We start from the raw sequence: 70,652 nt of genomic DNA, 5'->3' as shown, positions 1-70,652 counted from the left end.
TGGGGCTATCAGTCGGGACCCAGCACGCGATGGCTCATCCCCCCTGTCGCAACCTTGAACCCCGACTACTCCCCTCTCCTGCCTCCCACCTCTACTACCGTGTGGACTCATCCGTGGTGACGTGCTGCTCCATCATGGCCATCTCGCCGGTCAGCCCGCTCCCCATATCACGTCGATCAGGGTTGGGGGGGTTCTAGGCCCGTGCTGCCGCCTGCAGTCGAGGCATCGACCATCGAGCGGTTCGCTGTTAGCGTATGCAGAGCTGGAGGCGACCACCTCCCACTTCACGGACGCCGCGCCGCTGGGAGGGGCAGCTACGAGGCTACAAGGTCGTGCTCCCCTCAGGCCACACAGTCGTCGTCAAGCGCTCCTCACCGTGCCACTTCGAGGTGGACAACATGATCCGCATCCTCTCCTCTGTCCATAGCCCGCACCTCGTCAACCTCCTCAGCTTCTCCAACCCTGGCTCGCTCATCGTCGAGTACATGCCCAACGGCTCACTCCACTCCAACTCGTGCCCGCCCGGCTGTCCACGCCGCCTCCACCTCACGCTTTAGACCATCGGGCGCTCCGCCTCACGCTCCAGACCACAGGACACTGACCCGCTCGTCATCCACCGCGCAAATCCGCCAACTTCCTGCTCGGGTTTTGGGTTCCCCGTCGGGTATCAGGTCCTCGACAGGGCTGAGGGCGAGGGTGGATTTGCACCCGGTTGGATTTTCAGGTCCAGATCAGGTTTCATGTTTCGGATTTCGAATCGGATACGTTCTTACACCACCCGGCCACGACCCAACGTGTTGCCACCGCTACTTCTTATGCAAGGGCAAACCGTGACTCTAGAAGTATTTATCCTTCATTGGTTATTTTTTTTACATGTAATGGGTCCCACCTGGCAGCTGCCTTGATCTAAAGCACAAATCTCCTCTGACCCTGTCTAGTGCACTGTTGAGCTGAGAAAGTATTTAACTAATGCGCCTCTATGACAGCTGGGCCCTTCAATATTCTAACCAAAACTAGCGACGAGATTTTCTAGCAGGTGGACAAGCCATTCACAGATGCATGCAACCGTAGACACACAACAAACAATATGCAATGGTCACCCGGGTTCAATGCTCATGGAAATAATTTAGTTGCACCCCATGAAAGAACTTTGTCAACTAAAATACGACTATCTTATCTGTAGTACTTAAGTATAATTAAACGTTATTAGTTTAACATGGTTATTAATATGAGATAATTACCACACTCTAAAATACGGGGTATTACACAAAGAATCATGAGTTAGTCCACCCTTAGGTCTTTTAAAGTTGTACAAGGAAATGAAAGTCGAAATGTCCGTTTATCTACATCTATAGAAACAATGTTTTTATCTTTCTTTGCAACCAAACTCTTTCATAAACTTTCGTAGTATCCAGTAGCACCACTCAGCATTCGTAATATGAATACTTAGCTAGATTCAAACACAAAGAGCATGGTAGCGGAAGCAAAAGTTGGATTGAAGTCTCCATAAACCACTTTTATCTGGAAATGCTACGTGAATTTTTTTTTATTAGTGATAGGTGATAACCGTCATTAATAATAGGTCACGTACCTGTCACTATTATCACGTCACTAATGATAAGTTAATAGTGGTGGCTGATTATCTATCACTAATGAGGTCATTAGTGATGAGTTATAACTATGATTGTCACTAATGTTTAGTCATTAGTGTCGGGTTGTAATCGTGATTTGTCACTATTAACTGAACATTAGTGACAGATTGTAATCTTGACCCGTCAATAATGACCGATTAACATTTTTCTTTTTTTTACACAAAAAAGTCAAAAAATATTTTTTTCACCCGAGTCATTCCAACGCAGGCCCATTCCATAAGTCTCACAAACCACGCTTTTTTCACATTATTTTCAAATTTGCGTTCTATGGGAATCGAACCTGCGACCTCCTCCTCACGCATATAGTCACCATATCACCTCTGTTATCACGTAGTTGTGATAGAAACCGGATATTTTATCCTTTTAACCTTCTTTGCTGAAGGTCATTAGTGACGCGTCATAACCATGACCCATCACTAATGACTAATTTTACTAAATTTTATCGAGGATTATAATTTGATAGGTGACCTAGAGTGTATTCAGTAAAACGGGCATAACTTTTGCATATGGACTCCGATATTGACTTTTTTTTACTCTACGTACATCTACATAAAAAGTTAAATCCATTCCTTCCAGACTTCGTCGGGTTCGGAGAAATTTTCAAGGCTAAAAACTGCTTGAAAGATTGAGTTCTCGCCCTCGGAAGTTTCTACACCATTTTCGAAATGTGTGTTTGTGTCCATAGTCGCCACATCTTACATCAAACTTGAGCAAAAATATACAATAGTTCATATTCTAGTGCTGCTAAGGTGAGAAAAATAAGAGAAAAATAAAAAATGTATAATGGTCACTAATGATTGGCATAGGATAATCCGTCACTGATGATGGGTCACAACTTGACCCGTGACTAATGACTGGCTTAGGACGACTCGTCACTGATGACTTAGTCATTAACGGGTCACAACTTGACCTGTCACTAATGACTAGCTTAGATGACCTGTCACTAAAGACTAACCTAGGACGACCCATCACTGATGACCTAGTCATCAGTGACGGGTCATAACTTGGCACGTCACTAATGACTGACTTAGGACGATCCGTCACTAATGACCTTATCATTAGTGACGGATCACAACTTGACCCGTCACTAATGACTAGTTTAGAACGACCTGTCACTATTATCATCAGTGGCGAGTCATGTTACGACCCGTCACTAGTGACCACTCATTAGTGACGGGTTTATATCTGGTCCCGATCAGAAGGCACATTAGTGACGCGTCCTTATTGGACCCGTCACTAATAGAACATTAGTGATGAGTGTTGAGCAAGCCGTCACTAATGTGATGTCTCATTTGCTGATTTCTTACTCAGTGAAACATAGTTGCGTACGATGTTGAATCTAGAATTTATGTATGCACACAAAAGTTCACACCGGATATGAACAAGAAAACATAGTCATCTTGTTCTAAATATACATGAATCTTGTTGCATGCTAAAAATAGATCGAATAATCTAGAGTTATCGGTACAATAGCACACCACTATAGTATTTGTTAAGGTTAGTTCTCTACTTTGTCTATACATTGACAAGAAAAAGAGTTTCCTTCGCACGTTACTCCACTTTGCACTTTCAGTCCCTGGTTTCTACATTATGTGGACGTATGCATATTTATTCCATTCCCTACGTATTTTACTACTCCACCCCTTGCTTGCCGGCCTCCGCAAGGAAGCAAGCAGAGCTGTTCAGCTGGCCGCGACGACGACCACCACCACCATGGAGAGGCAACGTCACCCGGTCCCGCTCCTCGTCGTGCTACTCTTGTTGGTCTCCCTCAGCTCGGAGACGCCGCAGTACACGGAGTCGGACTTCCACCGGTGAGTCGGTCACCCTCCCTCTTTATCTCTCTCTTGCCCTTGCCCACCACCCTAAGATCTCTTCTTTTGATTGGATTGGTAGGAGACGTATGCCATCATGAGCCGGATCAATAGATGTCGGCTAGCTGGTGTTGGGTGTCAATGTATTTCAAGTCTATATCCTCTTCTCATTGCGGTCTCTTAGAAAGTGGAATATCACATCTATGTGTTTAGTTCTGGAGTATTGGACTGAATTATTGGCTAAGTTTATGTCACTGGTTTTGTCACACAAAAGTGGCACACTCCTGAAATCTATCCCAATGTCCCTCAAGGTAGTAACCATCCACAAAATCTGTGAGCAACATATTACGGTAGTTATATATTCAGCTTCAGCAATAGATTGCGTAGCGCTAGACTACTTGCGAGAAAACCAAAACATAAAAAGAAGTATCCAAGAAATGACACGCATCAGAAGTACTCTTCTTATCAATTCTACACCCAACAAAATCTGTATCGGAAAAACCTCGAAGAGAAAGCAAAGAGGAAGCAGAAAATCAGAGTCCATACTCGAGAGTGTGCTTGAGGTACCTCAGAATGTGTTTCACCACTTGACGGTGAGACGTCCTCGTTGAAGCTTGGAAGCGCACGCAGAGGTAGACGGCGAAGTGGATGTCTGGTCTTGTCGTCGTCAGGTACAGGAGGGAGCCAATCATGCTCCTAAACTCCCTCTAGCCCACCTCTTTACCATCTTCATCCAGATCAAGCACAGTCGATGTAGCCATCGGTGTCGCCAAGAGCTTTGCGTCACTCATATCGAACTTCTTCAGTAGCTCCTTGGTGTACTTCGTTTTGTGGACGAATGTACCATGCTTGCTTTGCTTGATTTGAAGTATAAGAAAAAAGTTGAGCTTGTCCATCATGGACATCTCGAACTTTCTGCTCATAGTTTCTACAAACTTAGTCACAAGTGCATGAGAAGAGTCACCAAAAATGATATCATCCACGTAAATCTGTACAAGTAGGAAATCTTTGTCATACCTGAGAGTGAATAAAGTTTTATCAACCGACCTTATGGCATACCCATGCTCTAACAAGAAAGATCTAAGTCTATCATACCAAGTCCTAGGTGCTTGCTTAAGCCCATATAAAACTTTTTGAAGTTTATATACTCTATGTGGGTATTTAGTTTGTTCGAAGCCTGGGGATTGTTTGACATAGGCCTCTTCCTGTATGAAACTATTTAGGAACACACTCTTGACATCCATTTGATATAGCTTAAAACCCTGAGATGCCGCAAAAGCTAGAAGGATCCTAATGCCATCTAGCTTAGCTACTGGTGCAAAGGTCTCTCCAAAGTCTATCACCTCTATTTAAGTGAAATCCTGAGCCACTAATCTAGCCTTATTTCTCACTACAAACCCATCCTCCCCCCTGTTTGTTTTTGAAAACCTATTTTATGCCTATGGTGTGAACATTAGGGGATGGCTCTACAAGTAACCAAATTTAGTTCTCTACAAAATTTTAAGCGCTTCATGCATGACATTGAACCAATTTAAATCAGATAAAGCATGTCCAATATCATGAGACTCCAAGGAAGTAACGAATGCATAATCAGTAAAATGAGCATGGTGAATGGACTTGGACCTAGTTACCCTCTCATCGAGATCGCCGATCATCATGTGTGGAGGGTGTCGCCACTGAATGTATTGAGGAGCCTCACGATTGAGAGAACCCCCCCCCCCCTTAAACATAGCTGGTGCAGGCTCGAGAGCAACTGAAGTGGAAGCAGATGTTGCAGGACCCTCTACTAGAGTAGAAGAAGCAGGAGCGAGCTCTGGAGTAGGTGTGGTCGAGGGAAGTAGTGGATCATTCTCGTCGTCACTAAGAGTTAGAAGGTTGCTATCTACAAAGATGTTCTCGCTTATCTTCTGATCACCTGCACACTCAAAGACAGAACTAGCATATGGGTTGATTCATCAAAAGTCACATCATAAGATTCCATGATGGTGTTAGTGTCAAGATTGTAAACCTTGTAAGCATGACTATGAAGAGAATACCCCAAGAAAATGCCATCGAAAAAACGCGATTCGAACTTATCAAGATTGCCACACTTTAGGATGAAACACCGATAACCGAAAACTCTCAAATGTGAAACCTTTGGCTTCCTCCCAAAGCGCAATTCATAAGAAGTCAAAATCAAGATTGAGTGCAAGAAAACCCGATTTGAGATGTAGCACGCTGTTATAATGGCATCAGCCCAAAACTTTATAAGAGTCCTATGCTCATCAAACATCATCCTAGCCATCTTCGCTAAAGTCATTTTCTTTATTTCAACCAAGTCATTCTGCTGAGGAACACGTGGGAGCAGAAAATTGATGCTCAATGTCATGTTCAAGGCAGAAAGCATTAAAGAGATAGTTCTTGAACTCGGTGATATTATCACTGCGAATTGATTTCAATGCACTTGAAAGTTCTTTTAACAATCTCAAAGCTAAGCTCTGAAAGTGTGAGAACACTTTATCCTTACTTATAACAAAGAAGACCCAAGAGTAGCGAGAGTAATCATCAACAATAACAAGTACATATCGCTTCCCACGAATGAACCCGGGAAGGACCAATAGTATCCATAGGGAGAAGTTCTCCTAGTCGTTCAGTCATCACCATATCGACTGGTGGGTGAGGAGCGACAACCCTCTTGCCATGCTGATAAGGAGCACAAACAAGGTTCTTCTCAATCTTGAGCTTGGGCAACCCTCGGATCAAGCCTAGGACACTCAAACGAGTAAGAAAATCAAAGCTCATGTGCCCTAGTCTTCTATGCCACATAAAGCTCAAAAGAAGGTTGAGCAAGTAAACACCAAGAAGAACCAAAAAACTCAGAAAAATCAGCTCCAAAAACTCTCTCGACTCGAGAAATATTGCGAATCAAAGCGCCAGAAGAATCAAAAACTCGAGAAATATCATGCTTGAAGCGCACTTCCAAGTCCTCATCTAGCAACTGAGATACAGAAAGCAGGTTGTATCCTAAATGCTAAACCAAAGTCACATCTTTAAGAGTGAAACTCTCATTTACCTTTATAGTCCCTTTGACTTTTACTCTACCTTTCTAATCATCCCTGAATGTGATGTACACATGATGCTTTGTTGGAGTGAGGCTGTAGAAACATGATGAATCTCCGGTCATGTGGCACGAACAACTGGAGTCAATGAGCCACTTGTTCTCCAGACCTCCGCCTGTCACCTACATATGAGAAGAGTAGAAGGTGGATAGCTCAGTACTAGGGTTAGTCAAAAAACCTCATGAGAATATAGTACTAGGTCATCCGTCCTGAAGCAGAAATAGTAGGTGCATGCGACTCAACAACAATACACTAGGGGCGAGTACCACGATGAGGAAACCATATGAGTCACGATAAAATCCACATCGGGTAACACCTCTATAAAAAGACTGAAAAACACTAGAGACTCATGTGTAGGAACATGAAAAAGGATCATATATACCAACAGAGGGGCAGTACATATCCCACGTACTCCACTCCCATTCACGCCACTCATCTCTCCTACAGCGAAAGCAAAACACAACCAAGTGACCTTTGTTCTAACAATAGGTGCAATGGTAAAGTCTCTCGGGAGCTCGACTGCCGGCCACTCTGGGCTCTCTCACAGGTGCACTCATCTTAGCCTGTGGAGCTCTCTTGGGCATGGATTTCTTCTTTATAGGTTGAGGTGTAGGCTTGTTCTTTTCTACCATGGATTGTGAGGCATTGATCTTGGCTTTCTCCGACTCTAAGGTAGTGGGTGAGGTGAAGACAGTCTTGTCAGAACTAGTGTAAATAACTCTCTCAAAGCCCAAACCTAAAGCTAACCCAGCCTTATCAGCACACATCTTGGTCTTGGCCAAGATCAAATTTAATTTCCCCTTACCTTCTAAGCACTTCTCTACAAGAGAAAATATGTACTTATTTTCAGCTATGAGCTTTTTAATTTACCCTCTAACCCAGCTGAGCTTGTCCTTAAGAATCATGCAGGTAGGACACTTTGACTGCACATCCGTAGAACTCTCAGCACTCTCCAATTTAGACTCTAGCTCATTTATGCGCTTGTCTTTCACATCAACATTCTTTGAAAGCAAAGAGCAATTCTTGCAAGCGTCTAAGAGAGTAGGTCTAGACTCCTCCTCAAGGAGCTTCTTCTCGGCAGTCTCAAGCCAACTGACGACTTGAGTATGCACAGTTTGGAGCTCAACAAGCTCACTCATGACAACCAAGCAACTCTCACAATCCTCATCCTCGACCTTAGACCTAGACCTAAGCAACTCAAGCTCAGAACACACAGACTCATACTTAGGCCTAAGTTCTTTCAACTCATGCACAACTTTCTTAAGTAACATATCCTGGCTAACGAGAGTATCATTCAAGGTATCAACTTGGATGGAAAGTTAGTCGTAGGAAGGTAGTACCTCGGAGGGATCAAGCTCGGGGTCACTCTCATTGTTGTCATCCGCTATGAAACAGAGGCCGGTGAAGCCCTTGGCCTTTTCCTTATTCTTCACTTGTGGTTCCTCCTCCTCTGAGCTTGAAGAGGAGTTGAAGTCGCTGAGAGCCGTCACGAACTCCCTAGAAGCTGCCTTGGCCGCTTTCTTGGCCATCTTGTCGTAGTTCTTCTTGAAGAATAGCTTCTTATTCTTCTTCTTGTGCTTTTTAGAGTCATAGTTGTGGTCCTCCCTGTTCTTGAGCTTAGGGCAATTCGCCTTGAATTGAGTGGTATCACCACATTCAAAACAAGTACGAAATCCCTCTCTCCTCCGGTCTCTTCTGTTGTTGTAGAAGCGAGTGAACTTCTTCACAATAAGAGCAAGATCCTCATCATCCAATACATCCACCTGCTCCTCCGTGATAGAAACCAAGGAAGACAAAGCAAAACCACTCAGTGAAGTGTTAGCACAAGAATAGCTAGCTCCTGCCTGATTGCCACCATTAGGTCCAGAAACCAACGTCATGTTCCGAGATATAGGGTTTTCGATGCCTATCTGAGCCGCCTTGGCTATCCCGCTGGACTTGAGCTTACTGAAGAGTTCATCATAAATTAATGTGTTGTAAATTAGTGACTCTTCAATGCTCCAGATCTTCACTTCCCATATGCTACGATCGAAAGCATAGAAAAGCTTGATCGCCCTCTAATGATCAGAGTAGGACAAAACACCAGTGGATCTAAGGCTGCTCACAATTCCATTAAAACTAGCAAACATAGCATCTAGAGATTCATCGGACCCTTGCACAAACATTTGAAATTCTTGGTTGTATGTGCTTTTGGCGTCTGGCCTTAATATGATTAAGGTCTTTATGACAGACACTCAGAATAGTTCAGATCTCCCGGACAGTACGGAGGTACTGAACCCCGTCAAACCCATTTTGACTCAGGTTTGTGAACAAAATATTATATCCTTGTTGTTGCCTTATACTATTCAATTTGAACCTGAGTCGTGCGAGCAGCAGATACTGAATAGTTAGAATCAACTATTTCTCATATTGTAGTTCCTTGTGTTAGAAGATAAACCTCCATACGCACCTTCCAGTACGAAAAATCTCTACCATTGAACAAAGGAGTCTTCCCACTTCTCTCCATGTCACCTACAAATCACAAAGCCGGTTAGAGTTAACAAGTGATCAAATCGGCTCTGATACCAATTATAGCACCGAGATATGCTACTATAGAGGGGGGGGGGGGTGAATAGGTGTCTTAGAAATTTCTTACGAAATAGATGGCATACTCCTTATTCACCCAACTCTCCTAAAAACACACAAACAGAAACATAAACTTTAGAGAGACAAAGTGAGAAAGAAAGTTCCAATGCAATATGACTCCACGGATAGAATATGAAACATAGGCTCTATTCAAAACAATTCTATGTGTCTTTGTATAGCTTAAAACTTGAATGAATAACAAAGCAAAAAGTCAGTCACCGAAAAAAATAACTCTCCCAGTTGATGTTCTAGAGGAAAGGGGATTTAAGATCTTCTCAAATACATGAGTATATAAACATTTATGCCTCTAGTAACAAGAAGAACAACTTCCTAATGTTGAAAAATCGCAGCTCAAAGGAAAAAAACGAAAATCAATAAGAAAATCACAACCGAAAAAAAGAAAACTTGCAAACTGGCAAGAGAACCAATATAAAGAGACTAGAAGGAGCGGAATTCAAAGCCCTATTTAGATGGATTACAAGGATTTTTCTCTAAAAAACTCTCACCTATTACATATGCTAATCACTCATCTTCATCTCATTTAAAACTCTAGCACTAGCCTCTCAAATAGGTGGTACAAAGAGCTCAAGTGGTTGGTTCTAACTCTCTGATAGCCCTACCGCTCTATTTATAGGCCTAGAAAACTTCACGTCTAAGTTTCTTAGCTTCTTACCAAAATCTCTCTTTTGTAGTATACTCCTACCTACCACTAAGGGTATTTTAGTTCATTTCTTGCTCTGTCCATCGAAAAGTCGCGACACCTTCACGACATCGTATTGACACAAGCTTCACGATGGTGCCACATACTCATTCAATCCTCCCACGGTTTTGAGACCCAAACGTGAAGCCCTCTGCACGCTTCTCAAAGCATGGCTCGCAACTTACTTACACCTTAAGCAAGTGCTCTGATGTCGATACGTGTAATTCATCTTGCGATCTTGACCACCGGCAAGTATCTTCCGCTCCCGATCCCTCTAGACGTCTTATCACTTGCACTGGCATCCCTTTCACTTGACTTTATCAATACATCATCTTCATCCTTTGTTTTATGCTTTGTTTGACCTCCACGTGTATAGCTAGAATCATCCTTGACTCCGTCCAGCCTCCTTAATCATTTTGCACCAAGCACCCACTTAGCCTCGATCACCCGCCATCGACCACCAAGTTACACCTGTCACATGCACACCATGAGACAAGCAAACACATTTCTCCAACTACAATTCCAGCTAGTCCATAATCAAAATGCTTAAACCAAACTCAAGCAATCTAAAACTCGATAAATCAAATCAACAACTTTATCATTCACTCATCACATATAAACCAAAGCATATTTCAACTTATTTCTAATATTCTTAACTACTCCACCAGCACAGCCATGAGAACTGGCTATTCTCCTTATACGCCTGGCCCTAGTGTAGGATCTAGGATACCGACTAGAGGGGGTGAATAGACAGTTTTTAAAACTAATGGCTAAGCGATTAATGAAACTTACGGAAACAAACTAAAAATCACTATAGCAATATGAAAATAACTAAGAGCTATGTCAAGGTTTGCAATCCTAGGGTGACATGTAACAATTTATATTCTAGGAAAGTAAATTGCATAAAGTAAATTGCATGAAAGTAAATTACTCAAAATATAACACACGAAATTTATCCTGTGTTATCGGTGATTTGCTGATAACCCATAATCCACGTTAAGGTGAGTTAAAGCTTTTAACCGCTTATCTATCAAATATCTAATTCTTACATGAGAAAGGACTCACATCGAGCGACTTGATCTTAAATCGAAATAGAACAAGAACTACACAATACCTCAATTCCACTAGAGTAGCACTTAGCCTCTCACAATCACTGTCATGGCTCCTTCACAATTTTCTTTGAAGGGCCCAACAACGCAACAACCTCCAAGCTGTCTAGGAGGTGGCAACCTCTAAGACTAAAAAGTTGATGACGCTTGCTTGAAAGATCACTAGTGCCCCAATACTCAAACTCTTTAAAGTTATGCACTAGATACTCTCACACCCTTCAAAATGCAACCACTAAGCCAAGAGAGGGAGAGGGGAAAGGCAAAAGCTCCAATGAGTTGTAGTGAAATACTAAAGTCATTACTTGAACTAGCCAAGCTCTTATTTATAGCCCACACTCAAGAGTCAGACCATAGCTCAATCGGCGGTCGGACCGCCGCAAATACAACAGCTACAAAAGGCGTGATGATGATTCTAACACACATCTAGTGATCAGACCGCGACCCCTCACGGTCAGACCGCAAGCAAGAAACAAAGTGTCAAAACTCTGTTCCCAAGGTGATCAAACTGGCTATGCCAACAATCAAACCGCCAGCCAAACCAAATAGTCTGAACCCCTCTGTTCGTTTGGCGATTAAACCAGCACACTTTTAGGTTAGACTAGACTGAGTTCTACCAAGCATCGGCCAAGTTTGTACAACGATCAGGCCGACTTCTCCGACGATCAGACCGCCACAGCCAAGAATCATCTCAAAGACAGTCTTTCCCTAGTTTCTCTGAAACTAAATTTCCCACTCTACATGAAATACGCATTTAAATAACTATAACACTATAAATATCTCAAGTAAATACATATTAACCCCTCTTAATAGTACGACACTTATCCGATCAATTTCTCTATTCTAATCTACTTTGATCGGCAAAAATTAATACCCTACAATTATATATTTATCTTGAGCTAGCCATTTTCATATTTTACATTCATACATCTTCTAACTCCGTTACATCTTTATAACTAATCTTTTCATAACTCATTCAAGCATATTAATTCATAAAAAACATATTACCATTAATTATCAAATCACAAGGCTTAGATGCTTCACCCAGCCAGGACTCTCCTGCCACCGCCCTAGACGCTTCACCCAGCCAGGCAGACTTGCAGAGCCTGGTGCACAGGCTTCCTCCGTAGGCCTATATTTCGCCAGCAGATTTACACTATAAGTTGAAAACTGAGATGAATCATTCTGTACTAGTTGCAACACTATATTGTAGCCAACAATTATGCACAATTTTCACATAACTGCTACATACTTCATAGTTCACAAGAACCTTACAGTTACAGCAACAGAGTTAACATGCATGTACTACACAAAACTGTCATGCCGCTTCGACGGTTGTTTCTTTTGGCAAAATTAGAGCGATCAGACATTCAGCCGGATGAGGCGGAAGTGCCAGCATACCACACGCATCAGGTGTGGGAGGAAGGATGAACAGTAGCCTTGACCACATGGGCTTCACAGAAGGAATCTTTATCACGCCGGCACATTCTCTTTGTTTCAGATAGGATATAAAATCCCGGAACTGCAAGATACACAAATTTTCGGTTAACTGCTTGGTCATTAGTTCTCAGAGAAGAAAACCCCAAAATCTTTGTGTTTTGCATGATGGGAAATGCTTCACGTACAACCCATTCGTACAACTCCGTTACATCCAGGTGTTTAGGACCTTTTGACTAATAAGTGAGCAACCACCAAGTGATTTGAACTTTTTGATCTCCTGGTTGTAAAAGAGTTGTACAAGTGCTCAGAACAACTGCATGATATCTCATATTTCTAACCTTTTACTACGATATATCCTGTTCGTCAACATTAGAAATGAAAAACTACGATTAATATAACTATACTGCTGTCATTCTGCAAAGTATAACTTATGCAGATACAAAATATCCATACAACCTTAGTCAGTTGAACTAATGAACTTCAAAAAGAAATGGCACAACCTAACGTTTACACAGGAATGGACAGTGCAAGTCGGAGGCATTCTTTTTGGTGCTCGAAGGATTCCATAGGCTAGCGCGCGTGCGCAAATGTCACTTACGACTCAAGATTACAAGTTACATGGTCACAAATGCCAAAGTTCAAAAATGAATCTCCACAAAGTTATTACATAGTCACAAATGCCAAGTTCTTTTTAGTTTCCCTACTAAATAAATTACAACAGAAAGGGGCAATAATAAATTCATTTGCTGTTTACTAAAGGCTTAGTGCATGATAAATGCAATCCCACACATAAAACTAAAGATAGTTTAGAAAGCACTGGCTGATCTAATGTCATTGCACTAGATGTGAAAAACAAAATAAATATTCAAGTAGAGTTGCCAGTGTAGATGAGATCATACCCCTTTCTGATCACCATTTGAACAAGGCAACAACCGGCAGACTTCTCTCTGCAAAGTGGAAATAAAAATATATCATTTTGTTCCACAGTGAATAGCACAAGTACAGTTTCCTCTAAAACTTTATCTCTACCCTTAACACATTAAAATCCTTTCTATTTACTTCAGAGAAATCAGACAACAGATAAATCCTCACAATGGATGTTGTAATATATAAGTACAAATTGTTACATAAAAAATGCATCACGGCATACTCAATTATATAACATTGTCTTTTAACACTTATGCACCAACTGCACACTCAATGAGCCCTAAGTAATTAACTGGCCATACCAACTTACACATCTCAAACACAACCACCATGTTTTACAAATAGATTAGCATCGGAGTATACTCAGATATCTATTGTATGCTCATAGCCTAACGGTTACTCCCTGTGTTCTCAAATAGATGTAATTTTAGCATGTGTGAAGTCAAACTTTATAATCTTTGATCGCTAATATGAACAAAAGTATTAAGCGTTGCCACATAAACATGTTATTACTAGATTTTTTTCATAAAAAGTACCTCCAAATTGTTGTATCTTAAATGTTTGTAGTTTGTACAACGTAAGAAAAAAGTGATGGTCAAAGACTCAAAGGTGTGTATTGGAAACCGTGTCGTTATCGAAAACAAGTAAAAAAGAACATATGGCTGTTTATAAGGCTACGAGTCCAGTGATGAGCATGTATCATTCACCGAATCGGACATCAGGACATCCATCGGACCCTTTGTATAAAATAGCGGGCTGACTCACTCAGGTGTCAAAAGATGATATTTATAATGCTACAAGTCAAGTGATGAGCATGTATCATTCATCGAATCAGACATAAAAATACCCACAAAATCTAAATCGAAGTGTACAGGTGTCTGAAGGGTCCATAAGCAGCTATCAAGACATGAAGCATGAAAACAATTATAGCTTAGCACCAGAAATCTCAAAATAGAACAGTCTTATTCCTATATTCAGGCATAAATCAGATCAGAGAAGTGGTTAAATTTCAGCACCATCAGAATACCAAAATAACCAGATACCCCTTATGCAAACAGCATGAAACAAATTAACCAACACCGATATTAATTACTCGGGCACCTATATTCATATATCTTCTAGGTAACATGGACTCAAAATGCAGGATGTTCTAAAGGCACACTTTAGATGTTAAGTACTAGATGAACAAAACACACTTTACCATTCGAGATAACATAAAAGTTAAAACTACGCTAGGCTAAAAAAATTCTGAAATATAATATGCCCTTCTAGAACCTTACCTTACTAGGTGGAGTATTGGAGAAAGTTGTCTTCACATGCTGGAAATCTGTGCGCTTTGTCACATCTAATTTTGACGGCCATCTGGAAAGTCCAAAAAAATATTTTGAAGAAAACTAGCATATTCATACTGCAAATAATACATTCTGTAGCATGAATTTATGTAGTCCTTACTCTGCCGGTTCAGAAACAGCATTTTCATATCTACAGGCATCCAACTCTACTCTACTTGCATAGATTTTGCAATAATGCAAGCCACTTTTTGAAAGAGAACCCTGCCATCGGGAATGAGAGTATGACTTTTGCAAGTCTGAAGAGTCAGCAGTAGGTTGCAGCGGCGGAGAACTTGGGGGTGGTGGCACAGAAGGCGGCTGGGAAACAGGCAGTGGTGGAGGTGGCATATCTAGAGGTGTAAATGGATGGGGAGCTGCATTTGCTAGAGGAGGTGGTGGTGGCATTTTCTCAGAATGCTGCACTGAACCTCCAGGAACATGTGAAAGAGGGGTAACAGAAGAGGGTATGAAAGGAAGAGGAGTAGGTGGATTGATGCGGAAGTTACTTCCAGGCATCATGCCAGGAGAAACATGACTGAAGGGTGGATTTGGGGTAGTGTTCTCCCAGGGACTGCCTGGACCAGGATATACAGGACGGACAAAGGAGGTTTGAATAGGTGGTGGTGGTATTACAGAACCACGGTGCGTCAAGACAGGTGGGCAGGGACGAATTCCTTGTGGAGCTCTGTTTGACTCTACCCATACTTGTTTAGTATTTGGAGGTGACGGACCTGCACATCACGCGAGACATTGTTACATTGGAAATCAATCATTACACAAGTTTGCAAATATCTGTTCCATTAAACAATACTAGACTTGCCATAAATAGGTCGATCCCCTGGTACTGCATAGCCTGCATGATATCCTGAAACCCTTGGATTCCTGCAGATGTTTCCATCAGTGGAATGAGTATGTTATGTAACAAGAAAAATTCCCTTGTCATGTAAAAGTTGTAGGAAATGACAGTGCTCTGATGTTTTGTGGGTTCAATGAAGTAATGCCCTTCCAGCAGAAGACCTTTTATTTTTTATGCATAGCAGACAGTACAACATATTTGATTGATGATAAGAGGACAGAATAGTAAAGGCATATAAGGGTTGCAGTAAGTGTTTAAGCTTCTGCCTAGTCACATGATACAGTGACATGTTTTCAAATGTTACAAAAGCCATAAGGGGGATAAGCTAGATGTGCAAGTTTAATCATCATCGCCCCACAGAAAAATGAAAAAAAGCCTTGGCATGGCCTTATTGCTTTTGCTTCTTTCAATTGATGCCTTAATCAAACAATTTTGCGGTGCATGTAAAGCCTAAGGTGCAACTTCAGTGCACCAGCATCACTCCAATCAAAGTTGGTGGTATTAAATAATGTAATCGAAAGAGAGTTGTGAATTGTCATGTCCTGCTAGTATGTTGTTTCCATGTGAATTGCATGATTGCAGTATGCCAATATCAGCTATATCTACTTAAAAAAGGCCTTCACATTGACATTGAATTAGCCAGAAGCATCCTAGATTATTCTGTAGTACGTTTAAATTCAAATGGTGCATCTTCACAACATTCATTTAAGACAAGCAGGAATAACATGCTAATCAAATAGGCAACACAAAAGGTTCTGTAATAGATCGGTGGCATATGTAAAAAGAGTGACTTATTCAGCGGCATATAGAAAATTGGCGTGTTTATAATAGTGTATTATTTTCTTTCCTATGAAAAACAAGGAGTCATGTAAACCAATGAAACCAATTCCATTTGCTCATACATAGCATGGCATGGCTCCACAAATGCATTAATCGGACTTAGAAAATTCACCTCATGCATAGCATGGCATGGCTCCACAAATGCATTAATCGGACTTAGAAAATTCACCTCAACAAGAGCCATCCTCATTTAGCACGTTTTGGAGCTATAATCAAATCACCAGCCAGGTTGCGAAATAACTGATGCAACCAATGCTTTATCTACACAAGAATTAGGGGGGAAAGAGGTTAAGCTGACCTGATCTCATGGTGGCTGCTGTTGTCAGGAACACCCTGGCCTAACATTGGAGCAACAGGCAACACTGTTTTATCATGAATCAATCCTGCACCACATGTCCTTGATTCAACACTAATTGACTTCAGCCCAAATCTTGCACCATGCATGTGTGATTTTGCAGAGGCAGCAGCATCATGTGATCTATAATCTATCAAGCAGTAACCATCAAGCCTATTGAATTGCCACCTAATGACCTCACCGAATTGAGAGAAAGCATTGATAAACTCCATGTCAGGGACCGATTTGTCCATATTTTGCACCAAAAGTTGGTGACCAGATGTATTTTTATCCTTGGAACAAACATCTGCATGAGCTTGGCGCCTAATATAGACCTTTGCCATAGCTGCATCAACTGCCGTCTCGAATTCAAGAAGCAAAGCATTTTCGCTGGAGAGATCGGTAAAGCCACACGGTCTCTTCAACCCTGCTGCCTTCAAGTCATCAAACACCTCATCTTTTTCTTTTTGGTTATTGACTTTAGCAACATAAATATGACAGCTTTCACCAACAGCTATACCACCAATAAATCCCTTACTACCTATAAGTCTGTCTAAATACCTTATTTGAAGAAAACCGCCCCAAATAGAGGAACCCTGCATATATCCACATGCATGCACAGCATGTAATATGTTTCTATACCCAACTAAGGCAAAATCTTTGAATGGACAAAATAAAAAGTTTGCTAATGGGCCAAACTCCTCAAACCTAGATCTGACTAATGCCTCTGCAGCTCTATTTCCCAGTGAACCAACCCAAAGTTCCTTCGAAACTGAAATCACGTCCCTTGAGACAGAACCATAAAGATCAAATGGTTCAGAATATAAATGCTTCGCCTTCCCAAAATGACGTCCCGGAGAAGTAAGTGTTGTAGATCCTCCAGCAGAATCATACATAGATTTTGGTGTAAGCACATCAGGTCTTGCACCTTGATGCCCTGCATCAGAGGCCACAGTTCCTCTTTTGCAGCCATCCATTTTTGCATGTGCCAGCTTCTCAGATTTCTGCTCATCAGTATGAACCATGCACACATTTTTGCTCTGTAAAGACTTCTCTCCATAAATATCAATGCTGTCAGTTTTTGAAAGCATTAGCTGCTCAGATGAAACAAGTTCATCTGGTTGCGTATTTTCTCTATTTTTGTCAAGTTTCTCCGGCACTGATGATTCGTTGCCCATGTGACTTTTATCCTCAGCAAGTTCTGATAGAGAACCCAAAACTTTCAAACAAGATGACACCTCTGAAACCACAGCAGGTTTACAAGAATCACATAATTTTTTATACCTCGATAATATCCAACGTCTCAAAGATGGATGCCTAGAGATGGCCTGCAAGTCAAAGCAATATTGTAAGATAAATAAACAAAAGAGTTGCTGAAAAATGAAGATGAACCTACACAACATACTTGTACCACATGATTAGGTGAAAGGTTACAACAAAATCCCTAGAGATCACAAACTTAACAAAGAACATATGTTCTCAACTCCATACTACCTAACATTTCATCGACGTTTCTCCACAGCAGAGGACAGTGGCTGTCGGACAATAAAAGGCAATTCATTTCAACCTTTCTTTAAAATGAAAACAAAATGTCTACTCTGACATAGGGGCCACACCTAGCCATGATAAAAGAGGAGAAAGACAATGCAGTACAGTCTGTGGATTACTAGCTTGTAAATAAAACAGGTACTGGTAAGATCGTTTGGAAGTAGTGAAATATACTTCTACACAGGTAAGCCAACATAAATTATGCAACTCAGTGCCTGATATATCAATCTATGTATCTGAAAGATGTAGCAAATCATGGTACATCTGAAAGATGTAGCAAATCATGGTATATCTGAAAGATGTATATGAAACATAAATTATTCCAAGCCAGCATGCCAATGTTGTATCTCTTTTTTTGAACAAATCAGGCTAATAACTTTCTGAGTCAATTTTAACTTTAAATGCGAGCAGATCCTTGTCATAGATAAGCAGAATATGAACCATGGATCCTTGATAATTTTCAAATTGCTGTTTAGTAGTCAAATAGGTACGCTAGAACCCAATAGGGCACAGTTCACAACTTTTTAATGTAAAGGTGAAAAATTCAACACCAATAGAAAATGATCCATACCATTGTCATGTAACACTCATTTGACTCTACCATAGAATTTCCTGAAACAACATTATCATCGGAAGAAGGCTTTGAATCAACAATATTTTTGGTGTCAGACAGATTTCCTTCCATCCCTGGACACTGTTCGTCAGTCTTATCATCCACAGCATCTTTTGCGACATCGTTATTCAAAAGATAGGTCAGCTGATTTAAAAAGTACAGCCCTCCTTTTACATCATCAGTTTCTGCAGGACAAAGCAAAGCAAAACTGGCTTCTAGCATGTTCTGTGGGAATAAAAGAAATGTGCATAGCAAGCAAAGTGCTCTCAATTCAAATAAACAATCAAGTGCCAGTTTGTTCACATCCTTCGACTCCAACTTTAAAGTTTCTAGCAAATTCACAGGGTCCTGAAGCTTTGAAAGTTTTCTAGAGCCTATATGATAGATATCCTTCCCATCAAAGGTTGAAATGAAGAAGGTGAGAACAGACTTATAAACTGCAGAGCAGATTCCTGTGATAACAGATGACTTGGGCGCTTCAGATGATGCTGCAGAGCATATGTCAGTTAAGCCAAGGATGCAAGCTCTAGCTGTCTGGTATGCCACACCATTCACATCCTCCCCTCTTGTTACAATGTCCGTGTTCCATTTGCACATGTTGACGGTAACTTTAGCTGCTGCCTCGAGTGCAGTTGGACAGTATGAGGCAAATCGAGGGATCAACAAAGACAGATAACGTTGTGCACTTTTTGAACCTGCATGGATAGACACATAAAAGATAAGGATGGTTTCTAAACATGGTAGCAACTAATTGTTTACCAGTATTATAAGCTTAGATCATGGAATCAAATGCAGCGATACTCCAGAAATTTTATTGAATAGTGCAGCTCTGTTTGTTAATCAAAGACTGAGGCCTTTAATACGACACATTATACAGAAAAGCTATCAACTAAATAAATGAAAGACAGATCAACTATACTCTTTTTAGATTGTGCAATTCTTGGTATTAGATAACATGGAAAACAAGTCTACCACAATGTCATGGGTATATTCACCCTCCCATCTATTGGAGAATACTTTGAAAGTGTTGTCCACTTGTCCTCACTATTTGCTAATTAAATTCAAAGCGCAAAGAAGCATGATTGCTACAGAAGGAAAGTTTGGGCATCCGTAGTAAAGCACAAAGTTTTAAGATTAAGTTTTACAGTTCCAGAGATAATGGAGCATTTAATCACGTAATCAACTTTTGCTTCCAAATTTAATTTCATAGTGGAGAAATTTCATGCACATTTTATCATAGTTTGGTGTACACATTACTATTAACATCAACAATCATTGCAGACAAGACACTGACTAGATGGAATGCACAAGTGAAGTATACTAAATATCTATGTACTTTTAGTCAGTTGCAAATCAACCAACTTAGTCCGTTGCAAATCAATCACATAACAAAACAAATAAGTTACCATACGAAATCCATTGTAAAGTTGTATTTCCTCATGTAAAATTATATGATTCCATTTGTTTTGCATCTGAATCCGCTGTCTGTTAAACATCCCTAGACCCCAGTATAAATTTTTCCTCTCCTGATATAAACTAACAGCCACACACTAAGCCAGAACAACTGAAGGAAATAGGAACGAAGTCTCGAGATTTCACCATCCATCGAGATTGCTCCAACAAACAGTCTAGCTTCGAGTGTGAAGTGATTTCAAGCATACCCAGGTTATGGCACATCGTAACATCAGCTAACGAGTAACGACGAAAGCAATTTCCAGTTTTACTGTATATCATCGTGAGCGACCGGGGAATGGAAGGGAGTTTAGCCACCTCGGGAGGCGGAGATGAGGAAGAGGTAGTCCTGCTCCAACTCTGGCATGAGGTGCGCGTCCTGGCGGTCTATGCTGGTGCGGATGCGGCGGTTGCACTCGTAGATCCTGCACAGCTCCTCCCGGTTGCGGCGCTTTTGGAGGATCTCCTCCGGAGACGGGGACGCCGTCTGTGGCGGAGGTAGAGGAGAAGAGGAGGGCGCAGCGGCGGCTAGGGTTTCGGGAGGCACCGTGGGAGGAGGTGGAGCTGGGGACGGAGGCGGGGACGGCGCCGGAGCGGAGGAGGGGCTTGGGACCTGGGCGTCGACGAGCTTCCGCTTCTTCGGCGGCGGCTCCGCCACCGGCGACGACATGATCGGGAGGCGCCGGGTAGAAGAAGAATGGTTCGGCCCCGTCCGATGGACGCCTCTCACCACCGCTTCCCTGGGCCTGAGGCAAACAGTGGAATAAAACGAAGTTATTCTGCGGTGGTTTTGTGAACCTGTGAGACTGCCTTGTGAAATGTACGCAAATCTCTTACGGGTAGGACCGTAGATCTCACTTCAAAAATGGTAGGTGACCTCCGGAGGTGAGGCATTGGTGTGGACATGAACCGAATGTTGAAGTCGGGTGGGCCACGAATTGTGATTAGGATGGTAAAAATAGCTATTTATAATGAGATTAGAGGTTGCGATAAAGCCGATGATGGATCAACATTTATATAGTATAATATGATGATGTATATAAAGTAGAAGAAAAATTTTATCATCGTTGTCCTACGACCTCACAACTAAGTAGTAGCAGCAAGTGAAAAAGGATACGGAAAGAACGAAAGCGAGTGAAGTGGAGAATTACAGGGAGTAGCTTTGACATAGTGGCCGGATCAAAATAACGAGAGTTTGACAGGACGGTGATAGGAAAGTGTTCAAAGTGAGGCTATTTATTTAGACGGAGGTCTAGTCGTTAGGGTTTTGCTTGTGCTTTTGTATGTTTTATTATAATCAGTGATTAAAGAGGAGATGTCATGTCATGTTTCATTTATTTTTCATCTATAGTGTGTAAGGGTATCTCTATCTACATACAAGAAGATAAAAACTTTGATATTTATGTGAGCATAGAAGGATATAAAATATTACAACAAATTATTTGAATTTACTTTTTAAGTTAGGAAGGGATATTGCCAATAAGAAAAATGGAAGGGGCATTAGTGAAAATCGAGAAGTAAACTATTTGGACATCTTAGAGCATATAAATCTTACATGAGTTTTAAAAAACTCCTAAAAAAATACAGCTCAGTTTCATTTGAAATAGGGAAAGTTTCTCCGGGAATTCCCCAGGAAATCGTTCCATTCCATCAAATCAAGTTAGGGGAAATTCTAGTTCCCTCTTTGTTATTTTAGACAAACTGCGTTCCTACTGCGTAGCCATAGCAAATTTTAGGCCATGAGACCAAAACCGAATATAGTCCAACGAGGCCCATTAGCCCATGCCTACCCACAAGGGACCTCCACGCGTCACGCACGGCCCATCTTCGCGCGGGCGGGAACAGGCGAGAAGGCAAAGGGAGCCCCAATTTTTCCCGCGTTTCGTCGTCCCCAACCCAGCCACCCGACCCAGGCAGTGTCGCCGCCGCACTCACACCACCGGACACCGGTGCGCGCCCCTTTCCCGCCGCCTGAGCGCGATGGCTCCGAGGGATCTCGCCATAGCCTCCCTCTCAGCCGCGGCCGGTGCCATCGCTGCTGCAGCAGCGCTGCGCTTCCTATCCTCTTGCAGGACATCCTCCGCCAGGCCCCAGAAGCAGCCCCTCGCCGCCAACGGATCCGCCGCAGAGCGCCCGCCGGCGCAGTCCCCTTTCGACCCATCCAAGAGGGAAGGGTGCGTCCTTCGTCCCGACCTCGCTGATGATTCGTAGCTGAGTTCCGCTCGTTTTGAGTATCCTGTGCGGATTTTTATGGCGCTTGTTTTTGCAGGTACATCTCCTGGGACGACTACTTTATGGCGATCGCGTTCCTTTCGGCCGAGCGGTCCAAGGATCCTAATCGGCAGGTAGGTTTTCCAATAGTGGGTGACAGGAGATTCATAAAGTACATTCTTGCTGGATATGCGTTTGCGCTAAAGCTGTTTGTGGAAATTCCTTAGTGGCACTGGTACATGCACAGCCGCGTAGCTTTTCTGGCTACGGATAGGTACAGATATATGTAGGATTAGGTGGGAATGCTTGTATATACCCAATGTCCCGATCAAATGGACCATATTCTACCGACTTGAGATTTTAGTGACACTGTTGACAGAGCCTATCTTAGTAGTTAGTACCCCATGCTAGTCTCTCTTAGTAGTTGCTAACCGATGTAAGCACTTATATTTCTGATTGAATGATGCTCTTTGATCCTTTGCAACTCATGACGAATAGAAGATTACCACATTCAGCAACGATGAAACCTTTTGGTTCTATAGTGAAACTTTCCATCCTTGTAATGAACAATTTGATAAATCTTTCCAATCTAAAAGCCTTTCTAGTGCTTCAAATTTTATAACAAAAGGCACCAAATTGACAGGCTGCATATCAACTTTATGCGATGATATTAAATAAGATAATTACTTCTTTTCAGTCTCAATTTTGTTGTACCTCTTTCTGCTTGATGTGTCATAAACGGAAGAGGAAGATGCTTGTTTTGACATCCTTTGCATGGCAGATAATGTTAAATGTTGTTTCATTACATGTGTGGTTGTGTCGGTGATCGAACTATGATTTCATTTATTTGCCATATATTTCACTCAGGTTGGAGCATGCTTGGTTAGCCAAGAGGGAATAATCCTAGGTGAGACTGAAGTTTGATAATACTTTTTGTTCACAATTGACAAACCAAAGTTTATATACTATAATAAGTATGTGGGTTTTCTCCATAATGCATACGAGCAACAATATGAAAGCACATCATCCAATTCTCGGTACACTGCTACAGATTTGTTTATATATATTAATTTGACCATGAGATGCCAGGTTTATTGGAGACATCACGTGTGTTGACAAATTCTGGAGTGTGAATGATTCTACATGTGCTACTTTCCTGTTGGAAATTCACTACTCTTATACTCTATAACTTCTACCTTTTTCTGTCTAGCTACACTGTTGATGGCTTCGTCCAAGTTTAGCTATTCCAATTATATATCCATAAGCTGCCCGCAGATGATTCAGCAGCAATATAGCACTAAATATTTTTTATAGTCAGTGATCCTAATTTAACAGGGCATTTGTGGTATCTTTGTTGTAGTACATTGATAAGACTACCTTGGCTTACTGCAATATGCAGCTTAGTTCTCCAGAAACTTGTTCTGCTTGCCGATTGCAGTACCTTTTTGTGTTGGGCCGATTGTGATGGATACAGTTGTGACTGGGCAAGTATATTATCTTTGATAATGTAACTCAACTGTTTTGTAACCAGGGATTGGCTACAACGGATTCCCTAGAGGTTGTTCAGACGACAAACTTCCTTGGGCAAAGGTGCACTTTCTTGGGCAAAGGGCCCATTCTATGACGAGCGATATAAAATTACTTCTAGTCAAATACCACATGCAAGTTTTGAAGATATCCATAGATTCACTTTCTCACTTTTCAAATAGGATCACATCTGTTACATATGATGAAGCAAGCAACACTATTTTGCTAATTTATTTTCTATTGCAGAAATCTGCAAATGGAGATCCATTGGAAACGAAATTTCCGTAAGTATTTCGCTTGTCATTCCTAGTCTCGTTGCCATTCTTTTATTTTTCCCATTGATACACACCTATGTTTTCTGGACACATCCCATGCATCAATCTTGATCCTAAACATGTAAAATTACTTGTCTCCGATCTAATTATGATGAGGTAGATCAACTCTTGTGGGTAAATGTATACTTGGAATGCTTTTTTTTTTCAAAGTGAGCAATGGACAATAAATCGTTGATGAAAAAGAGTTAATGAAACAACCAAAACATGGCGAGGATGACTTTTAAGCCCCTCAAGAAGTGCAGTTTGAACGAGATCTTGTGTATGCACCATCCGGGTAGTAGCCCACAATTGACTTTGCAAACAATATAGCTGTTTTGCTGTTTAGAAATTCATTAGCATACTTAGTCGTCAAGTTTCCACCAAGCTGTTGTCTCTGAATATGGGCTTGCTTGTTTCTCCTGTATCAGTTCCACCCTCAGTTTCATTGCCTTAAATGTTGTGAGATTATTCTACATCGATTAATTATATATAGCTAATCTGGCTTTGTTTGCGGAATCCTGAGGTACAAATCTTGGATTTTATGCTGCTTAGTTCTCATATAATGAGGGTAACAATATATTCTTATACTGAAAAGAGTGTCCAGTAGCAGCGCTACCTGCTAAATTCTAACCATCAAAATTATTTTTAATGCTGGCAGCTATGTTGTTCATGCTGAAGTTAATGCAATTTTAAATACAAACCATGCTTCAGCAGCTGGACAGGTTTGATCTTTCCAGTTCCCTAAAACAATGTACATTTCAATCACCTCTTATAGAAACATTACTGGTCTTATGTTTTTCTTTTCTCACAGAAATTGTATGTCACCATGTTCCCATGCAATGAATGTGCTAAGATTATTATTCAGGTTTGTCCCTTGGTAGGATTACATATTATTAGAGTTACAGTTTATTCTAGTGCAGCTAAAATTACTCCCACTGGTATATATGTTGGGACTCATTTTGTTTGCAAGATGTATCAGCAAGTTTCTTACTGTGCATGCCGTAAATATTCACCTAGGCTTGAAGTGCACTTTTGCCTTTGCATACTAGATGGAAATGTTGAGAAGCACTGAGAACTTCCCTGTTAAAGCTTGCTTGCTTGCTCAATTTAAGCGAGGTTGCATACACACAGCAGTTCAACAACAGTGATTTACTAGTTTGGCATACCGCATACACATGATAGTTTATTTCCCATTTAGCCATTCTTTTTCAATAACAATTCCAAAACAGTCACGATGAAAACGTTGAACTTGGAAACTACTGGTGTTATTTTCACGTGGATATAATTCAATCTCAATTCCCATGTTCGCGTAATTCAAATAATTATTGATTGAATTCTTACAGCACGCTGATCTTTCTTACAGTCAGGCGTATCAGAAGTCATCTATTTCGTAGAGAAAAGGATTGACAACTCAGCTCATGTTTATGTTGCTTCTCACAAGTTGTTATCACTGGCTGGTGTCAAGGTGCTCCAAATCTTCCCAATTTGAATAGCAGCACTTGATGTCGGCATGAATTGGAAGTCGTAATATACAATCTTATGCACCGTCTACAGGTCAGGAAGCATCAACCTCAGATGGCGCAAATACCAATCAAGTTCCAGGAGCCATGAAGTTGTACTAGTGAAAGAATGATGCAAGATATCCGTTCATCATGGTACCGATGACAAATGACTCTGGCAGACTCTCAGCGTTCTCAGCTGGCACGCAGAGTCGGAATCCCATCCTCCAGGGAGGTGTTGTAAAATCATAACCTAGAATTCGTACCGGTTACACATAGGCATTTCAAATTCCCTTCCTGATATCAGATATAATCTGTCCTAGGCACTAGGAAATGTGCTTTTCTTTATGTAACCTGTGGTTGCCCTATGATTATATCCTCTTCGTCGATTCTAGTCGTTGCACAATGACACATAAGTCTTGGAATAAAGTAGTAGCAGCACTGGCTTTTAGTTTCTTAATAATATGTCTCAAACACTACAGCAGGGTCCTTTTGCCCTGCACTTGGTCCTTGGTGCCGAATAGAGCTTGTTCACTGTCATGCAGGAGGTCCAATTCCATCCCTTACCAAGCTACTAGTACAAATCATGTTCTTCCTCTGGTGATTAGCCTCCAATCCGCCCCTGCGTTTACCAACAAAACCGACCGCGCCGTCGCCCCTGGCCCCAGGGCTGTTCAAGTCTTCAGGGGTTCGGACGCGACTGTTAGCATACTACCTGGAGATAGTGAAGCTGGCGGCGCGGAACCTGAAGATGCAGAAGCCGGAGGGGCAGAATGTGAACATGGAAGAGAAGCGTCAGGCGAGAAGGAGAAGCGGAAAACTGTATCAGCGCCCTGCCAAATGTTGGCGTGTCCACGCACGCGAGGCCATTGCTTGGTTCAGCGCCAGTATGTGGGCGAGCTCGCGTATCGCCCATGCTCCCGCGCCCGCATTAGTTTATTTTTACACCTACACCCCGAGCGAAACGGCGGCGGCCAAATGCACCGCCAATTTTTTTTTTTTTTTGGCAAAAACCAACAGTTCGGCGTGGTAGCTTGGGCACTATCCAAACGCGCCCTTTCATATTTATAAAAATATAAGGTTATTTTAAAATATTGCATTTCTAATCTACCATCATCTGTTGAAAGTCCGATAACAAGGTATCGCTCATCTAACTTATGGGGCTCATGGCACAGCAAATTAAAAATTAAATACCCTGACTGACAATCCACATCAACGCATTATCCAACTAACGGACAACATCTTTATTATCGTCTGTTGGAAAGACGAGAACTGACAGGATTCTGTTGAGCCCACTGAAAAAGGTGTCACCTGAACGGGTGATACTTTTTCACACACATAATTTTTTAGTCTAAAAGCAAAAGTATGGATTGATGTGGATCCAATAGAGTACTGTCGTCATTTTAACGAACGTCAGATGTTGCTAGTTAGTTGGACAACACGTTGATATGGACATCACATCAGTCATAGTATTTAATTTTTGACCGTTGTGCCGTGAGCTCTATAAGCTGTCACCCATTAGATGAGTGACAACGACGGTAGTATAGATGTGTAATATTTTAAAATAACATTATATTTTTGCAAATATTGACAAATAAAAATATATGAAAAAATTCAACAAAGTGGGTATATCAGCCCAAGTGGCTTGTAAAGGCCTTGCATACTCTGCTTGCTTATAGCATACAGGATCAACTTGGAAAGGAAGTAGAACCAGGCGGCGGCGTCCGGTACGCCGGCAGCGAGGAACCCTGTTTGGAGGCGAGTGGCGGCGCTGTATCTGTACCTTATCCTAGTTCTAGTTCCATCCGTATTTCCCCAATTCCCAAGTTCACCGCACACAGTGATGACCGCACGCCTCCCGCCGCCGCTCCGCCCGTCCACCGCGCCGCCTCCGCCCGCCGTCACGCGCGCGCTGCACGCGATCAACACCTGCACCTCCGTCGCGGCACTCGGGCCCCTCCGCGGCGGCATCCTCCGCGACCCCGCCCTCCTCCGCTCCACCGCCGTCGTCTCCGCCTTCTTCCTCGCCTGCGGCCGCCTCGGCCACCTCGACCCCGCGCTCGCCCTCTTCGCCTCCCTCCCGCGCCCCCACGTATTCGTCTTCAACTCCCTCCTCCGCTCCCTCCACCACTCGGCCCCATCCCCGGCCCTGGGCTGCTCCCCGCTCTCGCTCTTCCGTCACTTCCTCCGCCTCGGCGTCCGCCCCAACGGCTACACCTTCCCGATGATGCTCACCTCCCTCTCCTCCCTCAGTGACCTCAGGGTCGTGCACTCCCAGGTGACCAAGTCCGGGTTCGCGCGCGACCTCCACGTCTGCAACGCCCTCCTTGCGCGTTACGCGGCATGCGACCCGAAGCTGGCACACGCCGAGCAGCTGTTCGATGAAATGCCCCGCCCGGACGTCGTCGCCTGGACCACCGTGATCACTTCATACAGGAATCGCGGCCGCAGCTTCCAGGCTCTGGCCACCCTCCGTCGGATGCTTGCTGCCTCTGTTGCCCCCAACCGCGTCACCATGGTTTCTGCGCTTGGCGCTTGTGCAGCCCACGGCGCGGTCGACACTGGCGTCTGGATACATGAGTACGTTCGGAAGCAGGGATGGGAGCTGGATGTTGTATTAGGCACCGCACTTGTTGACATGTATGGGAAGTGTGGGCACGTTGTGGACGGTGCGCGTGTATTCTCCGAAATGGTCGAGAGGAATGTGTATACTTGGAACTCTATCATTGGAGCACTTGCTCTGGCACAGGATGGAAAAACGGCGCTGCAATGGTTCTTCCGGATGAAGGCTGATGGCATGCGACCAGATGCAGTCACACTGATTTGTGTTCTTTGTGCTTGCGCACATGCCGGGTATGTTGATATTGGGAGGAAAATATTTAACTTGATTGTTCAAGGTGAGTATGGGTTTCAACCTGGGATCAAGCACTTTGGATGCATGGTTGACCTTCTTACTCGCTCTGGACACCTGGATGATGCCTTCAAGGTTGTTGAGACAATGCCATCACAGCCAAATGCAGTCATTTGGGGCTTGCTATTGCGGGGTTGCAAGGCCCGTGGTGACTCAGTCTTGAGTGAGCATGTGACAATGCGGCTGGTGGAGTTGGAGCCTGAGAACGCATCACATTATGTGCTGTTATCTAACTTGTATGTCGGGGCAGGGAGATGGCAGGAGGCTGAGGAGGTCTTGAAGTGGATGAAGAAAAAGGGTTTGACGAAGGATGCAGGCTGGAGCCTTAGGATGTTAGAGGACAGGTCAAAGAAATATATGGATGATGAATATTTGATGGAATGTGCTTTGTGAGAAACATTGGAAGGTCTTTCGATGCGTACCATATAGAGAAGTGTGCCCTTCCTTTCACTTTGAGATAGATCATTAATGTTTGAAGGCTGGAATTGAAGACCAATGCTAAATCACCTTTGGATTAGGGCAAAGAGCCTCCAGGAAAGCACTTGGCACAAAAATTTTATGACACGAGAAAGGTTAGTAAAGGGGAGCAGCATTGTTACTTGGTAGTAGTACAAGTTATTAAGTGTTTTCATTAATCTTTTTTGGGAAATCATGTCGCCAGAAAAAAAGGGGGAAATCACATTGGTCTGTAATTCCCATTTTATACAATCCTTCATTGTTTCGAACTTTTACCAGCTCCTTAGACAAAATGTTAGATAGAAATTAGGACTAACAATATTATGTTAAATGTATTTATTAAACCTTTGGTAAAGATTAATATTTCCTCTGTTGTCTCCTCTAACAATTTTGCCTGTAATAGGAAAGTTTTATGGGACTATTCAACCCTCTTAAAAGTAAAAAAATAATGTAACTTCTGTCATGATTAGTTCTGAATTTTGCTTCTTGGAACAATGAACAATTTTCCAGCTAGTAGGAAATAAATAAATACAATAAGAAAGGCAGTGCTAGTATTTTATTGATGTTATGGGCTTGTCCAATTTAGCATGAAGTGGAACTTTAGTTTGTTCACTGCCCTTAGTGTTGTGTGGGGATGGACATTCAGGTTGTCTTTGTATGTTACCACAAAAACTAACTTTGTGCATCAGTAGTATAAATGTTGCATGTTGCAGCCTGTACAAAACACAAATGAATAAGACAAGCCAAGTTGGTTGGTACTGCTTTTGAACAAGAAAATATCTCACCCTCTTGTGTCTTATCTCAGTATGGTCTATTGGTCTATACTCTATAGAGACATGCGGGACCAGCTAGAAAATTCTTACTTGATGGTGACTCAGTTATATAAAGCAATTCTAAACAAACGATATTTTTGCTCGGTGAGACTGTCTATTTTTTTGGAAACTTTCTTTGTAAAAAAAAAAATACTCAGCAACTTTTAGTATTCGGATCCACCACTCATATTTCAATGTGCCTCCCAAGTTTCAAAACCATGCTTTCCTAGAATCCCTTTTTGTTTTTGCTTATTTTTAACTTTTAGCGACTCATCGACATTGATATGCTACCAATATAAAGGTGCACAAAGCTTTGAAGGGATTCTCTAATGAAACATGGCTCCTCTGACTCCAAGACTTGTAGTGCCCATAGATGTGAAGAAGAAGCCATGGGAGCAGAAGGTTCCTCTTCATAACCGCTGGCATCCTGATATCCCTCCTGTTGCTGATGTAATTGAAGGGGAATTATTCCGTGTTGAGATGGTTGATTGGACTGGAGGACGGGTTAGTGATGATAATTCTGCAGATGATATCAAATTCCTGGATCTCACAATTGTAAGTTTCTATACCTGCATGAGATGCCATTTGAGTTTTTTTTTTTTAAATTATGGTGCTCTCATTAAAAAAAATGTGCCAAACTGACTACAGATTTTCCACAGACTCATTATCTTAGTGGGCCTTTAAGAATAGTTGATTCTGAAGGGATTCCAGCTTCACCTGGTGATCTTCTTGCGGTAGAGATCTGCAACCTTGGCCCACTTCCTGGTGATGAGTGGGGTTATACTGCAATATTTGAAAGGGAGAATGGAGGTGGATTTTTAACCGACCACTTCCCCAGTGCAAGGAAAGCCATTTGGTATTTTGAAGGAATTTATGCATACTCCCCTCAAATACCAGGTAGAGGTTCGCCGTTATTGCTGTGAACAAAGTTTTCCAGTTTTGGATCCTTCAATAATCCATTTTGTGTATACCAGGTGTTCGTTTTCCAGGATTAACTCATCCTGGTATAGTGGGAACTGCACCATCAGTTGAGCTTCTTAATATATGGAATGAAAGGGAAAAAAGATTGGCTGAGACGAGTCAAGAGACCCTGAAACTGTGTGAAGTCCTGCACCAGAGGCCCCTTGCGAATTTACCAACCCCTGAGAATTGCTTACTTGGAAAGGTATGGTTAATAGTTTCACTTTCATTCAAGGACTAAACTAAATGTAACACTGTTTGCATTACTCACAATTAATCTTTTTATGTGATCCGGAATGCCAATACAACTGTTCTACCTGCTATTCTTGCTTGCTACCTGTATGGTAAGAGGCTAAGAGCCATGTTTATAATGCATGCAATGTGATGCAGATTCAAGAAGGGAGTGCTGAATGGCAAAAAATTGCAAATGAAGCAGCAAGAACTATTCCTGGAAGGGAAAACGGTGGGAATTGTGACATAAAGAATCTAAGCAGAGGTTCCAAAGTTTATCTACCAGTATTTGTTGAGGGAGCAAATCTGAGCACTGGTGATATGCACTTCTCCCAGGGCGATGGTGAAGTCTCACTCTGTGGAGCAATAGAAATGAGTGGATTCCTTGAACTCAAGTAATAAACTTCATTCTTATTTGTGCTTTTCAATACCACTTGTTATATTATAATTAATAAATGTGTCTGACATCTCATATTCATTTAGTGATCTCAAATGATGGACCCAAATACCCACTTACATCAGACCAGATCTCACAGTGTAGGAAAACTTCAGTTTCTTGGATTCCATCTTATGTTATCAAGATATTAGACCAGTACACTACCGTCGATCATCTTCATAGCTGATTGCATTGGACTTGATGGACTCAGATGGGAACGTTAAGAATGTGAATAAGTGAATTCATGGGAGTGCTATCGGGTGTTGACACATAAGTCAACTGTGATGTTTCTATTCTATCATCATAATAGTTAAGCATGCATTAGTGATTTCTAGTTCCTGTATTATGTCATGATGTATTATTTGTTGGGATCAAACTGACTCCATTTCTGTATAACATATCAATGAATTCTAAACCACAGGATCAACTCATATCATTCTTGACTTACCTTGCTGGAGATGCTGACTGTGTCAGTTGGATAAATAAAACCTGCCTTTGCAGATTCATTTCCCTTTAGGTGCTTGTCAAAAATCCACAGATTTCTCTCTTGCATTTTGTATAGGTGTGAGATCATCAGAGGTGGGATGAAGGAATACTTGACTCCAGTTGGTCCGACGCCACTTCATGTGAATCCTATCTTTGAGATAGGTCCAGTGGAACCACGTTTCTCAGAGTGGTTAGTGTTTGAGGGCATCAGTGTAGATGAGTCTGGGAAGCAGCATTTCCTTGATGCATCAGTTGCCTACAAACGTGCAGTCCTTAATGCTATTGAATACCTTTCCAGATTTGGGTACTCCAAGGAGCAGGTAGGCAGTAGGGCTACTAACTATTATCCTGTAAGTATCCATGTATGCTGAATATTATCTTAACATCGGGGGCTTATATACAGGTATATCTTTTGCTATCATGCTGTCCATGCGAGGGTAGGATATCTGGCATTGTAGACTCCCCTAATGCAATGGTGACTCTTGCCATCCCTACAACCATATTTGACCAGGTTTGTTGCAACAGCCCAACACAATTTCCTTGATCTTTTTTTACTTTTACGAGTTGTATTTGTTGCTGTTCTATTTTCATCGTTCATTAATAGATTAGTTAAAGAATTACGTTTTTAATGGAAACAGAATTGTGGCATGTTCGCTTGGTCTAATTTGGATTGAACATAAGCTTTTGATATGTGACGTGTTGTTTCTAGAACCAAAGAGTAGTGCCTAACATAGTAACGTGTCAATTTTCCGAGAGTAGTCGAGTAGGCTGGCTGGTCAATGCCAATGTTGATAGGATTAACATATATAAGATATAAACTTATGAGTAATCATCAGGGCATTTGATATGTGCCAAATTACTCCTGACAGCTTGAAGCTGATCAGTAATGGGATAGATTGATGGCTCAGTAAGAGTTTCTTTTTCCTACCTATTACTTTCTCAATTTTCTTGAAATTATACTTTCTGAGTAACCCTGGCCACACCTCATCTGTGGCATGCATCACTAAATTATTTCTTGTAATAGAAGAGGCCCAAAACAGTCCAAAATAGGTCTTTTCCCCTGACTTTTATTGTTAAGGTCAAACTGGAAGAAGACCAACTTGTAATTTGTAAATATTACTTCCAGAAGTTAATAAGAACTAGGGGAAATGTTATGGAGAGTATCTTTGGTTAGAGATAGAGTTTGTTAGTTTAGTTAGATCGGTTAGATTCATTAGTTGGAGATAAGATTGCTAGTTTTTTTAATTGGAGATAGGATTTGTTAGTCGGTTTAGATTAGATTATTTGTTAGCTTGGGGTCTATTTAAAGGAGGGTGATGTACCGAACAAATCAAGCAATCAATGAAATAAGTTAGTCCACGTAAATCAGCTGCTCAGAGCCTCCTCGAGAGGGCGAGTACGCTCCGTCAGTTATCCCTACCGATCCAATCAACCCAACCATATCAGGAAACATATAATTTTCAGTGAGGTATGATTGACTTTGCTTACTTCGAGATTAAACTTGGCCTATTCCTTCTTAGTTTTGGGCTTTTGGCCATATTATAGTAACTAATAATAAATCAAATATATGCAATCCTGCTGCTAGCATGATAGCATTACTTTCATTGAAAATTCAAGGATCTAATAATAATAATGGCTTGTCATGAGAGAATCTCCTTCCTTCATAGGTATTTTTTAATTCTAGTAATAAGTTATTTTAAAACTTTCAATGCATAACATTTCAACTGCTAACATAGGATATAAAGCCAAAACGCTTGAGCGGACAAGGACCAAAATTGAAAAGACTCCCAGATCTTCTCAGATGCTCATACGATGGACATCTCCCTGTTACACAAGACCAAAGTGGTTCAAGCGCACCCTAGTGACGAACATGAGATGGAAATTGATGCAGTACCATGATTACACCATCTAGTTATAAATTTAAATAATATTTATCTTTCCAACTTCCAAGAATCATCTATGTAGCGTGGAATTCATAATGTGGATCCGGTGGTAATCTGTGCTGTCTTGATAGTCATTTGTCAATCAATCATTGTGTATGAGGACACCTACGCATGAATAGTGTCATATTTTCTGTATATTGCTACAAAGTTGTGCTATGTGGGCCATGTATGCATTTCTGTTTTTTCCCTGCTTTGAGATGGTTTATTACAATTGTAACTTTATCATTTCCCCCTGGAACTTTTCTCTTGATGAGGAAATTTTTCCCTATAATTACGAGACAGACATTGTTTAGAACATGTCGCTCTCTAGAAAATCTCTTATTTCGAGTGGTAATCTTGTCGAAGCCACGGGAGGAGTGGGTTTATGATAGGTGTGCCTAGCAATAGTGGTAGTATCATGCTGTCCCTTGTATGCAAGGTGTAACAGATTCAGGTAACTTGTAACATCCAATATGTCAGACACTAGAGCAACCTGTAACAGTTTCAGTAGAGACCGCAAGTTGTATGGATTGTGGTAGATTTGCGTTTAGGGAAGGGAGAGGGTGAGTAGATATGTTGTAATAATGCTTGACTAATGCCTAAATAACATACGGATTATTATAAAGTGTGATGTAACATGCAACGAAGTTCATTGTGGATTTCACTATAATAAAACATGGAATGCACTGCATCAGTTCTTAAAAAGGGTGGAGGAATAGAAAAGTCTGGATTTGGGGAGAGGTCTAATGACAATTATGACATTTTTTCTGGCTCGGATGGTGCCAATCCGGCCAGTATCAGTTCTAACAGAAGCACAAAGGAAACCATGCAAACATAAGCAGATACTCAAGAAGGCATATTATGATACTGGGCCTACTCATGAAATGACATCACACATGTATGTAACTACCAGCAGTGAAGTAGCATGATCTAGAAGCAGGCAGCTGAGTTGTGATTGTGAGCGACCGATTCACTCCTCTCATCTGCCTTGCTCATGAGAAACTGGAACACACTGTATAAGCAACTGGGAACGAAGTAATAGTACTAGCAGACAGAGTGACAGACTATGGCGTCTAGCTCGATCTGGGCCGTGAGATGTGAGTCCACCGGGTCCAATTCCTGCCCTTATCACTTCTTCTGCGGGCTGTACCTGGGGCACGCCGGGCTGAAGTGCTTGGACAGCACCCTGGAGTTGAGGAGCTCGATGATGGGGCCGAACGAGACGCACCTCGGCGCCTTGTACTGGTTGATGGACGCGCCGCGCGAGATGGCGTAGTCCATCACCTCCTCGAACGTGCCGCCGCGCACCACCCGGATCTCCAGCGGCCCGATCGCGTCGCCGTTCCGGCCCTGCCGGTACACCGCGCTGAGCGCCTCCTCCATCTCCAGGCAGCAGCGCTCGAACACGCCCGCCTCGGGCCACGCCCCGCCCTCCCGCACCATCAGCTCCCAGTACACCACGTAGTGGCCCGGGATGGTGGTCGCGTCCGCCTGGCTCGTGTACTCCACGATGCCCGCATCGTAGGGCGCCAGCAGCCTGGACGCGCGCTCCACCGCCGCCTGCAGCTCCGCCTCGTCCGTCTTGTCCGAGTCGATGCTGAGGAGCACGTTCTTGCGCCGCACGAACCGGAACTGCGGCGCCGAGTTGTGGAACCCGGTCACGTACAGGATGTCGCCCACGCGGTAGCGGCAGAGCCCCGCGTAGGTGGTGATCACCAGCTCGTACTCCTTCCCCGCCTCGGCGTCCGCCAGGTCGACTAGCCGCGGCGGCGGGTCGTCCTTGGACAGCGGCTTGGCGTCCGGGTCGTGCGGCAGCAGCTCGAAGTAGCCCATGTTGGGCATGATGGTGTAGGACACCTCCGAGGGGTCGCACATGGGGCGGAGGTTCAGCCCGAAGTAGCACTCGGACGACGCGTACATGGTGCACGCCATGGGCAGCCCGCCGCTGTAGTACTCAAGCGTCGGGATGTACTGCGCCATCGCGCCCGTCACGATCACGTCCAGGTACTTGGTGTTGGGCCACACCCTGGTGATGATGCCCTCCCAGTTGTCCTTGGCGCACTCGGCCTCCACGAACTCGGCGAGCTCGGCGTCCGGCTTGAGCACCTCGTCCACGGCGTCCCGGATGGACGGCTCGACGATCTTGGCGCTCAGGGTGCCCGTCCTGATGTCGTGCGCGAGCTCCTTCCAGTGGAGCTGAAGGAAACGGATGGCGCGGAGCAGGCCGGACGCGAAGACGGCGCCGACGCGGAGCACCTCGGTGCGGGCCAGCAGACCGCACACCATCTGCGCGTACATGGACTGGAACGAGTCGGTGCAGAGGATGGCGGCGGTGGGGCTGGTGTACACGTTGTAGGGGTCGTACGGGCGGTGCTTGAAGTGGTCGCTCTTGTAGTAGCTGGTGAGCACCGGCCGCGCCGGGAGGCCGCCGGGCGTCTTCGTCTCCGACTTGATGAAGAGGAAGTAGAGGCCCTTCCCCTTGTCCAGCCCAGGCACGTACCTGATGATCCATCCATTTTGTGCTCCATGAGAACAATGTTGCAGTTACTATAATTAGTTGAGATCTCTAATTAGTTATGATACCTAGCCATTAACCCCGAAAGAATCACGATAACGGTTAGTTATTGCTGACGAAATTTCATACATATATTGTAAGCTATATGGGATACCTGAATGGATTACTAGTGTGAATTAACAGGAAATGCAAAACCGCGTAGGCTTATCACAGCTATCCATTCCCCGCCTGGACATATACAATATGGGAAGTACACATAACTAACTTTATCCAGTACTAGTACTATACATTCGTGCGCTTACATACGCAAGTTGATTGGTTCTAAATCTTCCACTTAGCATATTTCAGCGCAAGAAAGCACTGCATTTGTCGCTTTGTTTCTAAGGTTACACGCTCCAACTTCCCGGTTACGTGTGCAAAGTGCAATGGACTTTGAGCTGCCATAGCCTTATTTTAGGAAGCCAGAGTAAGATGTCGCAAATAAGAAATGGAATCTTGGTGCCTAAAAAGTAGAGAAATGCTCAAGGCATCTCTGGCGTCTAAGATAAAAACGCATTATTTTAGGTCCGGTCTAAATGATTAGCCACTCCTCTAACAAGTTGCCGGGTCTCTTAGTCAAACCCTCGTGGTCAGGCCGGAGGGCTACAAACGTATGACTGACTTCCCAGCATTTCTCACATATACTACTCCGTACTATTTTTTTTTGCAAATTTAGGCTTGTCATTTTCTGATCGATGGTGAAGGATCTTTCAGGAAAAAAAGATGATCGATCGTGAAACCTATAGAAACTAGAAAGACGTGGAGACCGAGACCCACTTCAGTTAGGTTTGGTAAATTAAATTTTGAGGCTGGCTTAAGCCCTAAAAATATACTCATTCCATTCAAAAATAGTAGACGCGATTCTTTTTAGGAAAGTCAAACTTTGTGTTCAACTAACATTTAATCAAATTATAAGGATATCTAGTGTATAAAAATTATACAACTAGATTCGTATCATAATTCAAAATACTTTCACACTATATAGGTTTTATAGCTATAAATCATATATTTTGTGAGAAAACCTTAGTTAAAATTTAACTTCATATACTTTCGCATACTATTTGAGTACATAATAATGCACCAGCTCGATCAGCTTGATCAACTGCAGCCGAACACGGTTACCTTGCTTGACCCTATCGCCTCGGCCCGGTCAAAACTCAAAACTGGCAAATTGGAAGCAAGGGGCAGGAGGGAAGAAGACAAATTGATTAAGGCGTAGAAGCGAGAGAGAGAGAGAGAGATCACCGACACGTTCATGACGGGCATGAGAAGGCTGTAGAGCATCTGCCGCCTGTTGAGCTCGTCTTCAATCGTCGGCATTAGCTTCCTCTCCCCCGCCGACGTCCCCGAGCTGCATGCGCACATTTAATTAAGCAAAACGTCAATTCACCCGGCCACCAGCTGATTAATCAACCATTAATCTCACTGAGTCGCAGTCGTTGCACCATTGACCAAGCCGATTAAGAGGGCCAATAAGAAAATTAATTAGTAGAGTAATTAAAGGACTTAACGTAGCTACGTGTACACGCACCTGGTCAGGAACTCGGTGATGGGGTGGGAGGAGATGATGTTGGAGCGGTCGCCGTTGGCGATGCGCTCGATCTCCGGGCGGAGGTCCTCGTAGGTCACCACAGGCACGCGCGCCTTGAACGCCTCCCGGTCCGTGCGCCCCTCCATGCCGTGCCGCCGGAGGTACTCGGCGCCGTTGTTCCGCGCCAGGATCTCCGCCAGCACGCGCTCCTGCACGCCGTCGAACCCCCTGGTCATCTCCTCGATGAACTCCAGCTTCTCCGCGTCCCGCTCGCTCGCCGCCGCCCCGACCGCCGTCACCCTCCTCCCGCCCGCCTCCGTCGCCGCCGGAGCCATGCCACCCGACCGACGACGTAAGAAAACTAAACGGTTTTTGGCTCGGGGTTGTTGGTTTGCCTTGCCGGCTTCCTATTCTCTTTCTCGCTAGCTCGTTTGCAGTGCGAGGGTAGGAAGCCTTGGCAGGGGCCGATATATATAGCGCGCGGGGAAGGGCAGGGGCGCCATGCACGTCGGGGGGATGCCGGGCCGACAGCGCGTGGCCCACGCTGGCGTCACTGCCGAACCGGGCGGGAGCACGTGGGCCCGCGCTATCCGCCACGTCGGACGGCGATGGGACTCGCGGCCGGCGCGCCCGGCAGGGGCCATAGGGGCTGACGACGCGAACAAGCGGGTGGTGTTTGTCCCGTCCCATGCGCCGCGCTGGTTACCCCTGCTGCTCTGTGGAATGGTTAATTAGCCGACCGACCGGTCGGGTAATGACGCTGGATTAGATTAAGGGGCCGGAATCCGATCTGGTAGAGAGCGAGTCCGACATGGGATAGAAAACATGGTGATCTCGGAGGGTGCTGCTCGGGCATGTGTCGACACACTACTGTGCACCACCACCAGCAGATTACATCAGCTGGGTAGTATAATCGAGGATGCTGCAAGCGATATGGACTACATGGAAAATTGGGATTTCTCTTCCTCTTAGACAAGTGACAAATCCAAGATCACTAAGTAGAAACTTCTATCTCTTGTTATTCCTCACTACTCTTTTTCTCCCTATTCCATGCCTAAAAATTGAGATATGGGAGCTTGAGCTCCCTTGGTGGATCTGCACTTGTTTCGAACCACTTGGAGATGGATGAAATGAGGAGGCAATGACTCGGGAATTTCCACATGGAATATTGACATTTTCGATCATATTTATTTGTGTGTATGCAGTGTACGTACTGAAAGATTTCATAATTGTAACTTTATCGGAAATTGACCAACTTGTTCAAAAGTAATAGAAGTTGGAAAGAACTTGGCGTTCTGCATGCCGTGATTGAGTGTGTCCATGCGTCTTATTTCTTGAAATACTCCTGGCACTTCCATTTTTATTAAGGCCCTTTTTATTATTACAGTGCAGTCCAAATTAAGCAATACCATCGCCCAGGTCAAACCGCAGATATTTACAGTACTGAGCTCAGTTTTTTTTATTTACTGTTCAGCTTAATTTACTTGAAGGAGCTACTCCACACTGACTATCCGTTTTAAACATGCTAAATACGATGGTTAGGTGCATGTTCTATGCAGAAACCGGAATAAAGATATTCTTTTATCAAAAAATATGCTTAATACATTTTATCTAAATCATATCCTACCAACCATATATAGGGTATTTTGCCTTCTTGGATTCGTTGAAATATAGGCTGCGCCGGGCTGGATGCATGTAAACGTGTTAGTTATTTTTGTTGAGCCATTAATTGTCTATACAGCGCGCAACAATATAATTAGCATATCCTTTCAAAAGTGTATGCATAATTATCACGTCTTGAAAATAAACTGTGGTTCGTTGGACTAGTGCCACTGTTGGATACGCAGCTTGGATCTCCGGCCTGTCTGTGATTGGAAAGAGCCAAAACGTGTTTTCCTTGTCCGTCGAGGCGTGCATGGCCTCTACGGAAATGGTGCTGTTTCCAGGGCTGAATTTAGTATGCACGTCAACACCTCTGAGTCGGCGCCTCACGGAATAGATTAATTCCTCATTCCAGGTTGTTCCTCTCATGTTTCACCGTGACAGTGACGAGTCGAAAGTAAACTTGATGGCTATATATGGTTTAGTTTTATGTGGGTAATAGAGATTCTGTCGATTTTACCTTCATCAGTAACCCTAGTCTAAACACTACTAAAGATTGAGGGTACGTGTCGCCTCAGTGGTTTTTCTTTGGAGAAATTTGTTTTGGGACGCTTGACCTGATGACACGACCGGTAAACTCGTACATCTAGACAAGCTTCTGCGTCAAAGATTAAAATTCGATCGTATACGAAATCATGATGGAGACATATACATGGGGAGGCCATGCATGTCTACGAACCACGCGTGCACCTCGCAGCCTCAACCGCGCGCGCATCACCAGGAACCACGTAAAAACAGCCGGCGGGGAGCAGAATTAGCGAGTCGACACATCAAACTAAAAAAAATTCGGCCCTCGCGTTGCTGGCTTGGGCGGCTCGAGGGCGACGAACTCTCACCGACCTCCCACCACGACAACTTGTTTGGCGCGGCGACCGCCACCACTGCCGGCCGGCAGGGATAGCGGTGGCCAGCAATGGAGCCAAGCGGTCTCCATCGTCACCTTCTCATTTTCCTCCTTTCCTTTCTTCCTTCCTCTTTGTGGTTCGGGTGGCGGTCATGCGGCGGCGCAGCGGTGTCTTGTTCTGGCCCTTTCATGGCCTCAGTCCGTGCTCTGGCTGCCCGAATCTGCTTGTTCCCGAGCGCCAACTGTGTCGGTGGCCTGTTTCGCGAGTGGTAGCGGCTAGGTGGATGTGCGGCGTTGGTGTTGGCTGGCTCTCTGCGACCGCGGTACCAAGGTGGCCATTTGAGGTGTAGTTGTTCTGCGACATTGTACGTGTGGCTGTGGCCGGCGGCGCGACTGCGACCCGTAGTGCTGTGAAGGCCGGTGCTGTGGTGGCTGCGACTGGTGGTGTCGCGACCGTTACTGCTGTTGCTAGTCGGATCTATGGTGTTGTGGTTGGTGGTGGTGTTGTTCTGCGGCGCCGTGTCAGCTGTGGTTGGCGGTGCCGTTGTGACGCTATGTTGTTGCTGGCCCGATGGCGCCGGTCTACGCTCGGATCTACGCGCTAGAGGCCGAATCTGTGCTCTGGCGATGCCTGGCGGCCGGTCTGCGCATTGGTGGCATCTAGAGATCAGTTTTCATGCCAGTGGCGTCTGGCTGCAGATTCTGCGCACCGACGGTGCGCGACAGCTCCCGACGGGTGGCTCTTTTGTTGCCGACGCCTGGAGGCAGATCTTCTTACCGGCGACGTCTGGGGCCAGATCCTTGCGGTGGTGGCATGCGGCGGCGTATGGCGCCCACGTGCAGATCTCGCTCTTAGTTGCGTCGAAGTTGTTCTAATGGCTCCTGCTAATGCTTCCCTTCCGATCAACAATGGTGGAACCGGTGGGTAGGCTCAGCAGGGACCTAACTGGTTGGCGTCGCTGGTGCTCCGTGACCGCTTAGCTTCTCCTCCTACCGACACCCCTCAGTCTAGGTTGGCGTCATTTTCTTCCCTCTCACGCTAGGCCAATTGCAACAACTTAGGAGCCTCCTCAGGGTGGGGGAGGGGGTGTGATGTTGCATAGATGGGGCCTCAGCGCCCGTTTCAAGCCAAGCGTGGCCTCGACGAGGGTCGCATGGCCTCGACGAGTAGGGTGCAGAGCCACGAGTGAATGCTCTGTCCAGCTTACTAGTGCCAATATCGTTGATGCCCTCGAGTGCTATTCCTTCCCTGGAGGTGACATTATCGTGTTTCCTCCACCCTAGATGCTTCTCTGGGTGAAAACCCTGTCTGAGTGTTCAGATGGGCGACGACAACATTGATATCGTTACCTTCCTGAAGGCGTCACTTCGAGAAGCACCTGCTCTTTTTGTTTGATCTGCTGGCTTCTTCTACAGGTTTATCCTTACGTCCTCGTTTCACGGCGGCTCTTCATTCTAGATTGGTGCTTCATGACAACATTTTGGTCCAATGCGTGTTCCTCCAAAGCAACGCGCTACCGACTTGTATGTCAGAGAGGTGCGGCATGGGAGTAGGGCTCCGCCGATCGAGTTGTGAGGGAGTAGAGAGGTGTGGCGTGGGAACAGTGCTCCGTCGACCGAGTTGCGAGGGTGACAGTTGTTTGGTTGTTTAGCGCGCGAGTTGAGTTGGGTTTCTCTTGTCTGTTATTTGGTTATGCCATTTAGTGTGAGGGTCGTTTGTTGAGTTGAGGTTGTATTGTCGTATTTGGATTTGAGTGCCGGTTTTTCTCTTTGAAACCATGCATTTATTAAAGTTTTCAGGTCCGATTTCCCTTATAAACTAGATCAATTCTTTTCTTCTTTTTATATATACTCGGTTGGAGCTCTAGCTTACCGTGATTTGTAGGATCGAGAATGACGACTAGAAAGGGGTGAATAGGCGCATCAACGATTTCTTTCAAAACAGATAGTCTTCTCCTATTTTATTACCCAACACACCTAAAAAATGGATCACAACAAAGTGCAATGCAAGACACAAAAACCATAGCGGAAGCAGAAGAACCCGGAAAATCCGAGTTGAATATAACATTGTTTCAAAAAATTAAAATCCAAAATTGAAAATCCAATTAATGGTGGGTCTCATGATTGAAATCGAACACTAGGTTACACAACATACCAATCCATAACTCATCCCCACACAAAGTTGAGATCTTGAGAAGAAACACCCAAAGATCAAAACGATGAACATCGTGTGAAGAAATTCTCCAAGATGATAGATAATAGGCAAGTGAATTCAATACCCAATTGTGTATGTTTGTATGTGAATTTTATGCCTCTAGCAATGAGAAGAACCACTCCAACAAGGTAGGAAAATTTCAGCTTAAGCATGAAAACAAAAATTGCAACCAAAGGATGAAAAACTTGCAAACTCACAAGGGAACCAATAGAGGAAAACTAGAAAGATGTAAATCCAAGCATGAGAAGGAAAATAAATTTCATTACTTTCAAATGTTAGCTCTATTTTCGACAGATTACAAAGATTTTTCTCTTAAAAGCTCTCACCTAATACATCGACTAAGCACTCATCTTTCTCTCCTCTAAAATCTTAGCACAAGACTCTCATATGAATGGCTCATGAGGCTCAAGTGGCTGCTTCCACCCCCTCACAACAGGCCTACCCCTCTATTTATAGGCTTTGTGAGCTTCCTTAGATGCTAAACTTTCTTGTTCCTAAAATACCTATCACTTATAATGGCATCCAACCTACCACCACGGTATTTTGGTACATTTTTCGCTCCATCCATCGAACAGCCATGACGCCTTCACGACTTAGTTTCGCCTCGATGCAAGATTTGCGATGATGCCATGTGGACCTTATCTTGCGATCTTGATAGCTGACAAGTCTTTCCCGCTCTCGATCCCTCGGGCCGCCTTATCACTTGCACCGGCATCCTTTTCACTTGACTTCGTCAACACATCAACTTCATCCATCTCCCATACTTTGCTTGACCTCCACATGTACTGTTAGAATCACCCTTGATTTCACTCGACCTCCTTGATCGTCCAACACCAAGAATCCCGCTTAGCCCCAATCCTGCCGTCGACCGTCAAGTTGCATCCATCATATGAACACCATAAGACAAGCAAACATATATATCCAAACCATCTCAATTAATCCAACTCAAAAATCTTTAGTTGTCAATCCAACCCGTAGAAATTGTGTAACCTCCTCTATTGTCTGTGTTGTTAACACCGAAACTTCTAATGTTCAGTAAAGCACAAAACTCTTTGAAAAAATCTTCTATGCAAGGAATGGTCCGACATCATCATCGGAACTTTCGATGTTAACACCGGAACTTCTGATGTTCAATAAAGCACAAAACTCTTTGAAAAATTCTTCTATGCAAGGAATTGTCCGACATCATCACCGGAACTTTCATCTCCGGAACTTTCGATGTTCAATACAGCACATAACCCTTCAAAAAATTCTTCTTTACAAGAAATGATCCGGTGTGCACAAAACCCCAGCACCGGACCTTCCAGTGAGGATCGGAACTTCCTGTGTGCACAATGAAACTTTCGGTGTGTACAATTTTTCTAAAATCAAAGATAAAACTTCCAACACAAATTTTTCTCCAACTTTGGTTATACATGATCACAATTTCAATACATAGACACTCTTATGCAAACCCAGAAATCATCAAACCAAAATAATAACTTTGTCAATCACTCATCACAAATAAACCAAGACATATTTCAACTTAATTTCTCAATCTCTTCCTTTATGAGTGCATTGGCAACCCTCAAAGCATAAAGAAATTGGATTGAAGAAGCCACAAGAAGCTCATCTTAGTAACAAAAAACTTGAGAAAGAGCAAAAAAAACATGTCTCTTGGCATAAAAAGATTTTAAAAGCTCGAAGAGAAGCAGAGACAAGACAAAACACAATAAAAGCTCAAATATGCAGAAATATACAGAAGATGCTCCCCTTGATGAATGCATATGTTTATTCCAGCACATTTTCTCCCTTTTAATTTTTCTCTCTTTTTCATTTATGCAAGATTCTTTGTGTATATCATATTTGTCCCCCTTTAGCAATGCAAACATCAAGGGCAAAAGCACCATGCAATGCATGAATATGCAATCCTAATAAGCTTTCACAAGTATACTATAGAGCATTTGCAAGGGCTATGAAGGGTGAAGTTAGTAGCTCCCAATTGCACAAATGCTCGAAAAGATAGAATTACACAAAAATATGAAGTTACGCAAGCTAATCTGAAGAATTGGTGGCTCATTTAGGTTCACATAGCCGAATCATGTTAAATGAGATCACCACATAAGCATCCACTCGTGCCGAAGAAATACAAGCATTAAAAATTAGCTAACTTCAATCTCAAACTAGGCAAACAAGCATTCAGGATAGAAGACTTTGCAAACGCTCATATATGAAACTAAGACTTAGTTAGATCAAGTGATTAAAATAGAAACGATCATTTTGGCATATTTTTCATTTTTATCCTCAAGTTATCTCTTATCCAAACGAAATGTTATGCAACTAGGTACGACAAACACGTCGAGGCTTCAAGACAATCGTATTGGATCATATTTAAGTATAAGGAACTTGATTCTTCAAGATTTTTATTTTGCACAATTTATCAAGTTTTCACATGATCAAGTCAAATAGTGTTTTTGCGACATAAGACACACATGTTCCCACAAGATTCTTTCATGAGCTAAACATTTGATAAAGACAAAACATAGTGCAATATTCTCTAATGCACTATCTTGAACCAATAAGCCTAGAACAAGGTATTCATTAAACTAGCCTTAACACAAGTATTGACTAAGTCAAAGCATTAACAAACATGATGATCATGATTGAAGCATTTTTTAGTCTACATGATTCATAAATTTGCTAAACTTCATCTTAAGGAAAGCTAGCCTGCTCAAAATATTTTCATGTCAAAACATCAAGAGGAGCTAAGATTAAAAGATCGTTCCGTGCAACTACTCAATTAAGTCCAAACTCAAGACTAACAAGTGAAGCAGCAGCTGTGAAGCCAAGGTGCTCAGGTGGTCAAATAGTATGACGATCACGGAGATTATACTGAGGGGGAGACTTTGGAGCAGGTCCTAGAAGAGACGGAGAGGAGTCTTGTAAAGGAAGATGGCGCAAGCGACGAGTGTAGTAGTGAGTAATCTCACGTGGAGGAATCTCTGGAGGAGGTGGAGAAGCAACCGGAGGTGAAATGGGAGGCGGTGGTGAGCATGATGGTGGTTGTGGAGTTGGGATGAGAGGTGACTGCGTGGAACATGAAGGCAGCGAAAGATTAGAGGATGGCAGCGAAAAATACAGATCAGGAAGAGTAAGGAAAGAGAGAGACTCAGCTGTGGTAGATGGAGTACTGGTGGAAGAACGAGGATAGTGGGAACGGGATTTATCAAAGTTTACATCTCGAGAAAACCTCATCCGACGAGCAATAGGGTCATAGCAACGATAACCCTTGTGCTCCAAACTGTATCCAAGAAAAACACACTTAACAAACTGAGCAGTCACCTTGGTGCGCTCACGAGGAGGAAGAAGAGCATAGCATACGCACCCAAAGCACCAAAGGTGACTGTACCCAGGAGGCTGGCTGAAGAAGCGCTCATAGGGAGTACAGCTATGAAGGGAGTACAGCTATGAAGAACAGATGATGGTTGTCTGTTAATGAGGAAGACAGCCGTAGAGACAGCCTCAGCCCAGAAGTGAGGTGAAAGATTAGAGGAGATTAGAAGAGCACGAGCAGTCTCAAGAATGTGATGATGCTTGTGCTCAACAGCACCATTCTGAGCATGGGCACCAGGGCAGGAAAACTGAGCAAGAGTTTCATGGTCAGCTAGATAGCGACGATGTGCATCTAAAATGTACTCACCAACAGAGTCGGTACGAAAAGCTCGTATGAAAGAGTCAAACTGAGTGCGAATCATAGTAGCAAATTGTTGGTAAATGGAATGGAATTGACCATGAGAAGACATAAGGTAGATTCAAGTAAACCTTGAATAGTCATCAATAAAGATTACATAATATGAGTGACCCCCTTTCGAAATGAAGCGAGCATGCCCCCATACATCAGAGTGGAAAGATCAAAAGGATGCTGAGACATAGAATCACTAAAAGGATAAGGGAGTTGCATCTGTTTACCAAGCTTACAGCCCGTACAATGAAGAGTGGCATCACCAGGGATAGGACATTAAGACACCACTACCCACCAAAGTTTAAAGCCTAGAACCAGAGAGATGGCCTAGACGACAATGCCATTGTGCAAAATTGGTGGTAAAGGAAGCAGCTGACACGGAGGCAGGAGAACTAGGTGATTGGTTGTCCGAAGTGGCTGAAGGAAGGCGTAGCCAATCAAGCTCCCAGAGGCGCTGAGAGTCATGACGCCTAGGACCAGTTCCCACCAGAAGCCCAGTACGAAGATCCTGAACACAACAAGAGTCAGCCTCAAGAATGATACAACATCCATGATCAGTGATCTGACCGGCTGACAAAAGGTGCATTGTAAGTTTAGGAACATGAGAAATAGTAGGGACATAAAAGGAGGAAGTAGAGAGAGTGGCCCATCTTGTAACCAGAAGGGATGTTCCATCTGCTGTCTGAACTATAAGTGGTGAACTAGGAGGCGACACAGAAGATAGATGAGTCGAATCCGAAGTCATATGAAAGGAGGCAGCGGAATCAAGAAACCATGGGGATGATATACCTGGGTGGGAAGGAGGAGGTGGTGTGGAACCAGAAGTCTGAGCAGTAGTCCCAGGTGTTGAGGTAGAAGCTGCAGTAGTCAGACGGCGAAATAGCACGAGGACCTCCTGTTTAGCGGCAGACACCGAGCGAGAACTCGACTGAGTGGAGGGTCCATAAGACCCCTGAGAGAAGCGTCCACCACGACGTGCCTGCTTGTCGCGCTGCTTCTTTCAACATGCTTTAGCAAGGTGCCCAGGCTTGTCGCAGTAGTTGCAGACAACACCAGAAGGGGACCCCACCACCACTTGGGAAGGTTGTGGTGTCGATGGAGGCGGAGGCACCTGGGGAGGTGTAGGAGCCAAAGAAGGGACTCAAGCAGCCAAGATGGACTACTGAGCCAGGACCACACCCCCTGCTCGAAGACGCGTCCCCTCAGGCCGCAGCTCAAGCATCACCTCATCCAACGATAGGCGCGGACGGTGCGTTAGTAGCTGCGATATGACAGACTCAAACTAAGGGTGAAGTCGAGAGAGGAAATCATGAAGACGAAGAGTCGTCCTCTGACTCCAGTGACGGTCATAACACTTGCAGGTGGCAACAGGATAGAACTCTACACTTAAGCTGTCGAGACGCTACCAAACTGCGGACATCTGACACTGGAACTCCTCCACAGTGGAGTCTAGCTATGAAAGCGATTGAGCTTCCATCACGACAGCATTGTACAGCGCCTTGTTGCAAATCTCGTTGTTGCAGCAGATCTGAGCCCACATCAGTTGCGTAGTGTTGAGTCCCTTAAGTGACATCAAGAGATCAACTTCCATGCTCGCAAACAAGATAGCTTTGGCACAAGCCTCCTCACACAACCAAATTGTGTAGACAACGAGATCTGACTGGTAAGTCTCCCTCTCAACTTTGAAAGCATCAATCAGAGGAGCCTTGACATTATCATCAGCATCTGGAGGATAGGTGGGTGGAGTCGGAAGAGCGGGAGATGGGGGGCATGCCCAGTCGCTGGTGGGGTAGCCCCACAGCTGCTCACCACCCATGTGGTTGCACCGCACCGCATCGAGCCATCCCCGAGCTCCGCCCAGGCCTTCGCCCCGCCGACCACCTCCCCTTCCTGTCGTTGGTGAGCCACCTCCCCTCCCTCCCTCTCTCTCTCTCTCTCTGTGTGCCAAGCTCAAAAAAAGCCAGAACAGGGAAGGGAAGAGAGAAAGAAAAAAAAATAAAGAAAAGAAAAGAAAAACAAAAAAAAATGGCTTCCTCCGGGAGGACGGGTGCCATTCCTATTCCGCGGTGCCCGGTCTTTTTCAATGGCATCAACTGGGGGGAGACAGGCGGCCCAGGGCGGCGACCGGGGCAGAGCCGGACGGGCACACCCAAGAGGGCAGGCGACGGCATGTCGGCTGGAGCAGCGGCACAGCAGGGGAGCCAGAGCTAGGGGCGGCAGCGGCCTATCTCGAGGGGAAGCAGCCAGAGATGGGGAGAGGAGATGGACAGGCTCACCGACGATGAGCCAGCGGCACAACGACGGCAGGGGTCGGATCTGGAGAAACCATAGGCCATGATACCATGTTGAGAATGAGCAACTCATCATACTCCAAAGCCCAAAAGGGCAGATATACAAGTATGTGAATATGCAAAGAAACCCCTGTACAAAGGGGAAAATACAAAGGTACATACACATCTAACACATCAAACTAAGTCTAGACACAACTAGATCAAGCTATTATTATTAGTCTCTCTTTATAGTACGATCAAAAAACTAAGAAAGAAGACTTATATTACTCTAAGTGTTCTTCATCTCCCTTGTGATACTTAGAACTAAAAGATCCTTAATCTTGATGTACATCTCTTTTGATCGTCCATATAAACCAAGAATATCTAATCATCATTGTGAACTAATTTTTTTTATACCCTTCAAAATAAATTTGTTAGTCACAATGATATGGTTGTCATTAATTACCAAAATACTTACCACTTACCTAGGGGCCTAGATGCTATAGTCGGCACAAGAGATTTTTATTCCGTGGTATCGGTGGCACACAAGCCACCCCTAGTCCACGTTAGAGATCCACAAAGGATATGCTCCTGATCGCCAAGTCTATTTCGATTACGACTCTTGAGATATCAAGTCACCAAAACAAAGCCTCAAGCACGCTGAGCCACCAGGCCACCAAGGCGAATTCTCACCACTAACCTCTCTTTTGGTCACTTATGCATCGTCTTCACTTCAGAGATTTAGTCACAAAGACAAGGGTCTCCGCGTCTCTGCACAATCTTCTTGTCGCCACTCCACACTAAGTCAGAGGGTCAACAAGTTACTGGCGATTCACCAAGACTCTAAAGCGCCGGTATATCTCTCGGTATATGGTTGTATCACTCTTTGATCCACTCTCTAGGTCGCAGAACCTAGCAACACTTCTCTCTAAGCCTATAAGCACTAATCACTCTCTAATAGTGTGCTTAATCACCTTGGATGGACACTAAAAGTGCATCTAGTCCTTCTGTGTGGTTTTAGTAATTAATGATAATACCTATGAACTGTCAATATTGTTTAGTTTGTTAGTAAGTTGTTCCATAGGTGATGCATGGGGGAGACACATGCATCAAGATGAATGAGCTCATGCTCATAAGAGGAAAGAAAAACTCATAGAAGATTGGTGATAAGTGTGAATGCTAAGTTACTTGTGGAGATCAAGTAACTAAATGTATTTTATTGTCAATAGAGCTTTATGGACTAGCCCATGTGCTTTGTGGTTGAGAGTGAGTTGGGTTAGGATTCATAAGAAAGCATAAGTTGAATTGAAATAATATATGCAAAGAATGAAGAACAAGATTGGACTCTATATATGATAAAGTGAATTCTTTGAAGATGTCGAATACAAAGTGATTTTTCTATGGCAAGATGGAGAAGAGCAAGTAAGATTCGGCTGCGATGGACCATCCGTGGTGAAGGGAAAGCAAATAGCTTGGCGCCGAATGACCAAGATGCTGGTGAAGAGCTAGTGAAAGCTTTGCACCTATCACGTGCGAGGTCATGTGAGGCTACCGATATCACATCAATCACATGAAGAATCAAGAAAAGATGGAGTGACGATGATATAAAAGTTGGCAATCCTCTAAGTTTGAAGGAAAAAAGCGGTACTTGAAGGTATTAAAAGACTCAATGTGATTTAAACGTATTTTATCTTTGAAATTGAGTATAGGTATGCCGCATCATTAAGAGGGATGCAACATTGAGCTATTTGTTATATCTCAGTGCTCAAGAGTTTCTAACCAACCCAAAGTGAGAGTTTGCTTTAGGAGTCTGGTGTGGAAAGTGTGGAAGTGTTTCAATTGGGCTTTGGAGTGTTTATATTTTGATCAAATGTGTACAGGATCATGATTTCATTTGGGATGTATAGCCCTATGAATAATCTTTCCGTAGAGTCTAAAATCGTCGAAATCGGACATCGGGATCAAAAGTTATCATCGTTTTTAAAGGGTTAGGTGTGTAGAACTCGGACATTTTAGCTGATCTAGATACTCCGAGTTGGCCGGAATCTCCAGGTTTAGCTTCGAGCCGGGTGGTCTGTTAGGGCCTAAGTGTTTCCCCTGGATACTACAGGTTGACCCGGAGACTCCGGGTTCTGCTAGTTATCCGGACCCTCCGAGTGTTACTCTAGCCAGAGCTCTCAGTTATGCGTTATAGTGCCAACTCGAAGACTCTCTGTAACACCCTAAACTTTCAATTCTTGCAATAAAATTTTGCTAGAATTAAATAGGGGTTGTAAATTTTGTTCAATAGAAGAAATTAATTTCTAAACTTAAATTATCATAGGTTATATTTGTGTTAGATGCATTCATGTTGCAGTAGTTGCAATAGGGTTTGGTGTGTGAAAAATGTTTGCAAAAGTGCTAGAAGGCGCTCATTTAACCCCTTTTTAATTTGGTTCAAAACATAAAAAGAAAAGCAATTTCAAAATTGTTAAAGTGCTCCCGGGCCAATTTTCCTTCTTTCGGCCCATCCCATCCCTCCCCCCTCTCTCCTTATCTTTTCCCGCATGGGCCGCCTCCCCCTCTCCCGCATGGGGCTGTTGGGCCATCCTGCCCGCGCTCGCCCGAGCCGACCGCTGCCCCCGCTCCTGAGCTGGCCCCCTCCCTCCTCTGTCTCTCTGCCTCACAGGCCCACAGCCGAGACGCCGAGCCGTCTAAGCCAGCTCTGCTTCTTCCTCCTTCCACCGCCTGGGCAGCCCCAAATTCCATCGCCCGATTCAAAATCGCTGCCCCTCCCTAGCCTTTCCTTCACCAAATCTAACCGTGCCGCAATCTCCGCCCCTCCTTCACTCACTGCATGGAAATCGCCCCTTTGTCCCCCTCTCTTACTTCCTTCTCCATTACTTTGATTTATGGCATTAGCTCACCGTATGGAAACCGCCCTAGCTGGTCCACTTCCTCCCCCTCTTGCGCCTATGTAAGCTGGCCATTACCTTTGCGCAAAGTTCCGCACTCGAGCTATGAAGCGCACCGCTGCCCCTTTCTCTCCGCTTTCGAGCCGTCTCTAGCCGTTTTAACTCATTCTCCGGCCCTGCAGGACTCTTCGACATCGAACCCGGGGCTTGACGTCGTTGTTCGAGCCGTCGAAACTCGTTCCCGATGCTTCACCAACCGCCACCACCGTCTACCTCATTGCCGACCATCCACCGCCCTTCCCAGCCTTCGAGCACCCCAAGGTGATGATCCCTGCGCACCCCTCTCCCCGTTCTGCCGCTCGTTGGCGAGGTTCAGCCACTAGAGTGCCGATCTGGCTGCTGTCTGGCCACTCTGCCACCGAGTGCATGCCCGCTGGCTCCCTCAGTCCACGGTGAACCGGTGGACCGAAGCCCCTCCCTTTCATTCACAAGCCATTGACCTAGTCCACCACCATTTTCCTATTCAAAAATAATTCATATTTGCTTTATGGTGTCACCTTGTGCAGTAAAAAGGATTTTCGGCATAAAAACAAGTTGGTTTAATCTCTGAAATTAAGTAAAATTTGTAGAAAAGCCCCTGGAACTTCAAAAGCTTATAACTTTTTGCTCGTAGCTCCGATTTGAGCGGTTTTTATGCTCAAATATTCGTAGCGACATGTAGAATCTTTTTATAGGGGTTTTTTTTACCTAGTTTAGTACTGTTTGGTATACTATTCTTAGTAGTTTTCCTTTTGTGCTTTTCCAGTGTGTCGATTAGGAGGTGATCAGTTCAGGATTCTGCAAGATCAAGTTTTTGAAGACTTCGAACAACCCGTAGCTAAGGCAAGTGTTCTTGAACATCTTACTCCTATTTTAGGATTCATAGTTATGCTTCATTTCATACTTGTCTAATTTGGAATCCCATGTTTGGGTTTACTAGCTCTTGTATGATTATCCTTGTCGTCGTTGATGAATCATGGGTAATGAAGGGTAGATATGCTAGTGTTGTCATAGTTGGGTAAATATTAATTTTTATTAATAATTATGTAATAAGAATTGGGTATGATAATTTTGTAGCAACATGGTATAGGGATTCCAATAGAATGTTTGTATGATGATGGTGTGGGAATGCACGTGTGCGGGTAATGCACAGTTGGTTTGTGGTTATTTTTGTGTGGGATCCTAAGCTTCGGTTATTTAAGCATGTAACCTGGGTAAACCGCACAACCACAAGGCTTATATGGGTACGACCTGACCAAATAATTAGCCACCCCTCCGGTTCTGTGAGTACCAATGGATGGTGAAGTAGCACAAGAGGGGGCTTCTACAGTGATGGAATCGTCTGTTAGCGGTGAAACCTCAGTAGGTGCCTACGAATTGGTGGGAGCTTTGTAAAGGCCTTGTAGTGAGATCCCGTCTTCACATCCCGGAAGTGTGAAGCAACACGGGAATCATGACTCGTGAGGAAAGCTGTGCAAACTCTGCAGAGTATAAACCTGATCGATCAGTCGTGCTCACGGTTAAGAGCGGGCTTGGACTTCTTCTTGATTAGCTGGGATCAGGGTTTTAGTACAGTTGGTCGGGTAGCCGGGTAATGGAATTACCTGGTGAGTCTTGGTAGTCAGATGGAATCCGATGAGTTGTTCCCCCTTGTCATAGTTGTGTCTCCTCACTTAGTAAATAGAATGCCTGTTGTTGAAGTCATATATCATAGTTGCTTAGTCTAGTTAAGCAGTGTCTAACATTTCCTTGACTTAGCCCCATAACATGTTTTTTCCCACATTTGCGGAGAACATTTTGTACTCACACCTGTTGTCCCTTTTCTTGCATCCTTCTGTTGTTCAGAAGCCGTCAATGAAGCTGGTTCCTTTGATGAGGACAACTTCGATCCGGAGTTGCTGTTCTAGGCTTGTGTGCCCCCGACTGACACCTGTGGGAGATGGAAGACCCGTTGGTGCTGAAGCTCTCTTGTTCCGCTGTATTTTCTTTTAGACTCTCGAGTCCTTTAGTAATAAGTTAATAACGTTATTGTAATAATGGCACTGTGATGATACACTGATGATGTAACACATATATGAAACTTGATCCTGGCATACATGTGTTATACCCGGTTTTGTTCCTTTGAAACTGGGTGTTACACTCTGGGTTGACCCTTCGCCCAAAAATTAGCCGTTATACAGCTATTTTATTAACCGGAGTATCCGGGTCAGTAAAAAAGCTATATAACAGCTAGTTTTTGGGTGAAGGGTATAAATAACCCCTCACCTCTACCCTTGTTTGTTGTTGCTTGGGCACGAAAGAAAAATATACTAGAGCCAAAAGAACGTCTCTCCACTCCATTTTAGTATGAGATTTGAGAAGAAAAATGAGTTAGGTTGAGAGATTGAAAGATTGAGTGCAAGTGAGCTAAATCTCATTTTGAGCACTTGAGTTCATCGGTAAGAAGTTCATCGTCGTATTTGTTACTCTTGGAGTTTTGAGCTCCTAGGTGGCTAGACGTCGTTGACGAGCACTTAAGGTTGTGGTGTGCCGCAGGAAGTCTGTAACGACTTCAATTTCACCTCTATAAGGGAAGAAATCAAGAGTGAGAGCCAAGATCAAGTGTGATTGAGTTTGAAGAGGAAAAGAGTTGAGGGAGACCCGCTCAAGGTGACCGAGCCTGTCAATATAGACGTAGGAACCTCTAGTGCAGGTATCCGAACTTTGAAAAACAAATCGTGTGTCTCATATCTTGTTTCCTTATTTTTAAGTTCTTGCTTAATATTTGTGTATATTACTCGATCTACTTGCTCCTGTGAAATTGATTATATGTTCTTCGTGAATCTACTTAGAATCATCATTTAGAACACACGACTTCACTTGGTTTGAGTTCGAACTCCTTAGGTGTACTTTAATTTCAGTTTCAAATTCATTCTCTGTTGAACCCGGAAGTTCCGGATTTAACACGAAAGGTCCAGATTCTATATAATCAGACCTGAACCTAAAGTATCTGGGTCAACCCGGAGCCTCCGGTGAACAGTGTTTTTAGGTTTTTAAACTAGCATTTTATTGTATATCTTTTGCTAGATTTGAGTAATCTTTGTCACCCTAGGATTGTAACCTCCACACTTATTTAGGGTAATTGTGCACTAGTTGAGCATAGTATATTTAAGATTTTTTGCTGCAAGTTTAGGCCAATGGTAAAAATGGATAAATTTTCGTAAAAACACATATTCACCACCTCTAGGCGACATCATTATCTTTTCAAACACTTTTAGCATTTTGATGGCTTAGATATCTTCTCAAGTGTATATGGACTTCTCTAGACTTCAGCACCTTCAAATGATAGAGTGAGTGGGTATATATAGCCTCAAACCCGCCAACTAGCCGTTGCTCTAACGGCTCAACTTTACTGGGAACACTGGATGATCCGGTGACAACAGTAGTACAAGCATTGAACCATTCGATATGTACATCAGTGGATACTAGCCGTTGGAACCCCACTCAAATATATTCTAAACACCGAACATTTCAGTGTAACTGTAACTGCATCACCGGACTATCTGATGAGTAGACTTGAGTCTGACCGAGCCAATCTCTTCACTTCTGGAAAATACTCCGGTGTTGTCATTCCTTCAACCTTGGACCATCTGGTGCCTTAATCTTCTGTCTTCAATAGTTACAACCTTCTTTGCAATAAATGCTTCGGCGTAATACTCTGGTGAGTACATCTTCAATCACCGGATCTTCTAGTGTGTTGATCTTCATCTGCCTTCTTTTGGAAATACTCCGGTGTGTATTGCTTCATTAGCACCAAATCATCCGGTGATGCTATCCTCACCCTCTGTTAGAAATGCTCCGATGTGTTTACCGGTTCATCACCGGACCTTTCGATGAGTGTAACTTCATTAAACTAATATTCCGGTATGCACTCAGGCCTAACATAGGACTATCCGGTGAGGCTAACAACCTCTGAACATAATGCTCTAGTGAGTGCAAACATCTCTACACCGGACTATCCGGTGAGAATAATTTTTCTGTGACTTGTCCAATTCAGTCCAAACTTTATCCCGGCTTCAGAACTTCTTCATGTATTGTGTTCATGAGACATACTAATATATATATTCTTAATAAACATGTTAGTCCCAATAACTATATTATCATTAATCATTAAAATCACAATCATAACCTAATAAGACCATTTTCGCTATACTTTCGCTTGACTTCATCAACATATCAACTTCATTCATCTCCTATGCTTTGCTTGACCTCCATATGTATTGCTAGGATCACCCTTAACTTCGTCCAGTCTCCTGGATCATCTGGCACTAAGCATCTCGCTTAGCCCTGATCCCGTGGACAACCGTCAAGTTGCATTAATCACATGTACACTATAAGACAAACAAACATATATCTCCAAACTATCTCTGATTAATCCAACTTAAAAATCTTTAGTTATCAATACAACTCGCAAAAATCGTGAACACTGGATTTTCTGTTCCGCACATCGAAACATCCGGTGTGTCTAACCTCCTCTGTTGTCTGTGCTCTTCACCAGAACATCCGATGTAACTTTTGGAGTACTCAATGGAACTTTCGGTGTCAATATCGAAACTTTTAACGTTCAGTACAGCACATAACCCTCTGAAAATTCTTCTCTGCAAGAAATAATCTGACGTCATCAGCAGAACTTTCGGAGTACTCATCGGAACTTCTGGTATCAACTAACTTCCGATGTTCAATATAGCACAGAACCCTTCGAAAAATTCTTCTCTATAAGAAATAGTCCAACGTGCACAAAACTTCAGCATCGGACCTTTCGGTGAGGACCGGAACTTTCGGTGTGTACAATTTTTACTGAAATCAGAGATAAAACTTCCAACACAATTTTCTCTCCAACTTTGATTAAGCATGATCACAATTTTAATACATAGACACTCTTATACAAACCTAAAAATTATTAAATCAAAATAACAACTTTACGAACTCATTATAAACAAATCAAGACACGTTTCAATTTGATTTATCGTAATCTTTAAAAAAATAGCGAGTCGCCCACACCCTACGCGCACAGCTTAGCTAGCTGGCGCCGTCGAGCGCGTGCGTTCGCAGGCAGAGTACCGGTGCGCCGCGCGAGCGAGAGCTGGCCGAGTTGCTCCGGAGCCGCCTGCCGCCGTACTTTTACGCGCGAATCGCGGGCGCGCGGGGGCCGACCGGTCCGTGGGTGGCGCTTGACCCGCGCGCCCGCCCGGCGCGGCCGTGGATAGCTGGATACATCTTGCATGCGGCCGGGTGTGTACGTGCTGGTGCCGGAGCCGTGCGGCGCACTCTCCGTTCGAGCGGTCAAGCGCCTCGGCGACGTCACAAGCAGACCGCATGCGTAGGCGAGAGCGTCCCAAAACCGCATGGCATCTTGCATCCTTGCTCTAACTAACCCGAGCATGGGCAATCCAACAATGATGCATGAATCCAAGGAACAGAGGGGCATGAATGCGGACGAGATAGCGTGTATACTTTTTGCAGGTACGTGTGTAGGCCGTGACTTGTCGATCAAACGACTCTAAATTTTAAAAGACAAGTCGGAATGGTGAACCGTCTCCCGTAACTTCAGTGTTCGATCTTGGTGGTCGTGCCTGCAGCCTTAGAAAACAATTGCATGATGGCGTTGATGAGGAAGGAATTGAAGCAAAATATGTGGAGGATTGTGAAACGAGAAATGTATAATGTAAGGCCTCGGAGACAAGTGGTTATCTTTTTCATTCACATATTTCGTTCACATACATCTGCACTAACAATAGAAGGTCACGCCAATTAATCTACTCCCTGTTGAATAGAATCATTTCGGAAAAGGAAAAAAATACTACGTACCTAACAGTATATATAGTACCCAATAGGGAATGATCTAGTTGGTTGATGAATCTACAAACTGAAATGATGAGGTCCTTTATATGTTTGTTTATATATGCCTCTGTATTTCTTGTGACTTGTTTTAATTAGTAACCAAGTCAAGAAAGCTTTGTTTTTTTATAAAAATATTGGTAGCTAGTAGCCTAGTACAAGATAGAGCTTCCGAATTATTCAGTTCCTGCAGAAAACAAACAGCAATTCAATTATATATACTCCTGACAAAAAAATCTAGCTAATTGGTGAATGATGATATATTATTTAATTTCTCTCATCAAATGAAAGTCAGAGGAAGCCATAACCAAACTAAATGAAAGACTCACGTATACTAGTAGTTCGATTATATCAAGAAAAGACAAGAGGGACGATATCTATCTAGCACCAACATCATGATATATCAAGTCCAATCATATTCCTACCTGAACCAATTGCAATTCCCTCTGCACCTGATGTCTGTTGGATCGTCCACAGAGCTGGAGCTAGGATTGGATGATAGGAGGCCGAGAAGAGATAAATTTAAATTGATTTTAGAAATTGATCATCATAAAAAAACATATTTTTTCTTAATATTGATTAATTAATTTTTTTATTTTTTAGAAAATAAAATATAGGTGCTACGATGAATCCATGTTGCATGATCAGTTTAAAACATATTTTTTCTATTCTTACATAAATTCACTCAAATTAACAAATATATAATTTTTCCTATAATAGATAATGATAGATATCTATCCAACATCTCGATATTGCTTTTTCTAGTTCGATATTGGTTTACCATAGAAATTGCTAAAAAGCATCTACAACTGGAAACAATTAGAGCTCAGGTTAATAAAGAGTAAAGCAATATAACATAAAGCATGATCATTAAGGACAAACGCTTTAAAATTAATAAAGTTTGACCAGAAAAAATAATTTTATTTAGATGCATTCATAATAATCATGTGTAGTAAATTATACTTGATGATATCTAATGTCTGAAATGCGTTTAAAAAAAGACATAATACTCGAAACATATATATTTTTTACATGGTATTAATTACATACACATATATACACACACTTTATATATATTATGTGCCTAGTCTCAACTCTAGTTACTGTTGCATCATCCTCAGTTACAATTAAAAAATAGTAGAGTAACAATCCGCAAGATAAGGAGTTACAACCAGATATAAATAAAAAACGAGTTACAATTGCGTTATATATATATATATATATATATATATATATATATATATATATATATTAATTGAAACATGTTTGTTTCTCGTGTTGCAATTATGTATTTCTGAACACGCAATTATAATTGATCTACCTAACGAATTGTAACTAACAATTTTTTAAATTGTAATTAGGGTATGACACAACAGTAATTAGAGTTGAGCTAGATTTAGAATTGACTCATCATGTGTGTATATAGAAACAAAATAAGCATAGGGGCCCTCCCCTTGTCTCCGCCACTGATCATCCATGCACGCCAAGTAAACATATAGAGCATATTCTACACGCACCTGCTGCTCTATCTCAGCTGCTACAAGTATATATATCCAGTACCTGGACGCAATACCGATCGATCCGTTCCTGCACCACGATCCACGAACACAAGTTGAAGAAATTTAATTCATTTGGGCATGATCATGCATGACACACGCGTGACGCCAAAAATTCACGATCGGTATAGCTAGGTCGCTGCGCCGTTACTTTACTTGGGAGATCTGAGACAAAGATGTTCTGTTTGCCGGACACACAATCCGTGCGACGGCCGAACGACGAGCCGGTCCGCTGCAATTTGCGGCCTAGAATATGCGCTGGCTGCCTCGCCTCGTTGGCTAGGGGGAATCCCCCAACTTCCCAAACCAATTAACAATGCTATAACCATGCTACAACAATCAAAGTTATGTTCGTAGTCATCGTTTTGTCCGGAAGAAGGATTCCATAATCAAACTTCTACGAATGCTTGCTTGCTTGCTTAATGTTTTCTCGACCTGTTATCTTTTGACAGGATGATGGAGTTGCCGGTTTATTTCATCAAGACATGTCATTTCGTCAACGGCGCAGAACGGAGGGCGACCAAATCAATCAAAGGCACTGGCTGCAGCTAGCGACGTCGTGCGAGGAATAATTGCAGTTGAGCGAGGCGTTGGGGTTGGACTAGCCAAGCTAGCCTAAGCTAAGCCCGGCCCTTTGTTGTGTCCTGATTGGTGCCTTGTGTTCCATGCCGAAAGCAACCGCGGACCCGATGGAGGCGAACGAACGCCCTCGAGGTGCAGAGGAAAAATCGACGGGGTCCTCCGAGTCCAACGGCGCGTCAGATACGTGCGGTTTGTTTGCCGCGACGAGTTCTCGGTCGGCAAGCAAGGGACAAATAGGGCAAGAAAGTGATGGGGGGTAAAGAGCGAATGTTAATCCCATCTCTGCCTTTCTGGTGGCCATCCAATTAGCTGTTGTCTGCATGTGCCGAAGCAGCGGGTATCTGCGCTCTACATGTCAACATGGGTAGGTACGCGTGCGACAGAGATATGCTTATTCATCACTGAGTTCAATCGATTATAAATCGATCGATCGAACTAAGCCACTCCCAATACTTTGTTTCTTATATTAGGTGATATCTAAGAAAAGAGAAAGTAAAAAATTGATGTTAAAAAATAAGATTTTAATATATATATATATATATATATATATATCTTGCTAAAAAAATAAGATTTTAATGTATATATATGTATCTTGTTAGTTTTTTAAGATCTCACAAAACAATTTATTATCTTACAATCATCAAGGATTGTTTAAAAAGTTAGTTTCTTCCTAAAAAACAAACTCCATCTCTTTCATCTTAAATTACTTATCATATCATCTCATCTTTTTATTTAGACGGACATATAATTAATGTTTAACAGTAAGAAACTAGCATTGGAAGTGCCTAACGGTGTTTGGTTTGCGAGGTGCTAGTAGTATAATACTAGATGGCTACCATTGATTAGCTTATATGTCCGAGCCGGTTCATGCACGTAGCTTGACTTTGTGGGAGGGGTGTCTCGCTTTTGGGGATTTCTTTGCATACTGTCCTACCCAGTTGCCCCTAATCAAGCCATTTGAGTGACATCAGTGAGTTGATTTCAGGGTAGTTGAGCGAGACGAGCGCTGCAAAGCCCATGTGTGAGAGTGCTTTCGGGTGAGTTCAAAGGCACAGAAGTCTTGGTTGAGGGAGAGGTTATCTTGTTTTGGGCACGAAAACTTTCAGCTTTCTCTGATGAACAGCTAGCGTTGCACACTTGACTCAACTAGGAGTAGGTTATATGCAGTGCAAGGCCAAATTTTTACTGTCAGCACGTAATTATCGAGTCTGACTTGGAGTGTTTCATCAAGGAGCGACATGAAAGTAATGCCTTGAGGCGATTCTACATACATAGTATGTTTTTTTAGACCTGCAGACAAGATAATAACACATAAGGTCATCTCCAAGTGAGTCGGTTTCGTAGCGTAGAGTACTGTAGCGCTGGAAATGCCGATTGTTGTGCCTCGGCTTGCTCTTCAACGGAGTCGTAAACAGGCTCTACAGTGATACGGGAGTGGGAAGACAGGGAAACGGCAGCAGTAAATATGCCGATAGAAAAGGGAGCCTTCATCACTGTTCTCTGAGTATGCACGTGGGTCTGAGGGGAGGAGGAGAGTAATGGAAGGTAGAAAATAAAATAGAACGGATTTTTAGAGTATCTGTTGGAGATAGTCTAATATAGGCTATTCAGCTATTTTGGAATTAATGTAGGACTGCATTAGGAGGTAGAAGGATGAAGAGGTGGTGTTGATGTGTGCTGTTGCTCCCTTATTATTTACTAGGTTGACTGCCTTCAGAAAAAAAAATGTTAACTGCAGCATTCCACTTGATTTGCTGTTGCTCTCTTATTTTTACTAGGTTAACTGCCTTCCGCAAAAACAAAAACAAAAAAGTTAACTGCACCACTTGATTTGCAGTGCTACACCGTGGTTATCTCTAGTCTCATCTCAGCCACAACAGCGACCTACACTACATGCCCTACATTAATTCGAGGATGCATTAACAAAGAGATGCTGGATTATATCGGGTGACACTCCTGATTCTTGAGTCCTAAAAAGAAACTCTTGATTCTTCACCATTACTAGTATATATAATAGATCTTCAGTAGTAGTACATCCCAATGCATGCATAGCATAGCCTAGAGAGTAGACGAGTAGTCCGCGATCCGTAGCTATCTACCGTGTGTAGGCTGTATATGCTGTGGCTGCATCCGAACCGAATCCAACACCTCCACCAAAAAGACGGACCTCGCGCATCAAACACGGCGCCCATCCAGCCGGACGAGGCCGATTCGGCGCCCAGACTCCAACGCGCGGCGCGCACGCACTGCTCCGCCGAACGTAGCCACGCCACGCGACGGTGCCGCCTATACACGGCTACGCGCTACAGGGCTACACTGCGCGACCGACCGACCGATAGATCACCAGGCCTGTACGTGGCCAGTTCATGTGGGCGTCGCGGCTCCCACCACGCATGCGAAGGCCGGAGACCCCGAGACCGGCGCGCGCATCCCCTCCCCGTGCCCGCGCGCGCCAGTGTGCGTGCCAGCCACGGGGCCGAGCGCGGAATGGTCTCGCGCGACGACCATGGGTCGCCGTCTTCACCAGGCAGGCCGCTCGGCGCCCTGGGACAGCGACGCCGACGCGGTCGACCAGCCGAATTCGTGGAACAGACACAACACTGTGCATCAACCACGACACGCGCGCGTGCTTTTGGAGCGAACTGGCGAAAGCGAAACTCAACACATGCGAGGTGCCAAGTCTCCAAGCTAAGGGGAACGCGGTCGATCGTTAGGCGCACGCTGCAAAATATACTGGAGTGAATGTGATCCTGCGATTGACTGCGCGGCATCGTCAAATTCTGACTTTTTGAGTGAGCTACACCGGCACACTAGCTATAGGGGCCGAACTGATTGAGTACCGAGAGGGGACAGCACGGCTCTGGCCATGCGACCGAGGGACACCATCGAGATGACAAGCAAACTACGATCTCCTCTTTGTGCTACCAGTTCGCAACCTCTTCATGTCTGACGAGAAGACAGGTCAGCGACGACTTCCGTTCCGGGAGAGGGAGAGAGAGTTTTTTTTTTTTTACTTCGAGAGAGAGTTAGTATTTGGTTATGACTAATGACCTGTGACCATGCACAAGCGGAGTTGCTGCCTTCGAAACACATGGCACCCCCAGCTGTACTAATCCAATCCAAGTGAGTACGTGACCTCACTGCTCATCGGTATCACTATCGCACGAGATACTCCAGTAGAGAAACCGAGATTTGCACGTTGGATCCTGACAGGTACTAACAGCTGCAAGTCAGCACGCGTCTAGTATCATATACTCCCGTTCACGCATGATGTACGGACACATCTTCTTCTGATCTTCATAACGCCAGGGCCTGTTACCGGCGGCTTCTTCTTCTGATTTTCTTAAGTTCTTTCAGGACTGATCGTCACAAGGTCAGGGCCAGGTTAATCAGTAAAACTGCCACTAGCAGGATGCAGCTGCATATTCAGGGTCCAATGCAAGAAATGTTATTGTTCTGATGATAAATTTGTGCCTTCAATTTCTATTTTTGCTGAACTTCGCTGTTACATCTTGTCATATGAATAGACTCGTCTGCATTATCTTAAATTGATCAGAATCCTGCTTCCAACTTGTACCCTGAGCACAAGACATCCTCTCTGAACAGACTGCCCGTGTCCTGTCCGTTTGGTCAAAGTCCACAGTCCATCAAACAAAATCAGCACCAACGATTTGTCTAAGACTTTGATGCATCACGCATGGCGGCTTATCTGTTGAAGAAAAACAGCGGAGAAGGCCAACCAGCTTGCGCATCTAGTCCAAAACTGCCCGCGGGTCTCGTCTAGACCGCACGCTTGCCGATCGAATCAAATTGTCGTAAACCAGCCGTCTTCTTTACCTTAGGCTACATAATCTCCAACGTGGCATATCTTGATTTTTTTAAAACGTTAAACGGTACGATCAATGGCTGACTTCATATGCTCCTGACCTGTCTTTCCTTGGCTGCCAAATCTCTTTTGCTTGAAGCTGTAACGAGCTGCCAGCTGCGTTGACTTTGCACGGAGGAGCAACCAATTTACGTGTTGTGCTCACCGCTGTTTCTGATCTTCAACTTGAGTTGCGTACCCCTCAGACATACGTGCGAGCTCGTACACGTGACAAATGGCTGGGCCGGTTCACTTGCGTCCTCTGTTCACACGTGCCAACACAGGTTTCTCCATCTCTTCTCAAAGTTTGGTAACTGAAGTTACCTATCTCCACAGGATTCTCCGCGAGCCTAACTTGCTTGACACAGTCGAACTTGTGGTCTCTTGTGTACGGGCAGCAGTGATCCGAGCCACTGACAGAATCATCATCGCGTAATTTCCTCACGCCATCCCTCGTGGAAGCAAACACCAGAACTGCAATGTTCATCCGCCAAGAGTCCTACACAAAGCACTCATTCCAAACGAGGCTGTGAGTACTGCAATCAGCCCACTGGAGTGTTAACACTCATGCTGAATATATCTAGACATGCCTACGCAGGCAGACAAGCTCATAGATTAACTCGCCCTTTCAGGGGAAAATGATGGGCTCTTGGTGCAGCATCATCATTCTGAATTCGAACCGATTCGATATGACAGTTTACCTGATTCCTCTGGACTGGACAAGCAAATTGAGAGCTAAACAATGGATGTATACTCAGGCATGCGTAAGTGTTTGCCTCATGGAAATTATTAGTAGAGAACGGGAATAGACAAGCAACTCAGTGGCAATGAGGGCCCCGCATAGAGTCATATTGCATTATCAGTTGTACCGATGCGGATTGCAGAGAATTTCATCAGCTGATAGTGGCTAAATAAAGCGAAAAATAATACATTTTCACAATACTTTGGCAACATCTGTGACGATTGGCCTTCAGCAAGCAAGCACAAAATCTGCTTGCGCCAGCTAATGGATTGTGAGTTTGACCTCTCAGCGGTCAGAAGACAGCTCTGCATCTACAAATCTCATGAGATGCCAAGACGAGGTCCATTCACATTTCACGTCTTGATGAACTGCATATGGCAGGGAAATGTAAGTGCTGCCACGACTATAATTCAAAGAAAGACTGCAAGCCTGAAAAATATTTGAGCAGCAAGAGCACAAAACTTTGTAAACAACAAAAACGGCAAAAGTAGCCTCCAAACTCTGCACAAATCAGACCTACCACAAGCTGACCCCCTGCCTTTTGGTGTAGTTTAATGGAGTTTAGGTGTCACCTTATGCTTCAGAATTATCTGCAGATCTCAATTTTCTGTTCATGTTGTCAAGATAACCCTGTTCACAAAAGGATCATTCTCAGTGTTACTAACCCCCTGTTTGGATAGGGTTTTTTTCAACTTTTCCCTGAAAAAAGTCACAAGCTATCCAAACGGTTGGCTTCTGGTCCCGGCTTCTAGTGCCTTTTGGCTGACTGAAGAAGCGGTTGTGGCTAACATGAACTAAAAGCTGATAAACAGGTTCTGATTGGTTTTTCTGACTTTTGAGTGTGCTGAGAAGCTAAAAATTTATCATAAAAACTAACAACCAAAATTCTACAGTCACAACTGCTTACTCAGCTAGCCAGAAGCTCTAAAGCCACAATCTATTCAAACAGGCCCTAAAGCTACTTGAGAAAACATCAACTGAAGAAACTACATATCTTCCTTAATGAATTCAATTGAAAACAATAAGATTTGTTAACAGTGTTAGAAATCACACTGGTATTTGGAGTATGCAAGCTGCAGCAAATTTATCTGTCATTGTTTTGGCCTCATCCCGATTTTTAAGGTTCAGAGGATGTAAGAGGGCTTCTACACACTGTGGAGAACATAACAACAAGATCATCAAAACACTCCACTAACAAAGAACTTCAAAAGAGAGATGGAAATAAAGTAAAAGGTGTGTCACAGATGAAGCAACAACACTGTAATGAATCCAATAATCAGCCTAGCGTCTTAGAACACTGTAAGATACTATCCCACAATCAGAAGCAAACTGCATGCTGCATGCCACATTAATTCAGCTTCCCATGTCTGAGCAAGGATGTTCAGAGAAGAAAATGGAATTCACCTTTGAGGTGAAATTTCCATCCCAATATGTGTAGCACAAATCATCAACTTTCCCGGTTTTACAAAGTTCTCCAGCAAGAAGCCTTACTTGAACTGCTTGATTTACAGAAAAGAGGACATCACAAAACATAAAGAGGAATAAAGTGAACTGTACAAGAGCATGAGCACTTTACATCTGGACTAGGTGACCATGAAGGTTGAATGGATAGCCCTCAACGAACCCAGCTAGGGAATACTTCGAAACCTATTCCCGTAAACAAAATTGACATTATTGATAACATCTTTCATGTCAATTAAACCAAGGTTAAAAGTGTAGAAGAATGCGAACAAGTTTGACAAGTAACAATTGAAAAACTACAGCTGAGACAATTAAAATGATTGATTTATGCATAGAACTTTACAGTATTGCAAAATAACTGAAAGTGTAATACCTGAATGCGTGGAAAAATAAATGATAGTAAAAAAGATTGATGGTGGAAGGCACAAGCATTCATTATAGCATGATGCTGTATAACATACTAGTACTTGATCTTTTGCTAAGGACTAACTCTTGATATATCCACAATAGATATGATGTTGGAGAGTGAACAGGTATGTTCAACATACCAATGTTTTGAAATCATCTGCCATCAAGTTGATGTTTGTCTTTGTCCGACTCAAAACACTGCAAGATTCATTCAATGTTTAGGATTAACTCAACAACAACAAATGATACACAATGCAAATTATCATCTGAACTGCCATTATTACCTTATTCACAAGATATAGCAATGACTAATTGACTATAATGAAATCAAGTAGATTATAATCAATATACAAGAAAACAAGGCGCTATCTTGTCAAGCTTATAATTAGATTCTTCTCAGACTTAATAGATAACTTTATGACAACAACAGAGGCAATGATTGCAAAGCTCTAGGTAAGCACACACTGCGGCAAATTCAGTACCACCGGCCCAGCCAGGGAAGAAAAGAAAAGGTTTAGACTAACACAGCCCACCAAAATCTAGTTTGACCTGCTTGGCCCAGTCTGATTGAGCATAGGATAAACTGGTCTGGGTTCTAGTAGAACGGACCCACAAAATTTACCACCTCTACGCTGTACACGAAAATCTACGAATTGATACACAGATGGTTTGATAAGCACACGTTGTTTCTTCTATTGCTAAATAACTAGCGAAGTTCTCTGTGTAGCTGTGCGTCTATTTCTAGTCTACATATAGTATACACAGATGAGTAGATAAGTGGTGCTTGAATCAAATATATATGAAAAAGAGACCAAATATTATAGTATTACATTTTTTGCAGTTCTCTTTTTTACCCAATTAATATGATCGTTTCTATTTTTCCTTTCTAGTTAATGAAGAGCTTTAAACATTTAATGCAAATAAGGTGGTTGATCAGAACAAATGCATTCCATAGGATGTTCTGTTGCATATTTTGTAAATTACAATACAACCCAACAATTCAGAGCTGCATACAATATCCAAAAGAAGGATGTATCAGGCTAGCACCATATCTACTGCTTGACATTTCACAACATTTGTGTCACTTGAAAAAGCAGAGTACAAATAAAGGCATTGCTCCGATAATTGAATACTATCTTGCAAAAAGAGTAAGTTCACATCCGAATTGGTATCGGAATGCAATTTAAGCATGTCGACGAGTGGTATACAGGAAAATTTGTCGACTGAAAGAATTCATTGTGGTATACAACATTCTTGCACGTACATTCATATGGACACCTACATCTGCATCTTTACATAGCAAAGAGGTTGGATTACCACAACGATTCCACTGAATCTGTGCCCTATGCAAATGAACATGGGACCAAAAGCAAACCCTCGAAACATAGCACTAATAGCAGCGAACACATTGTGCGGCGGGCACCGATTGTTGGACGCGCTTACCTTAGAGGCAAAGCAATCCTGTTCTGCTCGTCGGAAACGGCCAACCCGACGTACTTGCTGCCGACGTCGAGCCCGAGCAGCCGAGGATATTTCTTCTTCGACCCGCCCTCCAGAACCTTCCGGAACAGCTCCTCCGCTTGCAGAAGCCTCATTGTATGCCTCCACAGGAAAACCGCGGCGGACAATGGGGTCGGGGCAACGGTGAGCGCAGAGGGCAGCGGTAGCGGCGGCGGCGGAGGGGTTAGGCCGTTTGGGGAAGTGGGCTGCAGACAAGCAACTGAAATTCCCAGTTTGGACGGCCCAGATTACTAGAAAGAACCATCCGATGGCTGATGGGGCACCGGCGACGGGTCTCAAAGGCAAGTCCAGAACTGGCGTGGCGCTCAGATTCCCGTGTCGCTCCAGAGTCCCCTCCGCTTCGGCCGTTGCAGACCGCGGGAGTGAAGCTTCCATGGCGGAGGAGGCTTCGCCTGCGCAGCCGAGCCCCGCGGCCTCCCGCTCGGTCCGCTGCATCGTCAAGCTAGTGCACTCTCGCGCCCTCCGCCACGCCATGCCTCCTTTCCTTGCGTGCCTGTATAGCCCTGTACGCCTCTCTGGTGTTGGTTGATTTGAGAAGCTTGGTGGGGTGGCGCAGGTGGAGCGGCGATCACGAACAAGGGTGAGCTGGAGAGCATCAACGAGGGGAGCTTGCGGTCGGCATGCTCGCTGCTGCGGCAGGCCATGTCCGATGCCGATGGCGCCGGCCCGGAGAAGCTAATGGGTATGGATTGGACTAGGAGGCGCGGCGATCCGGTTGACCCGGCCGTGGACGCGTAGGGGTTCGCGGGGATGTCTGAGCCGGGGCTTGAAACCAACTTCGTCGTCGTGCACGGCGCCGGTATTGCCCGGAATCTAAATTGACTCTGGCTGTCTGTCGTACTCCTGTTAACCTGAGCTTGTTGTGGAGTAGACCCCACATGATTTGTTCATATTTTTGTGTTGGAACTTGGAAGCTTGGAATGCCTTGTTAATGTGGGCGTGGTGCGAACTGCCAAGTGGCATGGCAAACGCTTCTCGGGGACGAGCAACTGTGCACATTGGTGTGGAATGCCGAATGCCCGGCTAGTTCGACATTGTTCTGTCTAGTTTCAACTTTTTCTAGGCTATTGGGTCTTCCTGAGAGGTGTTTCTAAGTAGTTGGAATAGATTAATCTGTGTGCCATAGCACATGTAATACTTACGAACTATAATTAGACAGGTAGATTTTATTAGGTAGAGTCCAAAAAATACTGTACAAACTTAGTGTTTAGGATATCGAGTTTCTAATATTCTGCTACCACTTCAGGGTCTTTTGGTCACTTCCAAGCAAGTAGATCTGGAGTTCATAAAGGAGGTCTGCATTCGACACTGGTGAAGGCTAGCTTTGTGGCTACAAGAATTTCAGTGAGGCCAATTTTAAAATTCTATTTGATGTAGATATCATGACTTTTGATGTATAACGTTCTTGTCCTAGTATCTTGTCACATTGTTTTTTCTTCTCTGATGCATATTCTGGTAGCATGATCTAATGCAATAAACTTTGTAATTAGGTGACTTCTCTCAACCAGGAAATTGTTAGAGGCCTAGCAGGAGGTATGCTATTATTGAGATTAATTGTCCATGAAGAGATCCGCCTTTATTTTTCATATAGTATTACGCCACATGCTAGTCATGATTACCTCTCATTGTGGTCTGTATTTCGTTGTTTCTTGTATCGGTGCTACTTAGGTATTCAAAATTCCTGATTATATTTCCTTCTTGTCTGTAGTAGGATAAGCCTATGTTTCCTTGTGCTTAGTTTTATCATATTATTAAGTTCTTATTTAACCCATGGTCCCATGCAAGGACGTATCATCATTTGTCAAGAACATTTCTGCCTTTATCTGCAATCTTAATGAACTTTCAATAAATTGACTGGCATATTTACTTGTCCATTCCGCAATATAGCCTGAATTGTTATTTCTAGTTTGTCGGTTAGAATCAGTGGTGAGTAGATGACTTATGGAACTGCATATTCTTTTACAGAAGGAATACCATCTGTTGCGATGTCATCATTTGCTTGTGGGTGGTCTACCAAGCAAAGAAACGTGAGTAAACTTGAAAACTATTGCTTTTCTTGCATACCATTAGACATCTGCTTAGAGTTACACAGTTGTTTTACATCCATATCTAATCCTGTTAATAAATTTGTTTTCTGATTATTATTCGGCATATTTGCATTCGCAGCTTGCATCAACTAATGCTTCTCAAATAATTCAGTCACTCCATGCCAGCTTTGTCCCTGTAAGTTGTTGTACATAAGGTTTTGGAACCACTAATCCTTTAGAATTTCATATTTGTCTAAGTTGTTAGCATGAGTAATATAGTTGGTGGCTTGGTGGAGTCATCCCCATATGTATTAAACATTTGGTATTGCTAAAATGTTTATGTATCATATTATTATTAATTTGTTTATACATGTGTTGTGATGCGTTGTTCAAATCTAGGTTACACTGGCAGCCTGGTTCCATAATGCATATTGGGCACTAACGTAAGTTTTATATGAATTATTGAGTAGTGAATTAATTCTAATATTAGAGTTATCCCTTCAGGAAATGTTAAAAAGGATAGGGGAAGTATTAGATAAGTTCCATGTGTTTTCCCTGATGTGCATGTGGAAGGAACTTAAACATTATCAGGAACTAAAGTAAAGTTCTACTTATAGCACAATGCCCATGTCTCTTGCAGGTTTTGCTTGGAGATGCTGTTCTTGATGAATTGCCGGTGAGTTCTCAAATCAAAGCATGTCTACATTCTCGTTTAGATTTTATATAGCTTGACTAGACTATGAAATTGATTTGTTTATTGAAACTAAAACTGATCTTATCAT

General features: G+C 43.4%; 6 protein-coding genes across 8 annotated transcripts in view; 3 read left to right on the top strand and 3 right to left on the bottom strand.

The window, feature by feature from the left end:
- Positions 1-11,980: 11,980 nt before the first annotated feature.
- On the bottom strand, positions 11,981-21,135 carry LOC133908821 (uncharacterized). Its single transcript, XM_062350994.1, has 8 exons — positions 20,655-21,135; positions 18,843-19,579; positions 16,688-18,051; positions 15,514-15,575; positions 14,815-15,424; positions 14,643-14,724; positions 13,335-13,382; positions 11,981-12,517 (listed from the first exon to the last, which is right to left on the bottom strand). The coding sequence occupies exons 1-8, from the start codon at positions 21,004-21,006 to the stop codon at positions 12,314-12,316; spliced, it is 3,459 nt and encodes a 1,152-aa protein (XP_062206978.1). The 5' UTR covers positions 21,007-21,135; the 3' UTR covers positions 11,981-12,313.
- Positions 21,136-22,159: 1,024 nt separating this feature from the next.
- LOC133908820 (uncharacterized) lies at positions 22,160-26,359 on the top strand. Its single transcript, XM_062350993.1, has 9 exons — positions 22,160-22,510; positions 22,606-22,681; positions 23,415-23,454; positions 24,079-24,137; positions 24,321-24,358; positions 25,047-25,110; positions 25,200-25,253; positions 25,752-25,853; positions 25,943-26,359. The coding sequence occupies exons 1-9, from the start codon at positions 22,317-22,319 to the stop codon at positions 25,997-25,999; spliced, it is 684 nt and encodes a 227-aa protein (XP_062206977.1). The 5' UTR covers positions 22,160-22,316; the 3' UTR covers positions 26,000-26,359.
- A 1,193-nt stretch (positions 26,360-27,552) lies between these two features.
- LOC133906918 (uncharacterized) lies at positions 27,553-34,278 on the top strand. Its single transcript, XM_062348881.1, has 8 exons — positions 27,553-29,187; positions 30,399-30,621; positions 30,726-30,963; positions 31,041-31,231; positions 31,417-31,652; positions 32,256-32,499; positions 32,583-32,690; positions 33,916-34,278. Exons 1-8 carry the CDS (start codon positions 27,731-27,733, stop codon positions 34,039-34,041), a joined length of 2,823 nt encoding a protein of 940 aa, XP_062204865.1. The 5' UTR covers positions 27,553-27,730; the 3' UTR covers positions 34,042-34,278.
- A 666-nt stretch (positions 34,279-34,944) lies between these two features.
- Positions 34,945-38,648, bottom strand: LOC133908819 (probable indole-3-acetic acid-amido synthetase GH3.2). The gene is made up of 3 exons (XM_062350992.1): positions 38,187-38,648; positions 37,905-38,006; positions 34,945-36,601 (listed from the first exon to the last, which is right to left on the bottom strand). Exons 1-3 carry the CDS (start codon positions 38,519-38,521, stop codon positions 35,230-35,232), a joined length of 1,809 nt encoding a protein of 602 aa, XP_062206976.1. The 5' UTR covers positions 38,522-38,648; the 3' UTR covers positions 34,945-35,229.
- A 25,891-nt stretch (positions 38,649-64,539) lies between these two features.
- On the bottom strand, positions 64,540-68,043 carry LOC133908818 (uncharacterized). Of its 3 annotated transcripts, none has more exons than XR_009908271.1 (5): positions 67,766-68,043; positions 66,463-66,520; positions 66,030-66,100; positions 65,858-65,949; positions 64,540-64,821 (listed from the first exon to the last, which is right to left on the bottom strand). XR_009908271.1 is itself a non-coding variant. In XM_062350990.1 (4 exons), exons 1-4 carry the CDS (start codon positions 67,915-67,917, stop codon positions 65,916-65,918), a joined length of 315 nt encoding a protein of 104 aa, XP_062206974.1. In that variant the 5' UTR covers positions 67,918-68,043; the 3' UTR covers positions 64,829-65,915. The 3 variants fall into 3 exon arrangements, 1 of the variants encoding a protein (XP_062206974.1); XR_009908272.1 differs by lacking the exon at positions 64,540-64,821 and adding an exon at positions 64,829-65,083; XM_062350990.1 differs by lacking the exon at positions 64,540-64,821 and having other exon boundaries at positions 64,829-65,949.
- Positions 68,044-68,057: 14 nt separating this feature from the next.
- Positions 68,058-70,652, top strand: part of LOC133908817 (isopentenyl phosphate kinase-like) — a 3,980-nt gene continuing 1,385 nt past the window's right edge. The window contains exons 1-6 of the mRNA XM_062350989.1: positions 68,058-68,642; positions 69,090-69,187; positions 69,334-69,376; positions 69,809-69,870; positions 70,010-70,066; positions 70,511-70,546. Of these exons, the coding sequence (XP_062206973.1) occupies positions 68,594-68,642; positions 69,090-69,187; positions 69,334-69,376; positions 69,809-69,870; positions 70,010-70,066; positions 70,511-70,546 (345 nt within the window). The 5' untranslated portion in view covers positions 68,058-68,593. The remainder of the gene's footprint in view (positions 68,643-69,089; positions 69,188-69,333; positions 69,377-69,808; positions 69,871-70,009; positions 70,067-70,510; positions 70,547-70,652) is intronic.

This window comes from Phragmites australis, chromosome 2 (assembly GCF_958298935.1).
Source record: "Phragmites australis chromosome 2, lpPhrAust1.1, whole genome shotgun sequence".
Lineage (NCBI taxonomy): Eukaryota > Viridiplantae > Streptophyta > Magnoliopsida > Poales > Poaceae > Phragmites > Phragmites australis.
Note: the sequence above shows the minus strand (reverse complement) of the source record. Positions and strands in the feature narration are given on the sequence as shown.

Bases quoted from the DNA above. Each gene is read 5' to 3' on its own strand.
- LOC133906918 (XM_062348881.1), top strand. From the start codon at position 27,731: ATGACCGCACGCCTCCCGCCGCCGCTCCGCCCGTCCACCGCGCCGCCT. The intron at 30,964-31,040 runs GTAGAGGTTCGC...TGTGTATACCAG, and splicing joins ATACTCCCCTCAAATACCAG to GTGTTCGTTTTCCAGGATTA. The intron at 32,691-33,915 runs GTTTGTTGCAAC...CTGCTAACATAG, and splicing joins CTACAACCATATTTGACCAG to GATATAAAGCCAAAACGCTT.
- LOC133908820 (XM_062350993.1), top strand. From the start codon at position 22,317: ATGGCTCCGAGGGATCTCGCCATAGCCTCCCTCTCAGCCGCGGCCGGT. The intron at 22,682-23,414 runs GTAGGTTTTCCA...TATTTCACTCAG, and splicing joins CCAAGGATCCTAATCGGCAG to GTTGGAGCATGCTTGGTTAG. The intron at 23,455-24,078 runs GTGAGACTGAAG...TTTTGTAACCAG, and splicing joins CCAAGAGGGAATAATCCTAG to GGATTGGCTACAACGGATTC.
- LOC133908819 (XM_062350992.1), bottom strand. From the start codon at position 38,521: ATGGCTCCGGCGGCGACGGAGGCGGGCGGGAGGAGGGTGACGGCGGTC. The intron at 38,007-38,186 runs GTGCGTGTACAC...GTGCGCATGCAG, and splicing joins ATCACCGAGTTCCTGACCAG to CTCGGGGACGTCGGCGGGGG. The intron at 36,602-37,904 runs GTCGGTGATCTC...ATGGATCATCAG, and splicing joins CTCATGCCCGTCATGAACGT to GTACGTGCCTGGGCTGGACA.
- LOC133908818 (XM_062350990.1), bottom strand. From the start codon at position 67,917: ATGAGGCTTCTGCAAGCGGAGGAGCTGTTCCGGAAGGTTCTGGAGGGC. The intron at 66,101-66,462 runs GTATGTTGAACA...TTACGGGAATAG, and splicing joins CAGATGATTTCAAAACATTG to GTTTCGAAGTATTCCCTAGC. The intron at 65,950-66,029 runs GTAAAGTGCTCA...TAAATCAAGCAG, and splicing joins CATGGTCACCTAGTCCAGAT to TTCAAGTAAGGCTTCTTGCT.
- LOC133908821 (XM_062350994.1), bottom strand. From the start codon at position 21,006: ATGTCGTCGCCGGTGGCGGAGCCGCCGCCGAAGAAGCGGAAGCTCGTC. The intron at 18,052-18,842 runs GTATGGATCATT...TTTGACTTGCAG, and splicing joins ATGAGTGTTACATGACAATG to GCCATCTCTAGGCATCCATC. The intron at 13,383-14,642 runs GTAAGGTTCTAG...TCCACTTTGCAG, and splicing joins CCAATACTCCACCTAGTAAG to AGAGAAGTCTGCCGGTTGTT.